The 70,288-nt window shown below is 51.5% G+C and overlaps 2 protein-coding genes across 2 annotated transcripts; one reads left to right on the top strand and one right to left on the bottom strand.

Moving 5' to 3' along the window:
* Nucleotides 1-16,037: 16,037 nt before the first annotated feature.
* Nucleotides 16,038-60,684, top strand: LOC114203906 (voltage-dependent N-type calcium channel subunit alpha-1B-like). The gene is given in 23 exon segments (XM_088020488.1): nt 16,038-16,111; nt 16,422-16,484; nt 17,260-17,461; nt 17,735-17,899; nt 18,206-18,316; nt 18,734-18,817; nt 28,403-28,519; nt 28,920-28,985; nt 30,345-30,436; nt 32,652-32,796; nt 38,980-39,107; nt 44,974-45,070; nt 48,075-48,183; nt 54,046-54,153; nt 54,657-54,769; nt 55,776-55,903; nt 57,260-57,377; nt 57,498-57,515; nt 57,565-57,681; nt 59,067-59,274; nt 59,510-59,750; nt 60,154-60,284; nt 60,287-60,684. Coding segments are annotated over 23 exon segments (3,033 nt in total).
* Nucleotides 37,185-37,607, bottom strand: LOC148161988 (ribonuclease P protein subunit p20-like). The gene has a single exon (XM_088020476.1). It carries the CDS (start codon nt 37,605-37,607, stop codon nt 37,185-37,187), a length of 423 nt encoding a protein of 140 aa, XP_087876602.1.
* Nucleotides 60,685-70,288: the final 9,604 nt, after the last annotated feature.

The raw sequence follows: 70,288 nt of genomic DNA on the forward strand, positions 1-70,288 counted from the left end.
CTTCCAGCTTTCTGCATTTCCCTGGTTTCTGTGTGGGTCTCAGGAGGAACCAGCCCTGTCCTGTCTGGGTTCAGGCTGTGGTGTCCCAGCAGGACCAGGGGTCTCGGCCCCGAGATTGTGCCCATAATTCCTAAAGTGGCCTCTATGATTCCATCTGATGTGTCATCCGTCGGGGATTTCAATATCAAATAAGGGAAATTTTATGACAAATAAACACAGAAGAAAACGGGTCCCCTTTGAAAATAGGGGGGCAGACACAAAGGCCCCTATTGTGTGATTCCACTTACAGAAACTTCAGGAATAGGTAAAGGAACAGAGAGAGAAAGCAGCTTAGGGGTCACCGGGGTCTGGGCTGCAGGAGAAATGGGCAGGGAGGGCTTCTGGTTCGGGGCCTCCTTTGGGGAATGAGATATTCTGCGGCAATGTTCTGGGGTGTGGTGGCACAGCGTTGGGCATGTACTTAATGCTCAAGACGTGTTCAATTGAAAACAAGTAATTTTATTTAAAACAAATAATAAACAGTATATAGGACATGGAAGGATAAAATAACAGTTAATATGTACCAGAGAGAAAGAACACAGGGGGAGGGCATGAAACAATCGGGCGGGCTCTCGGGTTCCGGGGATGGAACTAAGGGTGATTGTACGAGGAGCTCTCCCTGCAGGGCTGTGGGCTCTGGATGTGGCTGTGGGAGCCCTGCAGGAGCAGGAGTAGGGGCAGGGCTCAGGATAGGGGCAGGGACAGGGGCAGGATCTGGGTCAGGGACAGTGGCTCTGGCAGGGGCAGGGGCAGGAGCAGGAGCAGGAACAGGGGCAGGGGCAGGAACAAGAGCACAGGCAGGGGCAGGGGCTGGGGCAGGGGCAGAGGCAGGGGTAAGGGAAGGGGCAGGAGCCAGGTCAGGATCTAGGTCCGAGGCAGGGGCAGGGGCTGGGGTGGGGGAAGGGGGAGTGGCAGGAACTGTAGCAGGGGCAGGGGCAGGGGCTGGGGCAGGAGCAGGTGCCAGTTCTTCCTGGACAGCGCCAGGCTCTCCGTGGGCAGGTGCCGGGTCACCTGCCGGCTCCTGGTCTCCTCCTGAAGTCACTGCAGGCACCAGCCCTCCCTCCAGATCCGGCTCTAGCTCCTCAGGTGGTGGAGCAGCTGTGAGAGGAGAAAATCTCACCCCCGTGCTTACTCTCCATGGGCCTTTGCAGAGACAGAACCCAACCCAGGGCCTCCCAGAGAAGCCACAGCCGGGAAGGAATCTTCACGGGGATGTCTCCCCAACTGCAGTCCACCCGCTGGGTCCTCTGTGCCCCCAGTGTGTCCTCTGCTGAGAAGGACCTCGAGGGGGTACAAAGCATTTTCCAGCACTGGGAGCACAGTGGGTCAGGGATGGAGAGCCAAGGCCAACAGGCTCTTCTACAAGCCTGTGGGACCCTTGGGACACTGCATCTCTGCAGCCCAAGTGACAGAAGAGTAAGCTGAGGCCTTTTGTGCTATAGCCCTCTGGACTTGGGGGTGGGTATCTCTTCCTACTCCGAGTGCGCAGGATGGTGGTGGGCACCGGAACCCAGACCCTGTCTTTTCCCAGTGCCCTGGGAACCCCCTGGGTCCCTTGGGGACCCCTGACCATCAGCCTGGCCTGTCTCCCCTCCCCATGCTCTGGATCCAGGTCCTTGCCAGGAGTCCTGATGCCCTGCCCCATGGCCCAGCTGTCTCCAACCTCTTTCTTCTTTCCCCCTTGTCCCCCACCTCGCTCCCAGGGTGTCCTCCCCTTCTGACCCCCAGCTGGGCAGTCAGAGTGGTGTGTTTGTCTGGGTGGGTGTGCAGGTGCACATGCCTCTACATGCCTGGGGATGCCAAGGTCATGTCCCCACATGGGACGGGTGGGAAGCTATCCCCGAGGATCTGAGGGGCTCTCACCCCCAAAGCGACCCTCATGGGAGGGTTGGGGCTGGCCTAGGACTGGAGAGCAGCCCTGCTCCTTGGGCTCTGCACCCCTCATTTGTCTTGGGCCAGTCCCTGCCTCTCTTGACCCAGGTTCCCAACTGTCCCTGAGGGTTGGACATGGAAACGCTTGAACGTGGCCACTCCTCCAGGGGTAGGTGGGGGACAGGTGCACCAGGCACCCAGGCCTCCCCACTGAGAGGGCCAGCCAGGTGTGTCATGGCCAGGTGTGCAAAGGGGACCTGCACACAGCACCTGTACGGCGATCCAGCCCTGCAGTGGATGTACACGAGACCCATGGCTCTGCACCTGACCGGTCCCCCACATTCCCTCACCACAGCCGACTGCTCTGTGGCCCCAAAGTCCACTGGGCCCCGCAAGCACGCCCACCCTGGGCGGCAGGCCTTAGTGTGCAAGGCCAGGTGGGTAGGATATCTGGGGACGCACAGGTCATTGAATACCCCCCACCCAGCTGGCCTGGAATGCAAACTCCCTCTCAGGGTCCAGCTAAGTGCAGGGCTGGGCCAGAGGACCTGGAGGCATCAGTGGAGGCCGACTCAGGACAGGGAGAAGATCAGTCCGCCCCTTCCCCTTCTCCTCTCCTCCTTCTGCCTTGTCTTCCTGGCAGGAGCTGGGACAGAGGTCCAGCCTGTCCCTGGCTGCAGCCCTGGCTGGAGTCAGAGGGGCGGGAAGGAGGCCGGGGTGGAGGGGCCCGCCAGCAGGATGCCCGAGTGGGAAGGGGGTCGTTACTGTAATGAGGACCCCATGGGCATTCAGGGATTTCAGCCCTTTTTAGACATGAGCCGTGGCCCCAGGACTCGGCCCCTGCCCCATCCTTCACTCTCCACAAGGCCCTGCATCCTCCCCAGCCCAGTCCTTGTCCACAGCCAGTCCTCCCTCCGGCCCCAGGGGCTCCATGGGCTGTGAAATCATTACAAGCTGGAACCGAGTCATCCCTATGGAGCCTGGTTCCGGGTCCTGCAGCCCCACAGTGAGGAGAGGTGAGGCCAGGCAGGTGCGGGGAGAGGGCAGAGTGGACTCTCCCTGGGGGCCATGGCTCCCTGGTCAGCGCAGACCCTGTTGTGTGCCGGCTCCTAGGGCACCCAGATTCCAGCTCCTGGTCAGGCTCCTGGAGGGAGACCAGAGTGTGGCTCCTGCTAGCTCAGATGTGTCACTCTGTCCTGTAGCTACAGCCTGTCCCACCAGCTGAACTCCCCCTCCTAGTCGGCCAGCTCACCTTCAAGGTCAAGAACAGGCCATCATGAAGGTCAGGGGCCAGTGCGTGGCTGGTCAGGCAGGGGAGGGCTCACTTTCCACTCAGGGAGTCTCTGGCTGGTCTAGCAGGGGCTCTGGAGGGCTGGCCTTCCAGCTTCTCTGCTGACCACCTCTGGGACTGGAGTCATTTACCTCCCCTCTCTGGGCCTCACTCTCCTCCTCTGTGCAATGGGGTGATGCTGAATGATCCCTCCCATGGCAGGAACATGTGGAGTGCTGGTGATCGATGTAAACTGGGCACAGAGCCTGGATTGCAGCGTGCACAGGGGGATGGAGAGCAGTGTCACCAGTGAGCACTCCTTCCCCCAAAAGCAATTCAGTTTTTCCATGCAGCCGCCAGGCCCCTGGCTGGGAGCCCAGGAGCAGTGGCCGACCACACTCCTGACACCAGGCCCCTGCGTGTGGCTCTTCCTCAGCACTGGGACATGGTGGGGACCCCGGCACACGGGGCCAGCTCTTCTCTCTGAGGGAAGGAGAACAAAGAAGACTTTCCTTGGGGTCCCCCAAGGCCACGTAAGAGGGGAGGAGGCTGCCCCCAAACAGTACATTGAAATTCTGCTTCTGTTAGAACCTGAGTGTTGGAGTTTGGTTCTTTCACTTGCTGGGCTCACCACACACACTTGCTCTCCATGACTCCTCCTCAGATGAAGATCTCTTGCAGGTCCCGGGAGTCCTGGACCTGGGGAGGGGAGAGGGACCAGTCCCCTCCCTGGCTCCTGCAGGAGACCTGTCCTCCCAAAGACAGGATGGTTTCATGTCCCCCGGGGATGGTGGTAATGGTCTGTCAGGATGGTGCAGGAGGGTCTTCCAGGTGGGGGCCTGGAGTCTGGAGTAAACCAGACCCCACTCAAGTTGCATGAGGAAGAGTTGAGTTGAGGTGTTCATTTGGAAGAGTAATTTCGCTTTTCCAAAAATGTCAAAGTCATTGGTCTACACTAGAATGAAGATAATTACTACTTAAAAAAACAAGCATATTTTTCCCCTTCCCCCAGAAACCGAAGCAGGTGTGCAGGCCATAGGTCGGAGGTGCCTTCTCATCCCCACCTGACAGCACTTCTCTGCTCTGGCTCCAGGAGCCTCAATGTTTTGAACATCAGCATGTGAGTCAGTGATGCAGCATTTCACAGGATGTCAGCATTCAGAGAAAGCAGCAGGTCCATTTGGCACAGTGTCATCATCATGTCAGGACAGGAGGTAAAACCTCTCGTGAACCCCAAACCTCCTGGGCTTTCCTCTGTTCTCTAGTTGAGCCACAAAGTAAAACTTCAGTAGCTGTCAGCATTCTCCTTTTGGTGCAGGAGTTACTTCATTTCCCTGCAGGTAGAAGATTGCAGGGGATCCCATTTTCTCTATTCACTTACTGCTTACAAAATATATTCTGATCATCTGTTTCCTAGAAGTAACCTCTATTAGAAAGGGAAGGTGAAATTTACTCTTTGTGTGTTTTTAACATATCATTTGTTCCTTCATCTAACAGTGTTTATTCATTTGGGCCTAGGATATGGTTGAGTGGCCAGCCTCTAGAGTTAGTTGGCTTTTTGTCGTCAGATACAGACTTGGATGATGTCTTGTCATTTGTCAAAGGTGATGTTTCATAATTGATTAGTCTTTTCATCAGAAGAGTTACAATTAGGGTCGAGGGAAAAATCAAAATTATTCAAAGCAGCCTTTTACTGTTTAAAAGTTGAGCTTGAGGGGCCCCTGGGTGGCTCAGTCATTAAGCGTCTGCCTTCGGCTCAGGTCATGATCCCGGGGTCCTGGGATCGAGCCCCACATCGGGGTCCCTGCTTTGCGGGGGGCCTGCTTCTCCCTCTCCCACTCCCCACTTGTGTTCCCTGTCTCGCTGTGTCTCTCTCCGTCAAATAAATAAATAAAATCTTTAAAAAAATAAAAGTTGAGCTTGACTTTCTAGTTTTTCTATATGTGTCATCTAGATATTTTGACATGCTGATTTTCTCTGTAGCTTCTTTGGTGGTGGAGTCAGAAGGAGAGTCTTTGAGAATTCTGGATGCTGGTGGCATCAAGGGGCTTGGTGTCAGGAGCACTGGGTTGAGTTCTGGAACTGCTTGCCTGACCCTAGGTGAGTCAGGTTATCCCACAGAGCTTCCATTGACTCCTTATGAAATTGTTGGAATGTAATATCTATGGAAAGGCTTTTTCCGCAGAAACTGTTCTGCTTAATGAAAAGCAATTAAAAATGAGGTGATTTGGGTGTGTTATTCTGTGAATAATAGTTTTAACCTCCCCCCCGTTATAGGATATGGTGTTTTATTGTACAAGGAGTCCTCAGAAGGCTGCAATGAAAGAATCAGGTCTCAGAGCATGTCCATGTTCCATTGATACGTTCCTTACAGTTTACCCAGGTAGGAAGGTAAGTGGAGAGAAATATGACAGAAGGGGAAAGTAGTGAACCATTCATTAGGTAGCCTTCCACCTTTCTCATGAAAGCCTTGGGCCAGTGTCATTTTGGAAGAAGAAGTGGCATCCTGGAGTTCTGCAGCAGATGGGGGAGTTCCAGGTCTGGGTAAAGCTGACAGGGGTCTCAGAGGAGAGCTGAGTGCCTTGAGCAGGAGGGTGTGGGCAGGGTGGGCTCCAGGGGTGGCTGTGGGTCTCCCGGGTGAGAGTTGTGACAGGTGAGGGCCATGAGAAGGTTCCTGGCTGAGGACAGGTGAGGCCCAGGTGGAGAGCTGGCCGAGCACCTTCTTCTGTGCCACCAGCCTCACCCAACATACACGACGTCATCGTCTGTCCCTGTCACTCCAGTTCAGACGTCTCAGAGTTGCCAGGCCAAGACGTTTGTTTGAGCGTCTTTCTTTGTGTGTGTGAAGTTTCAAAACTTTGATTATGGAAATGACGGGTCATTGGAACATCTGTTACTCTTTTATTTCCTGCTCTTCTTTCCATCACCAAAGTGAATCATACCTGCTAGTGGAAGGGGCTATCTGTGTTTTTATATCCTGATTTAATTAAACAGTGGGAAAATAATCTTCCGAAATATTATGAGAATCCTTGGTGGGTGTTCATGTTTTCCTCTTCCATGAACCACATTCCGATACTAGAAATTATGTTTTAAAGTAAAACACAGCCTCAGAGCTGTAACAGGGTGCCCTGCCCTTTGTGAGAGGGACACATGGAGGAGTGTAGGTTCTTTAGGAGCTCAGGGAGTGGTGCATCGTGCTCCCAAAGGAAATCGAGCCCCCTGTTAGCCTCCCCTGAGGGGGCTGTTTGCCTGGTGGCCCATCCTGGGCTCTGGAAGCTTGATCCAGTGAGTCACTTGCAACTTGAGCTGGGGAATTTATGAAGAAAACGGAAGGAATCCTGGAGGGTGCCTGCATCCTTTGTACTCGGACAACTCCATGTAGCAAAGGAACTCATCATACCGTGAGGCATGTCAGGATCCCTGAGGGAAAGGGCTTCGCTTTGTGGGCTGAGGTAGTGTCTTCATCCTTATCTGGACCAGAGCCATGTTGTGTGGCTATGGAGATCCAGACCCTTATGTGACCATGTCATTATTATTATTATTATTATTATTATTATTATTATTATTTTAAGAAAACTATATAGACATTGACTTTGAGATACAAATATCGTAAGGAAAAACACAAGGTCAAATATATATATATATATAATGATTGAACTCGTGGCCTCTCTCATTAGTATGGGTAATGTAGGGCTGCCCGTATGAGAAAGACCAAGGAATTATATTTCGATTAGAAGTGTGCTGTGCACACGTAGTGTTTTATTCTGTCATTTGCCTTATTTCTCCGGAGGGAAAATGGAGTGGTGACTGGAGATTTGTTTCTGATTTTAAGGAATGGGAGACAAGTGAATTGAAAGAGCAGTGTTGATGCTGACATGGTGCTCAATGCCCAGTGAGCGAAGGTTTGAAGCTCGGACTTGGAAGCCTTGGTGTTCAGAGAGGATGTTGTCCGAGTTTCCAGCACATTGAGTCACTTGGCTGGTGTGCCTAATCGGGCTAGTTCCTGCCTTTCTAAGGGCAGTTTGAAAGTGGCTGGAAACCCTAGGGTACTTGTGGAGTGGTCTGGATGGGACACCTGTGTGGGCCAGTGTAGACACCACCCAGGGAATTCCAGAGCTAATGGTGAGCACATTTGTGAGGCTGGGGTTTGCTTCTCTGTGAGAAGCATTGAGCTGGAGTGGAAAGAAGTCACTGGGTCTTATGACTCACTGTGTGAGCAGGTCTGAGCCTGGCAGGGTAGTCGGATCAGATAGCTGGGAGGTTGTGATGCCGTGGTGGTGGACCATCGCTCATGATGGGCAGGCCAGCTTGCTACAGGGACAGGGACTGGGCTCTCCTCCCTGGCCAGCCCTCCTGCTGCAGATGTGATAAGAGAGTTGCTTCCTGTTTGGTGCTCGAACCCTCGGCTCAGCAAGGTGGTTGGTGGAAAGCAGCTCACAGGCAGCATTATCGATTCTTGCCCAGTGTGCCCCCTGCTTCCTCAGAGGAGGCACAGCAGATGTCCCCTGCCTGGTGTCTGCAAATTCAGCCAGCAGAAGCAGTTCTTCCAGAGCCCCACCCCTGAGAAATCCTCTCCACATTCCTGTGCTGTGTGCAAAAGGTCACTTCTCATTTGGAACTGAAATCTCAGCTCCTGCTGTTAGGTTCCGAGGCCACGCAGGACACTAGTATCTGTGCAGTTCTACTTCTGCATGGGGCCTGATGTGCAAGACTGGGGCCAAGCCTGGTCGGCCTGTTGATGCCGCTGCAGGCTCCTTCCTGAGAAATGTGCAGCACAGCCTGGTTTGTGATGATATTGCAGGAAAGAGGGACAGGTGCACCACTCTGCCTGACCGCCGGAGTATTCCGGACGTCAATCCCAGGTGGTTGGTGCAGGGAGGAGAGATGTCTGTTTCCCAGGACCTTGGCCAGAGGGAGAGTTGGATCCTGGGTGGATCTCTGTTCAGCTTTCTCAGATGAGCACCTCAGGCAAGGAGAGGAAGTGTGAATGCTCACCTGTAATTGGGGAAGGTGTCTGGCTTCAGGTCTCATGGGCAGGGGGATTCCTCATGTGGCTCATTTTCCTGATAGTGTTCAGGGTGCAGTCGATGGACCCCTGGTCCTTGGCATCCTGGCTGTGCAAGACCCCTGGGGCACCTTTTCCCCCGGGGCTTTGGACCAGGAAATTGGAGGGAGTCAGTGGTGAAACCGTCAGTGTAGGCCTTCGTTTCTGCCCTGCCAAAATGGACTGGTGACTGTGATAACTGCTACGGAAATACGGAGCAGGAGACGGGGCTGGGGTGCTGCAGGGGAGGTAAGGGTGGTGCTTGCTATTCACATAGAGCCAGGTGGGACTTCACTGGGAAGGTGATCCTTGAGTCAAGATCTAAAGAAGGTGAGTGATATCACATCAAGAGCATTCTAAACGGAAGGAAAGCATGTGCAAAATTCCTGAGGCAGGAGCATACCAGGTTTGTCCAGAAGTAGCAAGAAGGCCCTGTGGCCACGGGAGACAGCCTAGGACATGACCTCAGGGAGGTGACAAAGGGAGACAGAAAGCCATTGCAGTGCTGTGACCCCATGGGACTCTGTTTCAGTGGGTCATCCTGGCTACAGTGTTGAGAACAGATGACAGAGCGTTGAGGATGGGCAGGGGAGGTCCATGATGGAGCTTTTCCAGGAACTCAGGCAAGAGATGGCCTCTAGTGTGGACCGGACAGGTGGCCTTGGAAGGAGTGGTCAGTCCTGTTCTGGGTACATTTAAGATAGAGCTCACTGGATTTGCTGGATGGGTTAGATACTGGGAATGGGAGAAAGAGGAATTGGGGTAACTCCCAGCTGTGGCTGGTTGTCCTGAGCGAGGAGAAGGAGGAGGTTTCTGGGGGTAGGAGGTCGTCTGTGTTCCGCATGCTCAGGAAGGTGCCTTTCACGGTGGATATGCTGATGTGCGTGTCCAGGAGAACATTTAACATCTACTCCCTCGGCAACTTTCAAGTACAAGTATCCCCCACTTTTTAGAAGTTCACGGTACACGTGGCTTTTTTTTTTTTTTTTTTTTTAAAGATCTATGTCATTACCCGGCTTCAATAACAGGAGAAATCCTGAAGAGGATTTCGCTCTTATGAAAAAAGTCGAAAAGTGAGCATCACGTTCATCATCTGTTTTGTGGGGAGCCACTGCAGAGGCGGCGTGAACCTCAACCAGGTCTTTCCTGGGAACCGCTCTCCACGTCCAGCCCCCAGCACTTTGAATTGTGTCTGTGAGCATCTGCTGTGCTTCATCTCCATTTATTTTGGGCATCTGTTAGGAAGTCGTGTCCCGAGGCCTAGGAAAAGCCAAAGAGAAGTCGTTTTTGGAGTCTGAGCACGCTATTTTTTTCTGTATAAATGAATGGTAATTCCTCCTCTGGTCTACACCATTCTTGCTGTGAAAGGTTTCCTTCCTAGGAAGGAAGGAAACTACTTTCAAATAGCAGGGGAACCTGTACCCCATCCTGCAGGGTTAGCTTTAGTCTCCATGCTGCACAGAACGTTCCATGACTTATGCATTTTATCACTCAAACATTGTGCCTTTTTTTTTAAAGATTTTATTTATTTATTTGAGAGAGAGAGAGAATGAGAGATAGAGAGCACGAGAGGGAAGAGGGTCAGAGGGAGAAGCAGACTCCCCACTGAGCAGGGAGCCCGATGTGGGACTCGATCCCGGGACTCCAGGATCATGACCTGAGCCGAAGGCAGTCACTTAACCAACTGAGCCACCCAGGCGCCCAAACATTGTGCCTTTGACCACCTTCCCCCATTCCTCCCCCATCCCTGGATCTGGCAACCAGCAATCTGTTCTCAGCATCTGTGCATTCAGGATTTTTTTTTTCCATGTGGAACGTCCATGAACATCTGGTATTTGTCTTTCTGTGTCTGAGTTACTTAGCATAATGCTCCCAAGGTCTCTGTTTCTATGTCTGGCTACTGTGAGGAATGCTGCAGTGAACATGGGAGTGCATCTATCTTTTTGAGGTAGTGTTTTTGTGTTCTCCAAATAAATCCACCCAGAGCAATCACTGGGTCATGTGGTAGTTGGATTCATTTTTCCAGGAACCTCCATACTCTTTGTCACAGGTGCTGCACCAATGTACATTCCCACCAACAGTGCACAGGGTCCCCTTGTCTACACACCCTTGACCACACCTGGTGTCTGTCTCTGGGACAAATGCCATCCCGACAGGTGTGAGGAGATAGCGGATTACGGGTTTGACTTATGTTTCCCTGACAACGAGTAGTGATGTTGAACAACTTTTTCTGTGTCTTTTGGCCACCTGGGTGCCATCTTTGGACAGTATCTATTCACATATTCTCCCCATTTTTATAGAGGTTTTTCTGTTTGTTTTGATTTGTATAAGTGTTTTGTATATTTTGGATATTAGCCTCTTCTCACACATATGATTTGCAGATTTTTTTTTCTCATTGTGTATGTTGCCTTTTAAGTTTTGATGGTTTCTTTTGCCATGTAGAAATTTCAGTTTGATGTCGTTCCCCTTGTTTATTTTTGCATTTGTTGCCTTTGCCTTTGGTGTCCGATCTAAAAGACTCTTTGCCAAAACCAATGTCGAGAAACTCACTACCTGTGTTTTGTTCTCGGAGGTTTATGGATTCTGGTCTTATATTCAAGTCATTCATCCATTTAAAATTTTTGTGTGTGCTGTAAGAAAATGATCCAGTTCCATTCTTCTGCATGTAGTGTGCAGTTTTCCAGGACCGTTCACTGAAGAGGCAGTCCTTTCCCCATTGTATATTTTCTGCTCCTGTGTCGTAAGTTAAGGCCATACATGTGTGGGTTAGTTTCTCAGGTTTCTTCTTCTTCTTCTTCTTCTCCTCCTCCTCCTCTTCCTTCTCCTCCTTCTTCTTTTTTTTTTTTTTTTTGTTTTACAGTTTATTTTTTGGGAAAGTATTTTTCCTGTCGGAATATATGCAGTGTGGACTTTATTGATTACATATTCATACTATTTGTTAGGACATTTCTCTGACGTGTGTTTTTGTAAATGACTTGCCGGATTTATAGCTTTCAACAGGTTTAACATTTGGGCAGAACTACTCAAAATGTTATATTCTTCCATCAGATCAGAGATTGTGTCTGATTGTCTTTTGTGATGCTATCAGTTGTGATGATTGATATCTCTGTTTCTTTTCCCTGATAGGTTTATTAAAGTGATTTTAATATTTCTTAAAAATGTGGATTCTAAATCACTTATTTAATAATATGTGTTTATATAAAACAAGTTTAAAGAAATGCATTTATTGGAATCAGCTATTGAAACAGGAGATAAATATTAATTCCTGTTCAGAGTTAATAATAATTATATCAGAGCTAAGTCTAAATATACCTTTAATGTACTGACTCTAATGAGTAAGCTTTGCCAAAAGTGCTATGATTATCATTTCCTGAGCTTTCCATTTGGTTCCATTGACCTGTGTGTCTGTTTCTATGTCAGCACCATACAGTTTTGATGACCACAGCTTTGTAATCTAGTTTGAAATCCGGGCGTGTGGTGACTCCTGCTCTCTTCTTTCTCCAGATTGCTCTGGGTATTTGGTGTCTTCTGTGATTCCATATGAGTTTTAGGACTGTCTTCTATTTCTGTGAATAATGGCACTGGAATTCAGATAGGGATTTCATCACATCTGTAGATTGCTTTGGTTGCTATGGACATGTTAACATGATTAATTCTTCCGGTTAATGAGCAGGACGTATGCTTCCGTTTATTTGTGTCGTCCTGTGTTTCTTTGACCCATACACGCCCCCTCAACATACACGTGTTTTTCCTTCCTTTTCCAGATGTGTTCAGTGTACCAGGTCTTTCTCATTCTTGGTTACTTTTCTCCTAGGTTTTTTTTTTTCCTTGATGCAATTGTAAATGACATTGCTTTCTTATTTTCTCTTTGTGAAGGTTTGTCATCAGTACACAGAAATGCAACAAGTTGGGACACCTGTGTGGCTCAGTCGGCTAAGCATCTGTCTTTGGCTCAGGTCACCATCCCGGGGTGCTGTCATCGAGACCCGCATCGGACTTCCTGCTCAGTGGGGAGTCTGCATCTCCCTCTCCCTCTGCTGCTCACCCTGCTTGTGCTGTCTCTCTGTCAAATAAATAAAGTCTTTAAAAAAAGAAATGCAACAGGTCTCTGTATATTGACTTTGTATCCTGCAGCTTTACTGAATTTGTTGATTCTAACAGTTTTGTTGGAATCTTTATGGAATTCTATATATAGTATCATGTCATTTGCAAACACTGACAGTTTTCCTATTTGGATTTCATCTTTTCTTTCTTTCTTTTTTTCTTTTTGTCTGAATGCTTTGGCTAGGGCTTTCAATACTGTGTTGAATGAAAGCGATGAGAGTGGGCATCTTTGTCTCATTTTTGTTTTTTTGTCTTTTTTATAATATGTTATATATTTATTCATGAGAGTCAGAGGGAGAGAGGCGGAGGCAGAGAGAGAAGCAGGCTCCCCGCCTAGCAGGAAGCCCGATGCAGGACTCGATCCCAGGACCCTGGGATTGTGACCCGAGCCGAGGGCAGAGACTTAACCATCTGAGTCCCACAGGCGCCCTCTTTGTCTTGTTTTTGATCTTAGTGGAAATGTTTTCAGCTTTTCACCCTTGGGTATGATGTCAGCTGTGAGCTTTTCATATATGGACTTTGTTATCTTGAGGTATGTTCCCTCTATACCCAGATGGTTTAGAGTTTTTATCATAAATGCATATCGAACTGTGAAGTGTTCTTGTTGAGGTACAGTGCAATGTGGGGGTTCGCCGGGATAGGCGTGCAGATTTCTCCAGGTCAGAGACCTTTCTGTAGTTCCAAATGACGCAGGATCCTTCTCGGTGGCAGCCTGAGTTCTCTCCTATTATTGAGGTGTCCCCAGTGCCCGGAGCTTTGTAGCCAGGACTCTGGGGAAAAACCCATCAGAACCCAAGCCAGGGTTAGGGCTCGGGACTACGGGCATGACAGGCCCGGTCTGCTAGCACTGTGGCAGGCTTTCCAGGGGACTGAGTTGAGGGCGTGGATCAGGATGAATGTCATGCCAGGGATTTTGGCCAGGGGGCCACTGAAAGTGGGGGTTCACTAGGATGGGCCTCCAGAGTTCCCAATGGCGAGGTTTCCTTCTGTGTGTCAGTCAGAGTCCTCTGGTATTGCTCAGTTGTCCCCAATCCCTGGAGTTTAGAGGAAGGCCTCTGGGGACAGACCCTTCACAAGCCAAAATAGGGCTAAGGTTAGGGCTTATGTGCATGGCAGTCCCGATCCACCAACACTGTGGTGAGCTTCCCGGGGAGCTGAGTTGTGGGCATGGGTCAGGGTGAGTGCCAGGCCCAGGATTTTAGGCCCGACCACTGAATGTGGGAGAGTGATGGGGTGGACATGCAGGTTTCTCTTGCCCTGAATGCTTTCTGGAGTCCAAACGGTGAGGTTTCCTTCTGGGTGTACGCTGAGTCTTTTGGTACTTCTCAGGTGGTCCCAATTCCTGGGGCTTTGGAAACAGGCCTCTGAGGACCAACTCCTGAGAAGCAAACCTAGGTTATGGTAGGGCCTTAGGGGCTTGGCAGGCTGAATCTCCGGGCACTGTGGCTAGCTTCCCGGGGGTCTGAGTTGAGGCCGTGTGTCGGGGTGAGTGTGACGCTCATGGTTTGCGGCAAGGGGGCCAATGAAAGTGCAGGTATGCTTTAATGTGCATGCAGTGTGCTCCTGCTCTGAACGCTTCCCACAGTTCCAAATGGTGCGGTTTCCTTCTGGGCGACAGCCTGAGTCCTCCGGTATTGCTCAGGTGTCCCATTTCCTGGGACTTTGGAGCCTGGCCTCTAGGGACAGATCCCTCAGAAGCCAACCTAGGGTTAGGATAATGGCCTAGGGTTATTTCAGCCACATCTGCCAACACTGTGTCATGCTTCCCAGGGCTCTGAGTTGGGGGATGCTTCAGAGTGAGTGTCAGGCTCAGGGTATGCCGCCAGGGGACCCCTGAATGTGGGGTTTCGCTGGGATGGGCAAGTAGGGTTCTCCTGCTCTGAATGCTTTCCAGGTTTCCAAATGGCACAGTTTCCTTCTGGGTGGCAGGCTGAGTTCTTTGGTAATTCCCATGTGTCATCAATCCCTGGGGCTTTATTGCCAGGCCTCTGGAGACAGAGCCCACAGAAGTAAACCCTGAGTAAGTGTTAGGGCCTACGGGTGTGGCAGGCCCAATTGTCTTGCGCCATGGAATGCTTCCCAGGGGCATGAGTTGACCACGTGGGTCACAGTGAGATTAAGGTCAGGGTTTGCAGCCACTGAAAGTAGGAGTACGCTGGGATGGGCATGCAGAGTTCTGCTACTCTGAATGCTTTCTCGAGTTCCAAATAGTGTGTTTTCCATCTGGGTGGCAGGTTGAGTCCTCTCGTATTGCACTGCTGTCCCGAATCCCTGAGGCTTTGGAGCCAGGTCTCTGGGGAAAGAAACCTCAGAAGCCTACCTAGGATTAGGGTTAGGCCGTAGGGCATGGCAGTCGATGTGCCAGCACTGTGGCGAGCTGGGGTCTGAGTTGAAGGCATGAATCAGGGTGAGTGTCAAGCTCAGGGTTGGTGGCCGGGTGTCCTCTGAATGTTGAGGTTCACTGGAATTGGCAAAATCTCCTGCTGCGAATGCTTTCTGGGGTTCCAATTGGCATGGTTTCCTTCAGGGTGGCCGGCTGTGTCCTCTTGTATTGCTCAGATGTCCCCATCTATAGTGCTTAGGAGCCAGGCCTCTGGGGACACAACCCTAAGAAACCAACCTGTGCTTATAGGGCCTAGGGTCAGGGCGAACCCTACATGTCCACACTGGGGAGAGCTTCCCAGAGGTCTGTGTTGATGGCGTGGGTCAGGGTGAGTGTCAGGATCATGGTCGGCCGCCAGAGGGCGCCAAATTTGTCCGTTGGCTGGGATGGGCATTCAGAGTTCTCGTGTTCTGAACGCTCTCCAGAGTTGCAAGTAGTGTGTTTGAATTCTTTTCGGCAAGCTGAGTCCTCCGGTGTCACTCAGGTATTGCCATTCCGGGGGCTTTGGAGCCAGGCTTCTGGGGACAGAAGCTGAGAAGCCAACCTAGGGATAGACTTACGGCCTAGGGTCCTTTCAGCCCTCATCTGCCCACACTGGGGCAAGCTTGGGGGTTGGGGCATCTGAGTGGGGGGCGTGGGTCAGGGTGAGAGTGAGGCTCAGGGTTTGCGGGCAGGGGGCCGTTGAAAGTGGCATTTCGCTGGGATGGGCACGCAGAGTTCTACTCGGAAAGCTTTGCCGCAGGTTCCCAATGGTGTGGTTTCCTTCTGGGAGACAGGCTGAATCCTCTGGTATTGCTCAGGTGCCCCCAACCCCTGTGGCTTTAGAGCCAGGCCTCTGGGGCCAGAGCCCTCAGAAGCCAGCGAGGGATAGGGTTAGGGCCTAGGGGCACGGCAGGCCCGACGTACCAGCACTGTGGCCTGCTTCCCGGTGTGGTTTGTCTGGAGGGCCTGGGTGAGGTTGAATGTCAGGCTCAGGGTTTGCCGCTAGAGGGCGCAAAATTTGTGCATTCCTTGGGATGGGCATTCAGAGTCCTCCTGCTCTGATTGCTTTCAGGAGAGCAAATGGTGCGTTTACTTTCTGGGTGGCAGCCTGAGTCCCCGATACTGCTCAGGTGTCCTGAATCTTGGGGCTTTGTAGCCAGGTTCTGGGGACTGACCCCTCAGAAGCCAACCTAGGCTGAGTGTTAGGACATAGGGACACGGGAAGCCTGATGTGCCAGCGCTGCGTTGAGGTTCCCGGCGGTGGGGGTCAAGGGTGTGGGTCCGCGTGAGTGTCTTGCTCTTCTTTTCGGCCAGGGGACCGCTGAAAGTGTGGGTTCTCTGGGATGGGCATGCTGCGTTCTCCTGCTGTGAATCCTTTCCGGAGTTCCAAACGGCGGGCTTTCTTTTTGGGTGGAAGGTGAGTCCTCTGGTATTGCTCTGGAGTGAGCCCTAGGGAACAAAGCACTCAGGAGCCAACTTAGGGTTGGGGTTAGGGCCTAGGGGTTAAGGCCTAGGGGTTAGAGCATAGGGGTTAGGGCCTAGGGGTTAGAGCGTAGCAGTTAGGGTGTAGGGGTTAGGGTGTAGGGCCTAGGGTTAAGGTTAGGGTTAGGGCCTAGGGTAGGGCCAGGGTTAGGGTTAGGGCCTAGGGTTAGGGCGTAGGGTTAGGGTTAGGGGTTAGGGGTAAGGGTACGGGTTAGGGTACGGGTTAGGGTTAGGGAACGGGTTAGGGTACGGGTGCTCTGGGTTCTGCTGACACTGTTCACAGTGTCCACAGGAGAAGGGTGGCCCATGTGAGTGCTCACTGGCTCATTGTGTCAGATCACGCTAGAGCAGAGGGGCAGCTTCAGCAGGGAGTCTCAAACTCTGCATCCGTTTGTGTTCTAGTCTTCCAGCAAATACACCATAGGCTCTTGCACCCACCAGGTAAGACATGGCTCTGCCTTCTAGGAGTGGGCAACCTGGAAAGTGGACGAGATTAAGACAAAGTACACAGCCTAGTGATCTCCTGAAAATGGTTTTTGAGTGACTGAAGGCCTGAGGGAGAATGGGTCTATTTGGTGTCTCCCTGTGCTACCCTTCTGGCCTCAGTTAAGGGTAGACAGAGGGATGTATGTATTCAGTGCCACACTGGATGACTGGGGACTTCCTTTGGGGCTGGGAGGACCACCGCTCAGAAGGTAGGCTCAATGCTGCACCAGAAGCCCAGGACTTTCTAAAGGCAGGTGAAGCTGGGTATGAACTGGTGAGCTGGGCCTGAGCAGGTGTGAGCCAGGAGTAAGCAGGGCAGGGCAGAACTCCTGGGCCTCCACCTGTCCTGGGGTTAGGCCCTCTGGTCCCTGGAGACCTCCCCTTGATGGCCCTCCAACAGCCCTGAGAACAAGCCCTATAGGGAAGGTAGTCTACCTCAGGAGACTGCGGTCCTGGGGCCCGCAGTGTTGAGCATCCCCTTCCTCTTGCCATCTCTGGGCTCAGATATGCAAGCCTCACCTGTGATACAGGTCTTGACTTTCCCATGGCTCTGTCCTCAGGGGTTCCCCTGACACTTGGTGTTTGCCCTTGGTGCAGGGTCCTGAAACACTCTGTGGACGCCACCTGTGAGGAGCAGGGCCCAAGCCCTGGGTACCGCATGGAGCTGTCCATCTTCTTTGTGGTCTACTTCATGGTCTTCCCCTTCTTCTTCATCAACATCTTTGTGGCCTTGATCATCATCACCTTCCAGGAGCAGGGGGACAAGGTGATGTCTGAATGCAGCCTGGAGAAGAACGAGGTGGGTGCCTCTCTCTTCTGCCCCATGTGCACGTGTGCATTGGATGCTCTGCTGGGCTCCCCTGATGGGCAGAACCACTGGAGTTCCCTTCCGCATGGGACTCGCTCATCACCGCATAGCTGGTGGCCAGCACAGGGGCAGGGAGGGACCGAGTGTGGCTGGTCAGAGCTGCCTGCGAGGACGGAAGAGACAGGTGTGGGGTGCAGTGGGTGCTGCAGTGTGGGGTTCCCCCCAACCCCACCATGTTCTCAGTGCTCCTTTGTCCCCGGGCAGAGGGCTTGCATCGACTTCACCATCAGCGCCAAGCCCCTGACGCGGTACATGCCCCAGGACAAGCAGTCATTCCAGTACAAGACATGGACATTTGTGGTCTCGCCTCCCTTCAAGTACTTCATCATGGCCATGATCGCCCTCAACACAGTGGTGCTAATGATGAAGGTATGTTGGCCCAGCACGGGGGACAGTGGGTGCCAGCTGAGGTGAGAGAGAGAGAGAGAGAGAGAGAGAGAGCCATCGTTGCAGCTGATCACGTGCTGGTCAGCATGGGATGCCTATAGAAGCCCAGTGCCCTGGGTTCTCTGTGGGCTGAGATGGTGAGAGTGTCCTGGGAGGAAACAGGGAGAGCAGGGACAGGTATCCCTACCCTGGGCAGGTGTGCAGTTCTCTCTGCTCTGGCAGGAGGTCAAGCCTGGGGTGTCTTGGGGCAGCCGAACCTGTAGCCAATGGCAGTTATTCCCCGTGCAGTTCTATGACGCACCATATGAATATGAGCTAATGTTGAAATGCCTGAACATTGTGTTCACATCCATGTTCTCCATGGAATTTGTGCTGAAGATCATTGCTTTTGGGGTGCTGGTAGGTGCCTTGGCTCCCTCTTGGCCTTTTGGTGGTCTGCATTCTGGCTCCCTCTCTGTAGGGGGGATCTTCAGGGACTTGTAGCTTAGAGCTGGGAATTGCCAAGCCCCCAGAGCAAATGTGACATTGCAGGGGCTCCTGAGGAAGGGGCTGCTCCAATACCCTGAGCTGCCTGAGCTCTGCCCCGAGCCCAGTTCCTGGAGACAGGCGGGGCCAGCCTCCTCCTCTTTGGACACACAGCTCTCAGTTCTGCACCTGCCCAGACCCACAGGTGTTTGCTTACTCAGCTGTGGTGTCCCCCCTGGGTGGCCCATCTGTCCCTTTGCTCCTTTCTTCATTAGGGGTACTTCCTGCAACTCCTTGCCTGGCAGAACCCTTACCAGCCTCTAGCAGTAACTGCTCTTTTTTTCTCTCCAGAACTATTTCAGAGATGACTGGAATGTCTTTGACTTTGTCACTGTGTTGGGAAATATTACTGATATTTTAGTAACAGATATTGTGGTAAGTAGTGTTTCCTGTCCTTCCTGCGGGCCCCAGCATGGTTTCCTTCTAGGCAGTGCTCCTCAGTGCGCCTCCAGGTCCTGAGTGTTAGCCCCTTCTCTCTTGCCAGAGTTCCCCAGGAGCCCCTGGAAAAAAGGAGGCTCCTCTCCAGAGGTGGAGTTGGGGATTGGGTATTGTCTTGGGAAAGGCTTTTTCTTGGATAAGACAAGTGGTTTCCAAAAGGTCTTCTAGGCTAGTGGTCTGAGAGTCACCTGGGAGATTCATTGTAACAACTGACCAGGAAGACAAGAATCTTTTAAATCTGTGTGTGTGTGACAAATCTAACAACTTGGCACCAAAGTACATGAACTAAAACCAACAAGAATTTAGAATATTTTAGAATATTAGGTTTGTTTTACGTGTGTGTGTGTAAATAAAATGAGATACTCATTCATACCAAACATACACAGATTATATGTAAAAACTGACCAAGTGCTAAAATATGAAATTGTCTCAACAAATTTCAAGGAATCTGAATCATAAAGCAGTGTTCTTTGAGTACAATGCATTATGTCAGCATTAAATGGCAAAAAATCTCATCTCAGTCCTAAGGTGACTTCTCCAGGAGCAGACACTTAGGGTGGGGTTCTTGTACAAGTCATTTCTTAGGAAGCACTCCCGGGCAAGACCATGAGAGGGAAGTTTGGGGAAATGGACAGCTAAGAGAAGGGGGATCATAAATGGATCTGGAGCCAAGTGCCGGGGTGCATCTGGGTCATCCCCGACGGGGGCTTGGAGACAGGATGGTCACCCCTCAGAGCTGCAGAGCTCATGCCTCTGTACGGATTAGTCCACCACTAAGGGCTGCACCTGGGGGCTGCAGTTGTCAGATACCTCCAGCCCTTCTGAGTGCACCCCACGTGCAGGCAAAGCAGGCTCTGGCACCACTGGGGAGGAAGGAATATCAGACTCCTTGGTAACAGGACTGCACTGGAGTGCACGAGTGTCTGCTGTTACCCTGGCCCCACTCAGCTCTGCCCACGTCTCACACTGGGTTCACTTCCCTCCTTCTTCAGGATGATGCTGGTCACGATGTGTGGGAGAAGAGGGTGGGTGACCAGCTAGAGTTAGTCTGGGTTAAGTTGATGTTCATTAACTTATTCTTCCTAACCCCTTTTGGGGTCCCCTGACTGGTGGCCGGCCTTCTGCCACTCTAGTTGCTGGGCGGGATGAGGCAGCCCACACTGTCACCCTATGAAGCCTAGGTCCCTGCTTGTCACACCCTTGTGTGGTTCTGGCTGCCATAGTGGTCCAGTCGCAATTAAGACTGGTCATAGAGCACTAGAAAGGCCCTAGTGAACCCCCTGACTTCCAGATAGACTTCTTCCTACCCTATGTAATGGTAGCTCTGCCCTTCTCCATTCCCAGCATCCAGTACCCTGGCCAGCCTGGACACTCTGCTCTGCCTGCTGATCTTACGGCATGAGGAGCACAAGTGACAGGGGCCCACCATGACTTTGGTGTTCCACAGTGGAAGCCTTCCCTACCCCTTGAGCCAGGACCTCTAGATTTGCCAAACCTAAACTTATGGAGATGATGAGAACAAAGTCTGACCTGGGTTGCTGGAGGATAGTGAGAGGGGCCACCCCTACTTCCACCCCTTGCTTTCTGGATCTGTGTGACAGTTGGACACCCAGTACCATCTCTTGTTTGTCAGTTCATCTTGAAGGACAATATCCCAACCCTGTGAGGTACATCACCAAGCCAGCATTTAATCTCTGTCTTTAAGAGGCTTTTTCAGTGTTTTATGAGGTTTCCACCTCCTGAATGATGTTGAATATTATATGCCTGTGGATCCCGAGTCACCTGTTCCTTTTGTACCTGCTTCTGCTTGCTCAGTTTGGAGTCGATGCTATGTGGAATCCAATATAGGTGAATCCCTGGTACTGGTGTGGGCCAGGGTATTCCATGGGCAAAGACAAACCCACACCCAGAGTATGAGTGATCCCAGTAGAGACACATCACTGCCATTTCCAGGTGAAAGGATTCTCATGGAAGCAAATTACCACCAAGTGGCTGGCTGACAGCCTAAAGCATGGTGCATTGTAGAGGCCTCGTTGACTTCTGCTCATAGTGGGCTGGGTGTTTAGTAGTGGTCATGGCTGGATCAGCCCAGCCATGGGCTCAGGCACGGCCTTCATCTCAGCCATCATGGTCACTCCATTCATGGATCTACTATGTGAACACTGGGGCTGGTGAGAATAGAGGCTGGCTGTCATCTGTTGGGTAAACCATCTCAAGGCCTGGTTTTTAGTGCCCCTACAGCTGTGGATGCTCTGTGGTGGACACTGATGTGTAATACAAGGACCTGCATGTCGCATCCATTCCCTAGGCCCATCTGGATGCCTTTCCCCAACCTTTGTTCCCTCCGGAGCCCTGGCCAAGCTTTCGACTTGCGTAAGGTCCTGTAATCCATACCACAGGCAACTTCTTTCTCCATCCGTGCCATGGCTGCTAGATTCACCACCTAGAACTCTGCCTCACCACTGTCTTCCAGCTCGTCTCTGTGTGGGGTTCTAGTGACACCAATGTATTGAGCCAACTGCTTCATGTAACAGGCTTGGGTTTTTCCTCCTGGCTTTAGTGATCATCCCATGATATGCTGGGGTAGGAGTGAGCTAAGGAAGACAGGTGCAGCAAAGGTGCAAGGCCTGGGGCACTGGGCCACCTGCCATGAGACTGTGTCCTCTATTTTGAGTGAGGTAGGAAGAGGAGTGACATAATCTGGCTTTTCAGACCAAACCTCTGGCTGAGAATAGAGTGCAGGGCACAGGCAGAAGCAGCTAGGCAAGTTAGGGCTTAGTTGGGTTATCCCAGAAACAGACCCCAAGACAGGAGTTCAATGCAAGTCATTTATTTGGGAGGTGATCCCTGGAATGCTAGGGGAAAAAGGAAGTGGGCCAGGGAAGGGGGGCAGCCAATACATGGTACTATGAAGCCAGGTACCACTGTGGGTCCTCACTGGGAGCCCTGAGCCTCCATTATCCCAGCAAGTGGCGGGGTGACTGGGGTATTTTTTTGAAGATTTTATTTATTTATTTGAGAGAGAGAATGAGAGATAACATGAGAGGGAAGAGGGTCAGAGGGAGAAGCAGACTCCCCGCTGAGCAGGGAGCCCAATGCGGGACTCGATCCCGGGACTCCACGATCATGACCTGAGCCGAAGGCAGTCGCTCAACCAAGTGAGCCACCCAGGCACCCGACTGGGGTATTTTTCAGCAAGTGCTGTTAGCTACTAGTTGAAGGCTGCTGGGGAGAGGGGGCCAGAGAATGTTAATTCTCATGTCCTGGCCTGGGAAAATTCTCAAGGAAAAGGGATGTGGATGCTGACAATTGAGTATTGGGCCTGTGAGGATGGGAGTGCCACCGAATGCCACAGCAGGGAGCCCGGCAGAGGGTCTAAGGTGAGAGACCGTCATTCCGGATGTAGTTTCCAGTAGAGCTGCAGATGGACCACATGTCTCTCTGAAAGTTGAGCAAGAATGGCATCAAAGTCTGAGCACTTGGGAACGTGGATTATCATTAATTGAAATGGGAAAGACTGTGGGTGGAACAGGTTTGTTGTGGACTGTTTGTACATGTGGACTGGATGCAGTTTGTACATGTTAGATTTGAGTTGCCTGTTGGCATCCCTGAAGGAATCATCCAACAGGCCGTTGGACAGATGGGCCTGGAGTTTGGAGAAGAGATTCATGCCAGTGTCATAGGATTGGGAACCATGAGCATATGAGATGATATCAGATCCATGAGACTGAATGAGATCAATAAAGGAGAGAAAAGAATGAGCTACTGAGTTCTATGATGCACCAACATTTAGTGACAAAGGCGTGGCCGGAGGGCAGAGAGGTTATCCAAACCATTAGCAAAGGTTCGTGTGCAGAATGTGCAAGGCTCTTCTGTGAATCATTAAGACAAACAAAAGCAACCGAATGGAAAAATGACTGAAGGCATAATTGGGCATTTTACTAAAAGAATAAGAAACAGAAATGACCAATTAACATAGGAAAAGCTGCTCACCCTTATTTGTAATTAAATGTAAAGTGAAATGACATTGAGATGCCATTTCACACCCTCTGGTTTGTCAAACATCAAACAGGAGTTCCAGCCATGCCAATGGTTAGCAAGTGGGACAGCCAGAACCTCCACGCTACTGCTGGGGGGTGTTCGTTGGACAACCTTTTCGGAAGTGTGGCAGTCCCTGGAAAGCTGGACATATGCATGCCTACAGCGACTTAGACACATAAGCCAGAGGGTGTCTGGGCAGGTGACCTGGAGACACTTTCACACAGAGGGTCATGGCTACCTTGTTCACAGTAGCAGCGGAATGCACTGATTGTTAGGGGACGTGAACGTAGTGAAGTGCCGCACGCACTGGAGGGTGGTGGTCTCCACATCAAGAGGGATGCTTTTCAGAAGCAGAGTTTGCTTGCCGTCAGCACAAGTTTGCCCAAGTCCGCGAAGGCTGCATACGGTAGCATCCCATTGAAAAGGCTAAGAAAAGTCAAGTATAATGCATTTTAAGAGTTTGTCATAAGACAGTAAAGAAAAGCAATTATTAACAAGAATTAAGGGTAGCTACTACATCTGGGGAGGAGAAAGGGAGACAGGACGGGCTTCAAAAGTAATGGTAACATTCTGTTTTCTTTAAGCTGGGTGATGAATATATGGACATTTTATGATTTTTCTTTGAAAATGTGCATCCGTACACATATTTATACATATTCTTTTGTGTATGTGGTATGTTTTATGGTTTTAAAAAATTAGTAATCCAAATAATGCGGGGAAAGTTCTGAGCTGCCATTTTCACACAAAAACCAGGGATGTTCTGTCACACCAACCCTTGGCATTGTGGCATTGCCCAAGTGCTTCTCATCCAGAAATAGTTCATACCAGTGTGGTTTCTGGAAGGAGCAAGCTGGCTGCTGATCCTTACGGGCCCCGTCCTTGGACACAGGCATCTTTGTTCCCTGGATAAAGGGATCCAGACATTGTGCTCCTGTCTGCAAGGGCACAGCTCTGGGGGTTTCCTCATGTGTGTGCCTCCTCGCCTAAGAGGGCAGACTGATGAGCAGGCATCAAGGGTGGGGGTTGCCAGACATGCAGAGAGCACGACGCCCAGCTGTCTTGCAGGGAAACCTCCACCTCCAGAGAGGCCCGCACGCAAGGCAGAGACCTTCTGTGGCGCAGGTGGCTGGAGCAGCCCAGTGTCTGTCCCTCAGCTGTTGGACGCGCAAGGCCAAGGGGGCTTGTGGTTGAATCAGACCTTGCCTCAAATAAGCCCTCCATGGCCGCTGCCGTCGGCCCCCGATGCCTAGCAGGGCCGGTGGGAGGGCTGAGGAGCCGCTTGGCTTGGAAGCTCTGCTGTGCCCTGGCCGCTGGTGCTCTCGGAGCTCAGTCCTTCACCCAGTCCTGCCGAGAGGGGAAAAGATGAAAGGAAGTCGTCATGTGGATTAGTGGTGTCTTTATTTTTGTTCATTTGTAGTCACTTCAGATGTTACTTTGTGATGTACTTTTTTTTCCTTAGGCAAAAAGATGAGTGTCAGTTCCCACCACCAACTTAATCAAAATAGAGTAATAGTCTTAACGAGGGTCACGTAGAGACAGCATTCCCAAGCAAGCATAAAACTGACATTGATTTCTTTGCCTGGAAATAAAAAAATAAGTGTCTGTGAGTCATCTTTGGATTTGTATTACAAACAGGAATGCAAATGAATGCCACCCTGTCTGCATAACCTACAGATTTCAAAAATATGTTTTGATTTGGTGCATTTTAAGCCAAATATGCGAAGTTTACTAAAATCCTCAAATTTTCCAGTGAGGTATTCAAAGTTTGAGTTTTTGCTTGTGTTGATGACTCATTTTCTCTTTTGTTTTCTGTTTTTGTTCTTGATTTACCTTAACCTACCTGCTGACTCACGCCATCCAACCAACAGACAACGCAAAAACCATGTCTCCATCTGTATGTTGCACACCTGCTGCTCAAACATCCCAATTTGTAAATAATACGCAAATATCCATCCATGAAAACGTCACATATAGGAAACGGTTGGTTTCATGACTTTCAACAGTTCTTAAAACTCCTTGCTTTGCTTGCTCTCCTTCTGTTCTTCCTTCCATTTCCTGTGGCCCCTCACCACCGCCTTCCTGAGGGGTGTGGTCAGAGTCTGGCAGTACACCCATCGCCTCTGGCCTCTTCTTCTCGGCTCCTGGGCTCCAGCAGGGGCTTCTGAAGGCCCTCCCAGGAGCCACTGGATTCAGGAGCGGGCCTTGGGTCTAGAGAGGAGGTGTAGGGTCCCCTGAGTGAAGTGGCCAAGTGCCCAGTGTTTCTTGTCGGGATCGGGCTCAGAATTGGGGAGATTTGTGTAGGACATGAGTTTGGACCTGATTCTACAGAGTCCATGGTTTCTCTTGCACCGTCTTCCTTCTGCTCCCTTCCCCACCGTACCAACATACAAGGCTGGTTCTCCCCGGTGGCCTCTGACGATGTCTCCTGTAACATTCTCCCTGGACATGCCCTTCCATAGGGAACCCTCTCTGGGTCTCAGGGCTGGAGGGGATTGGAGATTTTGTCTTCATGATTCAAAAAAGGGTGGTGTAAGGCCTGATGGAGTGGGAAGAGGGTCTGCCCCCAGAGACAGTGAAGCTCAGGGCTCTTGCACCCAGGCATCATTGGAAATTCACATAAAGTAGCAAATATTTGAGATTCCTGTTACAAAACGAGCATTAATGATAAAGTGTTTCACAAGTGTAGCAGAAGATCTTGAGTTGTGAGAAAATGCCATTTGACGCCACAGAAATTTTCGACTCACTCAGGCCTTTTCGTGGCCTTTTCCCGTCCACTTGGGAAGAGCACCCCCCTCCCCCCGTGCCCTTCCTCATCCTCCAGAGCACACATCATCACCTGACATGCTGCGCATGTTGGGGTATACAGAGCTTTGCTTTTCTTCATCATTGTCCCATGAGAACAAAGCTGATTAGGAGAGCAGTTTGTTGCAGCATAGACTGTGGCCCCCAGCAGATGTGCACAGGTCACTTTGCTTGACCCTGACTGGAAACAGTGATGTACTTGGATGCAGGAGATGCCGATCCGGGTCTGAGGCCTGTTGATCCCCTTTGTGGGGGCCATGTTTCACAATGCCCGGCGTACCTTTAAATCCCTTAAATCTCGGACTCCTCACCGTCTGGGCACAATGTCCTAATGTCTCCATCTTGTGGATGAGGAAGCAAGGGGCTCAAAGGAGCCAGGGACCAGTGTACCCTCAAGGTGAATCAGCTACCACATTGAGAGGTGCGATGATGCATCTTTGGGGTGCTCTAGACCTGTCCTGATGCAGAGGCAGATGGCAATAAGGAAGGGTGTGGCTTTGAATTAGTGGGGGAAGTAGTAGGTGCTCTCTGGTGTGACAGAAACCACGGACTCTGGGAGGATGGGGCAAGCTATGTCCATCTCCAAGGGGTTGGCCGAGGCCAGAGGCGACTATGCATAGCCGTGGGAGGCTGCCGTGTGCTTGCTGCCCCCTGCTCTCCTGCATGCGCTCGCATGGCGTTGCCTGGCAGCTCCCGCCCTGGGCACAGCCACGGAGTGCTCTGGCTGCCACACTGTGTTCGGAGTATCTGTGGCTGCTGTCGCCATCTGTCCTCATGGCTCTCTAGGGCTGTCTGTCTGTTGCCACCCCCACCCCTCTCCCGAATGCCCACTGGAGCCCCGAGAAAAGACATCTGGGAGGAGGGGTGAGAACGTGAGTCTCAACAAAACGTAGCAGGTGACTTGCTGAGCTTTGCGTTCATGCACCATGTGGATGGACAGTGCCTTCCCCTGCCTTGTCTTCCGTCCCTTCTTTCTCACCCAGAGCCTCGATTTTCCCCAATATCTCCAGGAAATCTTCTCGTCTGTGCCAGTGGCCTGAGCAGAGCGCTTTGGGCTGGGCAAATGATAACTGTGTTATCACAGTCTTGGCCCCTCCAGACCCAAGTGAGCAGGTGCTTTAGAGGCCGGGCCCTTGGAAGCTCCCTCCCGTTCCTCTGCTTTATTGTCTTGTACAAAGGATTTCCCAGCACTGTAGACAAAGTCTCCCTTCCATCTCTGTGCCCATCCTCCCAAAGTGACTGGCTCATTTGAGAACCTGGGGCCCACGGGGCAGGGGTGGATGTCTCTTGGCCATCCTGTACCACTGAGATTCTCTTTCCCCAGCACAAACAGGTGAGGGAGCTCTAGGCAAACTGTGTGCCCTCCAGGGTCACACCTCAAGGTCCACTCCTGCCTTCTTGCCGATCTGGACCACAGTCAGCACCTCCTTGTGACTGCCAGAACTCCCACCCCATGGCTCCGACATCTAGCCCTCCAGCAGAGACAGTCTAGTCTCCAGCCACCCCGGTGGGAACTGAAGAGGCAGACAAGGGCTGGGTTGGGGCCACTGTCCTTAGAAGTAAGAGTGAGACCTGCCTCTCCACCAAAGGCCTCAGCCCAGCCTAGAGCAGATGGGCAGCCCTGGAGGGAGGGCGGCTAGGTCTCCCCAGGCTCCCCATGCCTCCTGCACGTGCTCTCCTACTGCTGCTCTCATTCAACACGTCGTGTTCTTTTCTCTTCATCTGACGACTGAATCTGGCGATATGATGTGTCTAGGCCTGAGCTGCTTGTATATGTTAAAACACCAAAGTGGCAGGAAGCTGCTGTCAGGCTGCGTGCGGGCACCTGGTCTCCAAGCAGACAGAGGGTGGGAGACTGCCCAGGGCCACAAGCACCCCCACGTCGTGGAAACCGTCCAGAGCCGTGCTCCCTGAAAGGGATGTGCCAATAACTCAAGGCGCCCCTGGGCCAGGGTGGTAGCCTCCCTCCCAGGTAATCTGTGGAGTCCAGAGTTTATTGCTTCTTTTTTGCTTGATTTTGAACCTCCTGGATGAGGGAGCAGTGCTAGATACCCTGGGATCTCTGGAGTTGAGACCATTTGTGAATTTCATAAGTGGCTTCCGTGGTGTGGGCCTCAGGGTCGCCAACACTTACCCTTCCTATGGTGGCTTATCTGCAGGCACCAGGAGCAGCCCCAGAAGAGATGTTTGCCCCTCTGCCAGGTCCCAGGCAGCAGGGGCTTTGCTAGCCGTATGGAGAAGTGAAGGGCCCTTCAGAGGCTCTCGGTGAAGAAGCAGCCTTGCCCGGCACTTGGACGGCTTGGCTGTGTCTTGCCAGAGGCGGTCAGTGTTAGAGGCCCATCCACAGTTGGTCTCCTGGCTCCACCTGGCAGCAAGGAGCTGCTTCTGAGAATTTTTCTCTCTCTCCCTCCCTGTTGGGTGCAGGGGAGCCTAAAGCGGAGGGGTTTCTTTGATTTGCTGCATGAGAAGTGATTTGCAATGACAAGCTTTACTTTTGGAAGGTTTTCTGGTGGCCGATTGCTGCTTATACCGTAGAGCAGTGACGTTTTGTTTTATCTCTCTTTGTATGCACTTTTCTTCGGGACCACAGCACACCAGGGAGAGGTGGGTGGGGAGCAGTACCTGAAGTTGCAGGAGGCTGGTCTCCACAGGTTAGAGAACAGCCTCTCTTCCCTACAGAACAATTTCATCAACCTCAGCTTTCTCCGCCTCTTCCGTGCTGCCCGGCTCATCAAGCTGCTGCGCCAAGGCTACACCATCCGCATCCTGCTGTGGACCTTCGTCCAGTCCTTCAAGGTGAAGCCCAGGCACGGCCCTCGTGTCCTGACCCTCCCTTGTGTGATGCACAGTGCTGTGGCCACCAGCTCCTCCTTGCCACCAGAGCAGACCCTCCTCGTGGAGGCTCCTTGTTGGCACCCGTTATCCTGTTGTGGTTTACAAAGACATTTTAAGTGATCCAGAGAGCATCTTGGTAATGCTCACTGACTCTGAGGTGGGTTCTATGACTGATTATAGACGAAGGAACTGAGGCGGTCTCTTGGTGGAGGGGCTTCATGGTCAGTGGGGGTGGATTTACGGTCACTGGGGTCTGGGTGGCCCCAGAGACCCGGCCACCGTCCACTCTGTAGACGAGGCCTGAGCAATGTAGCTGGGCAGCCCTCCCTGGAGCCGCCCTGTCCTCTGTATGTCTCCACAGGCCCTGCCCTACATGTGTCTGCTCATCACCATGCTGTTCTTCATCTACACCATCATCGGCATGCAGGTGGGTGCGCCTGATGGGACAGGGAGCAGAAGGGGCCCTGTGCCCTGGGCCAAAAGGGCACTGATCATGGTCATCAAATGGTATCAATGACAGATTGGCACTTGGGGAACATTTCTATGTTTGAAGCACTTTAAGAAATTAATTCTCGGAAAGGCTGTTCTACCGATAAGGACATGGAGGCTGGGCACCACGGGTTTGGGCCTGTCACCCAGAATCCACTAGTGAGGCGTAGCTCCACCGTCTGTAGGAAAATGCTCTGCTGTGCTCCTGAGTGGAACCCCATTGGGCTGTTAGGGTGTTGATGGGCATGTTTGATTGGGTGCCGGGCCCCCATGGTGGTGGAGCTTTTGAGCACATCTGCCTAGTTCTGAGTGGCCTGCAAAGCACCAGCTGGTCATTCTGTTAGTCCAGAGAGTTGACCTGATCCTTTACAGGAAGTTATATATTACAGAAGAAAAAAGTCAACAGGATCACACCAGATCACTGTACTGGCAAGTTCAGCTTGGATAAGTTAGATTGCCTTTATTTTGCCAAAGAACCCTTTGTCAGCTACTTGGAAAAACATTTAAAAGACAAAGCAGTGTTCCAGTTTTAAATCTTTGGCATCTGGCCACTTTTCAACAGTAGGATGGGAGATGGATCTAAATGTTAAATTATAGTGGGAGAAGCCATTGTCTTAAAGATTAGCTGAAATATGATTTTTAAACTCTACTTCAGGGATTGAAAAGGTTCTCTTCCTTTAAAATTTGCTGAGATCTGATGCTATTTAAAAATATATATATATTTGTGCCTGCTTTGGTTTTGGAATTTATAAGACCAGAAGGGTCACTGATCTTTGTTTTTGGTGAATATGTGATAGTTCATAAATTTTTCAGCCAGATTCCAGATTTTAAGCCAAGTACAGTTACTGACTTGTTTGCATTCCTAACCCTAAAAATAAATCAATTAAAATGGATAAAAAGCCCATTGTGATATTTGCACAGAAATTTAGAAAGAAACTTTCAAATTGACCTCATAGCTATTACCAATAAAATTACTGCTTGGGAGTCATTGATGACAGGGTGAAATTTCAAGTGCTTCCTGTCTTATATATAGCGCAGCCCATGTAAACTTAGCTCCAGGTGGCATTTTTACTCGGCATGCAGACTTGCAGGTGTAGACATGAGGAGCTGGGAGGGGGCGGTGGGCAGTGACGTGTTTGGCTGGAAGTGCTGGCCTCTCCAGCCCCTGCAGCAGTGGTGGTGGCTAAGGGCAGCGTCCTGTGCCCTGTGGGTCCTCACGTGCACATATCCTCTTCTGCCTGGCCACAGCTCCTGAGGGCCCAACAGTACCAGCCTGAAACCTTCTTTCTCATTTCAGGTTTTTGGAAATATTGCCCTGGATGATGACACCAGCATGAACCGGCACAACAACTTCAGGACGTTTTTGCAAGCCTTGATGCTGCTGTTCAGGTGTGTTGTTTGGGGAGTCAGCGCAGGCTCAGAGGCTCCTCCGTTCAGGAGGGACAGGGCGTGTGCTGACCCAGAGGGCCACCCCCTCCGACCCCAGCCAGTGCTGGCTTCCCCTCAGTGGGCCTTCCCAGCTTCTTCTCCCCTCTTCCTCCTTCCTTCCCTAAGGGTTCCTGGGTCTTGGGACAGATGGAAGGGAAGTCCATGAGGGAGGTCAACCTGAGAGCCCCAGGTGAGGCTGGCCTTGACCACCTCAGCTCAGATCCCTGGGGGTGGCCAGAAGGCCTCTGGTGAAGCTGCAGCCAAGGGTCTGGGAGGACAGAAGGTGTCCAGCAGGGCCTTTTTCGGTGTGCTGGCCATAGGCTTTGCATCTGCTCGCCTTGTTGAATGCAGGGTCTGTGGGATCGGGGGTGGGGGCGGGGGCAGGGCAGGGGGACACAGAGTGTGCTACTCAGGGACCCAAGGAACTCAACTGGCCAGAGTGAGTGCCTCCAGTGCCCCATGGCTCAGAGGACTGCAATCCCCTAGGCTCCAGGCTCCAAGGCAGGCAGAGCAGCTTGTTTCTGGCTCAAGCACCTCCCTGTGTGCTCGACAGGGCTGCATGTCAGCTTCTGTTCCGAGACGTGACACACTCTCTGTGGCCCATCCTGGCGTGGGGGCTGTGGGGAGGGGGTGAATGTGTCTCACTGCCTCCGTGTCCCCTTCGTTAAGGCAAGCCCACCACAGGACCCTAGGAGGGAAGAAAGGAGCTCTTCGCAGGGACTTGTGGAGGAGGGGTGCTGACATAAAACCCTTCCTGAGGTGCCCACACGCGTGTTTGTTCCTGCAGATGCACCAGGATGCTGTGAGGCCTGTGCTGGGAGATGCCCAGCGCGGTGAATCCCAGGCCGATGCATTCCAGGGCCCGTGGAGGTTCTTCTTTTTATGGAGGGAGATCAGACCGATCTGCTTAGCTAAGCTGCCTGGAGAGAGTTGTCTGACTCTTGTTTATTTAATCAGATAGACAAGTATCCTTAGGCCTACACTTTCTCCAAATGACATCATTTCTCTGGACTTTAGCTATTACGTTCATTTCATCTCGTCATTAATTAACGTCCTGCCTCGTGCTGCAAGAGTTGAGGCAGGCCTATGAAACCAGCCTCAGTTTTAAGTCTTTGTCCTCAAAGATCTCTTTTCCTCCCTGGTCTCTGTGTCACGTGTGAGCACCAGTATCAGTCAGGCCTGGCATTGGACAGCTGCCCTGCAGGAAAAGCCCCCTACTCCTAGCCATTGTTAATGGGAAGTGGGCTCCACTTGTGCCGAGAGCTGGCCATGCAGGCACACCCAGTGTCGGGGGGGGCCCAGGCCTCTGGGCTGCCTGCTAGTCTAGTGCACATCTGGCCCTCGTGCTGGCCGCACACCCAGGGACAAAAGTCCATGAAGAAAGGTCCTCCAGGGTGGCCACTCAGGCTGGTGGGGCTGTTCTTGCTGTGTTCAGGAAACAGCAGATGCTGGTGTGGCTGGAGTGGACTGAGCAGAGACCACGGGGAAAGAGCAGGCTGCGAGTTTCACAGAGCTGTGGGCAGTTGTGTGAATGTTGGCTTTTGCAGTAAGTGAGGGGTCATTGAGAGGAAAAGTGACCTGATCTCACCTCTGTGTGGTGGACCCACTTGGCTGTTGGGTGGGACAGAGCAGGAAGATCCGTGAGGAAGCTATTGCGGCAGCTCAGGGGAGGTGGTTGTTGCTTAGCCCAGGGTGCTGAGAAGTGGTAAGAGTCTAGCTGGTTTTTGAAGGTAGATGAGCTGATGAAGCTGGTGAGAAGGAATGGAGGCAGGGATGCCTGCAGTATATTTGGCCTAAGAAACGGGATGGAGCCCCCATTTCTTGAATCAGGGAAGGCTGGGATGGCACATGCTGGGTGAGGGAGGCCAGGAAGGGCTGTGTGGGCTTCGAGGTGCCAGAGGTCCATGAAGGGGCGCTCACCATAGTGCTGACTTTTGGTGCAGTTCCTTGTTGTCAGTAACTAGTTCTTTCCGAGTTAATGGTCAATTTGAAAACCTAATGCCAGAGGATTCTTTTTAAGAAGCAGGCATCTCTTACCTAGACCTTACATATGAGTGGGTTCTCTGTGGGAGGGAGCCCAGGGAGGGTATGCACTTGAGCCAGCTCTTCTGAGGTTTCTTCTCAGGCTGGCCTGGGCCTTCCTTTGTGGGTCTCATGGCTCTGCCCTTCTTCTCAGGGGTGCCACTGGGGAGGCCTGGCATGAGATCATGCTGTCTTGTCTCAACAACCAGGCCTGTGAAGAGTACACCAATGCCAGTAAGTGTGGGAGCGACTTTGCCTACTTCTACTTCGTCTCCTTCATCTTCCTTTGCTCCTTTCTGGTAAGTCCTGGTCACTGTGCCCATGTGTCCACCTGTCTCAATCCATCTCTCACTGATCCCTGATACTGATTCATGTCACATTACAAGCGGATTCTGTGTTGATGGTCTTGTTTCCCCAGAGACGATGACCTCTAAAAGGACCCACTCTGTCATGAGCTCCTGTGGGCCTTGCCTTTCCTTCTCAGAAAGCGTTTTAAGTTTCCACGGGACAACTGTCCTTTAGTCTTTAGCCTCTGCCATGGTGATGAGTTACAAAGAAGCAGCACTCCAGCTGGTGTGCCTGGGGCAGATGAGCCTCAGGAAACTGGTTGTTGGGGCGGTAAGTGGACTAGGTCCAAGTGAGCAGACACCTCTGGGAAACTTTGAGCAGGGGCATGACACAATCTGGTTGATACTTTAAAACCTTGCTCTGGCCTCTGGTCAGGAGAGGCTGAAGAGTGGTCAGGAGGTGGCTGGAGGTGACAGTGCCTAGAGAAGGGTGGGGATGAAGGGGGTTGAGCTGCACTTTAAAGACAGAGCCAACATGACTGATGAGTAAGCACAGGCATGAGAGAAAAAGAGAAAGAAAGCCGCACCTGCCGTTTGCTGGGGTGCTGGAGAAACAGGCGCTTGTTCACGCCAGTGAGAATGTGACGAGGTGCAGCAGCTGTGGAAGACAGTATGGTAGCTCCTCAGTAAACTGAAACTAGAATGGCAGTATAATCCAGCAACTCCACTTCTGGGCATATGCCAGAATTGAAGACAGGGACTTGAATAAATATTTGTACACATATGTTCATAGCAGCATTATTCACAATGGCCAGGAGGTAAAAGCAACCAAAGTGCCCACCAACAAGTGATTGGTACACAAAATGTGACATGAACATACAAGGGACTATCATTCAGCCTTAACAAGAGAGGCAGTTCTGGCCCATGCTTCAATATGAATGAATCGTGAAGTCATTATGCCAAGTGAAATAAACCAGTGACAAAAGGAAAAATAACTGTATGGTTTCACCTATCTGAGGCCCTCGAGTGAAGTTCACAGAGACAGAGTAGGATGTAGGATGGCGGGTGCCAGGGACTGGGGGAGGGGTGGGAGTTAGGGTTTAATGGGGTCAGGGTTTCAGTTGGGGAGGATGGAAGAATTCTGGAGATGGACGGTGGGGATGATTGCACAACAGTGTCCGTGTGCTTGATGCCGCTGCACCGTGCACCTAAAAGTGGTTAAATTGGTCAGCTTTTTGCTATGTATGTTTTACCACAATTTAGAAAATGGTATTAGAAAAGAATTAACATCAATCCTATCCAAACTCTTTTTATTTTTTTAGAGGGGGGAGGGAAAGAGGGAGAGAGAGAATCTTATGCAGACTCCATGCTGATTGCGGAGCCCGACGTGGGACTCCATCTCACGACCCTGAGATCATGACCTGAGCTGAAATCAAGACTCGAACGCTTAACTGACTGAGCCAACCAAGTGCCCCCTATTCAGATTCTTTCAAAAAGTAGAAGAGCAAACACCTCCTGACACATCCTGGGATGCTGCCATTGTCCTAATACCAAAGGACCTAATTACCCCGAGCAAAGATGCCACAAAAAAAGAAAACTACAACCAATGTCCCTGATAAATATATAGTAAGAATCCTGAACAAGATACTAACAGACTAGTTCCAACAACACATTAAAAGGATTATACACCATGATCAAATGGGATTTATCCCAGGAATGCACGGATGCATTTTCAACATACAAAGATTAACCAATGTGATGAGGAAAAAACCCACATGATTATCTCATTGGTGCGGAAAAGCATTGGACAAAATTTAACACCCTTTCATGACAAAAACACTTAGCAAACTCGGAGTAGAAGGGAACATCCATAACATGATGAAGGACATTTATGAAAAACCTACAGTTAACATTATACTCAGTGGTGAAAGACTACAAACTTTCCCCCCAAACAGCAGGAATTAGACAAGGATGCCCACTTTTTTTTTAATTATGTTAATCACCATACATTACATCATTAGTTTTTGATGTAGTGTTCCATGATTCACTGTTTGCATATAACACCCAGTTCTCCATGCAGAACGTGCCCTCTTTAATACCAATCACCAAGGATGCCCACTTTTTATCACTTCTCAACATTGTGCTGGATGTCCTAGCTAGAGCAGTTAGGCAAGAAAAAGATATAAAAAGCATCCAAATTGGAAAGGAAGAAGTAAAGTTATCTCTATTTGCAGATGATACTATTCTATATGTAGAACATGCTGAAGAACACACACACACACACACACACGCTACTACTAATAATGAGTTAATCAAAGTGTCAGGGTATAAAATCAGCACATAGTAAACAACCAGAAAAGGAAATTAAGGCAATAATTCTAGTTCCGGTAGCACCCAAAAGGATAAAATATCTAGGAATAAATAAATACCCATGGGGATGAAAACTTGTACAGTGAAAACTGCAAAATATCACTAAAATGAATTAAAGAAGACCTAATTAAATGGAAAGACATGCATGTCCATGGATCAGAAGACTTAATATTGGTAAGGTGGTAATGTCCCCACAAAGTGAGCTCTAGATTCAGTGTGATCCCTGTCAGAGCTCCAGTGGCCTTTTTACAGGAATGAAAAAGCTGATCCTCAAATTCATATGGAATGGCAAGGAGCCCCAAATAACAAAAAATCTTGAGAATTAAAGACTAAGTGAGAGAACTAACATTTCCCTATTTCAAAACTTACTATAAAGGTACCATGAGTAAAAACAATGTGGCTGAAGAGATACTTTTCCAAAGACATACAGGTAACCAACAGGTACATGTAAAGGTGCTCAGCATCACTTATCATCAGGGAAATGCAAATCAAAATCCTGAGAGCCAAGATATGGAAACAACCTAAGTGTTCATCAACAGGTGAATTAGATAAGGAAGATTTGGTGTGTGTGTACACACGCACACACGCCCACATTTTTCAGCAATGGGAAAGAAGGAAATCCTTCTGTCATTTGTGACAACACGGATGGATCTTGAGGGCATTATGCTAGGTGAAAAAGGCCAGACAAGGGAAGACGCATACTGCATGTATAACTTATATGTGGAATTTTTTTTAGAGGTCAAACCGTAGAAACAGAGAGTAAAAGAGTTGTTGCCAGGGACTAGAGAGTTGGGGAAATAGGGAGAAGTTGGTAAAAGGGCACACACTTTCAGCTATAATATGAATAATGTCTGAGGATGTAAAGTAAAACATGGTGACTATAGTTGATAATACTGTATTGTATAATTGAATTTTTCTGAGAGTAGAACGTAAGTGTTCTACCAAAAAATATAGGTGATGGATGTGTTAATTAGATGGTAGGAATGATTTCACAATGTTTATGTATGTATATATACCACAATATGCACTTTAAGTCTCTTATAATTATGTCAGTTATATATATCTTAATAAGGATGATACCGGGGCAGTATGGTATTGGCGTAAGGATAGACCAGTGGAGTGGGATGGAGATTCCAGAAATAAATCCAAATATCTGTGGACAGTTGATTTTTGACAAGGATGCTAAAGCTGTTCAGTATGGAAAGAATAGTTTCTTTAAGACATGGTGAAGAGACAACTGGATGTCCACATGCAAAAAAATAAAGATGGACCCCTACCTCAGCCCATATACAAAAATGAACCCAGAATTGATGAAAGAGCTAACACTACAAAACTCTTAGAAGAAAGCATAGGGGGCAGAACTTCATGATCTCGGATTTGTCAGAGGATTCTTAGATTCAACACCAAAATCACTAGCAACAAAAGAAAAAAATAAATTAGACTACTCAAAATTAAACACTTTTGTGTGTCAAAGGGGATTATAAAAGATGTAAAAATACAATTTAAGGAATGGGAGAAAATACTAATCCACATATTTTATGAGGGGATAATATCCAAAATACATAAAGAACTCTTAGAACGGTACTACAAAAGACGACCATATAAAAAATGGGCAAAAAATCAGAATAGACATTTTAGCCAAGAAGATATACAAAGTGGCCAACAAGCACATGAAGACATTCATCATCTTTGGGCATTAAGGACACTCAAAACCACACACTTCCTTCACTCACTAGGATGGCTATAATGATAATTTTTTTGGGGGGGTGGCTGCATACTAACACAACTTGGTAGTTTTTATTGTCTAGGACAATGGTCACAGACCACAAAGACTCGGGAAGACCCAATGCTTGGGCCCAACAAGAGACAATACTCTCCCTCGCAGTTCAGAGTCCTCTGGGCTGTAAGGGGACAGGCTTTTTCTTACGTGGCTCTGGTAGAAGGTCCATGACTGTACTCAGTACAAGAAGAGCCATCTCTGAGCCGACTTATGTGGGGGTGGGTGGATAAGGTGGCCATCCTCATTTCCATTACTTGGGTGCAACCCTGAAGACCTGGATGTGGATGGCCGAGTTGTTGCGGATGCGGGTCAGCGGCTCTCGTGTATCAGTCTCTGGTTCCAGCTCATCGACAAGCTCCACGGTGGAGGTATTGGCAGCCACCTGCAAGGACCCGAAGCTGCCTGCCTGAAGCTGTAGGGCAATGCTGATGGCACGGTTGATGGCCAGGCCCAAGCCATGAATGCAGATCTCACTGCATGAATTCTGACCCCGAGCCCCTCCGTCCAGAAGCTTTAGGCAGCGGGCCAACTGGGCCTTAAAGTCAGTCTTCATGTCGACATAGATGTCATTGGGCCTCCAGGGCAGGTGGTGGGGGAGCCGCTTCCGAAGGGTATACTCCACTGGGTCCAGCTCAGCCTCGACGGCCCCGCGGGGCTCTCGGTTTTCTGCCATGCTGTGTGCCACTCTCCGGTCCACAGTCCCCTTCCCGAGCACGCGGCCCGCTCCGGGCCAAGCCACTCAAGCGCTGTGCCCACCCGCTCGGACTGAGCGTGCGGCACCGGACACGCAGGACCGAGGAAGAGAAGAAAAGCCGCGCGCCGGAGGATCGCGAGACTGCGGCTGCCCTTACGGCTCAGGGATCCTGAAAGATAATAATTTTTTTAATGGAAAATAACCAGCATTGGCAAGGACATGGAGAAATAGTAACTCTTGCACATTGTGATAGGAATGTAAAATGTAGCAACTTTTGTGGAAAACAGTTCAGCCCAAAGGTGGAAACAACCCAAATATCCATCAATGGATGAATAGATAAACAAACTTGTATATACCTACCATGGAATATTATTCAGCCTTAAAAAGCAATGAAGTTCTGACCCAAATGAATGGCTGAGCCTCAAAAAATCACGCTAAGTGAAAGAAGTCAGGCACAAAAGGCCCTATATGGTTCTGTATTGTAGGATTCCTTTTATGTGAAGTACCCCAAATAGACAAGCCAATAGATGCAGAACAGAGATTGCTAGGGAACGGGAGAAAGGGGAAATAAGTGACTGACTGCTTACTGTAGGAGGCATTTTCTGGGGTGATAAAGAATTTTTGAGGGGCACCTGAGTGGCTCAGTCATCAAGCGTCTGCCTTCGGCTCAGGTCACGATCCCAGGGTCCTGGGATCGAGTCCCGCATCGGGCTCCCTGCTCCGCGGGAAGCCTGCTTCTCCCTCTCCCACTCCCCCTGCTTGTGTTCCCTCTCTCAGTGTCTCTCTCTGTCAAATAAATAAATAAAATCTTTAAAAAAAAAAAGAATTTTTGAAACTAGAGAGGTGGTTGCATAATATTGTGAATACACTAAAGCCCCCGAGTTGTACTCTTCAAAATGATTAAATGTATGTTATGTGAATTTCAACTCAATTAAACAAAAAAGAAGCTGAGCTTTTGGCCTCTGGAGTCCAAAGTACTAACTCCAAAGTCACTGTTTTCCTTGAAGACTGGCTAGGTGGGGAAGAGGGTGGTGATGGGAGGTGGGGCGGGAGGGGTGCCAACATGAATTAGGTAGGGCAGCAGAAGCAGGGAATGGGAGGGACCTGGGTTAGTTTGCGGGACCCAGAACCCCGGGGTAGGAGGCTGGCTGCTGCGGGGGCTGGTGGTGGTGGTGGTGGTGCAGGGGAGGCCCAGAGGCTGGGGGGAGCAGGGCTGGACGGGCTCTGGCTGAGTCAGAGTGGCCTCCGCTGCCATGATGGTTTCGCACACACTTTGGCTGGAGGGTAAGGGCTAGCGTAGAGGGCGGGCTGAGGTCTCTCTACGTCACCCCTTCTCCTTCCTGTCCTGCAGATGTTGAACCCCTTTGTGGCCGTGATCATGGACAATTTTGAGTACCTTACACGGGACTCTTCCATCCTAGGGCCTCACCACCTGGACGAGTTCATCCGGGTCTGGGCTGAGTACGACCCGGCCGCGTGGTGAGTGGCCCCCGTGTTCCGTGGTCCTCAGGGTGGTCTGTGCCACGGATCTTGGGACAGGGCTGGGTGGCTTCAGACCTGTGTCATGTGGCACAGGTTTTGTCAAACCCCCTCAGGTTTTGGCGGGGTCCGCAGAGGGTGGTGCCAGGTCCCCTTCTAGGTGGCACGCTCCTTCTCATGCCCACAGTGCTCTTACACAGCTCCCTGGGCGGAGAAATGCTCTGTGAGACCCTTAGTCCAGGCTTAGGAGGTTCCAAGGGGTCTGTGAGGCTCAAGTCTCTTGCCAAATGGGAGTGTACTGTCTCCTCACAGGTCTGTCACATGAGGGGCGTGGAGGGCTCAAGGGAGAGGAGGGCCTTCCCTTGGGGCCTCACCATCCTCATGAAGCTTGGAGGCCTTCATGGCAGAAATGACATTCTTCCCGCCGATGGGCTCAGGCCTCTCCCTCTCTGCCATCTCTTGGGAACAGGAGCCAACATGCACCTGTGTCCCCAGCCCAGGCTGCAAATAGCGGGCGCTTGGTGAACTTTCACTGAAATTAAAGGAGCTACCAGGAAGGGTCTAGTATGTTGAAGACCCTTTGGTCATGGTGGGAAAGGGTTACTGTGTTGCATTAAGTGAGGGGTAGTTTGTTTCCAGACAGAGCAAGTATGTCATGAGGGGACTGGCTTGCATTAGAAGGGTGTTCCGTGATCCATGGGAGAGTCCTGCACACCCAGGACACATACTCTTATCCTCGGGGCTAGCAAAGCAGCATGGACTCACCATCTGCCCATTTGTCTGTTCCTTCATCACTTGCTTCTTCATTTGCTTATTCATTCATTCATTCTCTCAAGCGGATACTTGAGTAGTTATTCAGGGCATGCTCTCTGCAAGGCCAACACAGGACATGGAAGGGCCAAGAGACCTGGCTGCTGGGGAAGGCACAGGCCAGCTCATCGCCTCGCTCACGGTGAGCGCTCAGCAGACATGAATGTGAATGAACCAAGTGCATCAGTAAACGGATGGGCATCCGTCCCTTCCCACGCTCGAAGGGAATGAGAAGACTGTGAAGATGGGGTGTAGCCACTTCCCACCTCCTGTCTCCGAGGCTCCCAGCCTGCCCGTGTCCCCCTCGCACAGCTCTGTGTTTGGTCACCCCTTGCGTGGTAGAGGCCTGGAGGAGATGGTCAGTGTCGTCGTGGTGAGGACCCTACTGCCCACAGTTTTTCCCTAAATTGGAGCTCAGCAAGGGGATTGCTCCAGAGCTCTCTGACCCTCAAGCCCCTGGGAGCTTGGCTGGGCTCCCCCACCCTCCTCTCATCCAGCCTTCCCGGAGCCCCTACCCCATCATGTGAGGATCCAGAAGATGCTGTATGAGACCCTTCCCAGGCTGGGCAAGTCCTGAAACCACTGGTAGCACCAGCAACCCTAGGGCATTTCCATTCCTGTAGTGTCTCCGGGTGTTTTCCATTGTAGTGAAAACTGAATAATTTTCACGCAGTGCAGAACAAGCATGGATTTATTTATGTTTCATGGTGTAGGTGACTGTTTTTGTGGCCTCGGAGAGTCCTGTCATTTTGCTGATGCATCAGCACATCGGCCCTGCAGTGCCCAGTGTCGTTCTGGGTCAGGGGTAGGTGTGGGTTCTCTGGTCAGGAGGGCCCAGTCAGGTCAGAGAGCAGGAGAGACTCCAAGTGAGGCAGGCTTGAGGCTCATTCTAGGAGGGTCATCTGCACTGTGGTCTCAAGAGATGCTGCTGTTTCTGGGCACATTGTTTCCAGTATATGTGCTGCCAAAGGGAGCACCGGGCACGTTGTTTCTAAAGGGTGTGTTGCAGGGAAGCAGAGATGCTGTATGGGCAGTATGTTCATAGGTGCACGACAAAGGCAAGTCAGTGCAGGCCTGTGAGAGGGGAGGACTTCCCCCCAATCTTTATGAACTGTAGACCCAGGGCTTCCCCTAGTCCAGCCACAGGTGGAGCAGAATTTGGACATACAGGGAATGGACTTGGGCCAGACTGTGGTTTTGTGATGGTGCACAGGGGGCTCAGACTGTTTCCCAAATCCAGAGTTCTGAAAATGGGGCCTCTGGAAGGCAGGGGCCATTGGGAGTGGGGTAAAGAAAGTGCTGTGGAAGAGTAGACAGCAAATATAAGCGTCACCCCAGAGGTGGCATCTGTGAAATAGCACCCAAGACCATGGTCCAAAAGTAGCATAAATGTGACCCGCAAGTAACACTCAGACTTGCTGCTCCCAAGTGGCCTGGGCTGAAAACATAGCCTGCCTCCAGATGGCAGGGGATAGGGGAAGGCCCAGCAGAGGCAGCTGAGGAGACTGAGTCCTGGGCACAGGACCGAGGGTGCTTTGAGCCCTTCCTAGCCTCCGTGGCAGATGTAGGGATGTGGTCCGCTTTATATCCCAGGTGGCCACTCTGCTGTCTCCTCGTTCTTGGAGAGACTTAAAGAACAACAAAACTTTGTGAAATTTCCCAAGCTTTCATATGTGTGTATGGCTCTGTGGGTGCGTGTTGCATATGTGCACGGGTGTGTTTGTGTGCACATGTGGCATGCGTACATGCATGTGTGCAGCAGACATACATGTGTGCATGTGCGCACACGCACATGGTTTGTGTGTACACGTACGAGTGTGCACACGTGATCGTGCAAATGTGTGAGTGCGGTGCATGTGTGCACGTGTGTGTGCAAATGTGAGTGCAGTGCATATGTGCACGTGTGTGTGCTTGTGTGCACGTGTGTGAATATGCAGCAGACATACATGTGTACATGTGCGCACACGCACATGGTTTGTATATATGCGTACGCACGTGCACACGTGATTGTGTGCAGGTGTGTGCAGTGCATGTGTGCACGTGTGTGAATGCACGTGTGCATGGGTATACACGGGTGTGCATGCTTTGTGTGCACATGTGTGTGAGCGCAGGTGTGCATGGGTATGTATGTGCACATGTGCGTGCACACATGCCTGCTGTGGGGAGATGAAGAAGGCGTGGGGTTGTTGCTTTATGGTGCCGCCTTCTCCCATCTTCCCCGTTGCCTCACTTGGTGAAGGGTAGAGAGTCGAGAGGAGAATCACAGTCACACCTGTAAGCGATCTGTCTACTCATCTTTGTGTTCATCCATCTGCCCAGTCAACATTCCTGAGCATCCGCCGTGTGCTGGGGACCAGGGGTGTGTAGGTGAAGCAAGCACGTGCTCTCGGGATGCTGAGTCCAACGGGACTGTGGGAGAACAGAGGAGCCATAGTGTGAGCCCGGGGTGTTCGAGGAGGGAGAAACCCCATCTGGCCGGTGAGTCAGAGGAGGTGGCATTTGAGCCAAACTGAAGAGGGCAGGATGGATTGAGCTCTAGAGAAGAGGTTGGGGCCGGGGCTGAAGGGAAGGGGGTGTGATTGTGTCTGATGGAGAAGAGAACGCATTGCAAAGGGGCTGGAAGGGCGGCTGGGACAGGTTGAGAAGGTCTTGAAATTTGGGATAAACAAGGAGCTTTGACTTTGCTTTACAGACAGCGAGGACAGTTTTTTGCATTGCAGTGACAGTATGGTGCCCCCACTTTCCATCTGGTGCCGTGTGAGGGATTCGATGGTGGAAGAGAGAAGATGAGCCAGAGAACAGGCTGTGAATTAGGTTGGGTGCTTATTGGGGCTGGGGGCTTCACCATGCTTCCAGACCCTTCGTCATGATCCTTTGGGTCCAGTGAGGTAGCAAGCACCTTGGGTGAGGCCAAAGTGGGGCTTCCTCTTTCTTCCCTCTTTTGCAGAAATGACTTGGAGCTGACTGGACAGGAAAGAGAAACGTCGGTGTTGGCCAGGGTGCCCACCCTGGGACTAGGGGGTCCTTAGCCAGGCCAGCAGACTCCAGGAGATGCAGGAGGTAGAGACGGTCAGGAGAGCCAGGCGTGGGGTCTCCAGAACTCAGGGAGCGAGAGCAGGGGCTGCCAGAGAGGGTGGGCGAACAAGACCCGGGGGGAGGCGGACCAGTGGTTGCAGTGCGTGCACAGTGGGGGTTGCGACAGGGGCCAGCACTGGTTCTGTATGGTGTGCCTCCTGCCCACGTCAGGCTCTGGAAATGGTCTTGGGATTGCCCTGCCTCCCGGGGCTTTCTGAGCCCCAGGATTCCCTGCAGGGAGCTGCCTGTCCAGCCGCCCGGCTCCTCTTCCTGTCGCAGGCTGGGTGGGCGGGCAGGACGGGCTCATCGTGCCTTGGTTGCCATAACCTGTGACATTTCCTTTCCACTTGCCGGGTTCATTGTAAGGATACGTACAGTTTGTTGCGTTGTATTGCGCCACCCGTCGGCTTAGGGAAGAACTGCCCTCGTAGGTTGGCCTACAAGGTTTGCAACTCAGAGCCTCCATGGGACATACCCTTCCCTGCCCGAAATGCAAACGCAGCGCACACTCCCTGCCTGGTTTGGGAATGAGGACACCTCACCTTTCTTTCCTCCTGCCCTGCCCCGCCCCGCACTCCAACCTCCTGGACGCTCTGGTGCCCCATCTGATCTCCCGACCCCTCCCGCTGGCTGGGGAGAGGCAGCCTTCTGAGGCGGTGCACACGAAGCTTGCTGGCTGGGCCTGGAGGGCAGGGGTCGGCTGCTGGGTGGGAGCTGGGGGCCAGGCCCTGCCTGTGCCCGAGGAAGCAGCTGTCTTTCCCGGCTTTGCCTCCAGGCTCTGCAGGGTGGGCTAATGGTCAGACAGGCTGGAGGCCAAGGGCCCCAGAGGAGGAGCGCATGGGCACAAGCAGGCCAGGAGGAGCGGCCCCTCCCAGTCTGAAGAGCCTGACAACCGAGGGGCTTCTGGTCCCCGAGGGAGGCGAGGACAGAGGCAGTGGAGGCCCAAAGACGGGCCCTCCTGCTTCACCTCTGGATCGATCCACTCAGCCAAGGCTGGGAACCCTGAGAGGAGGGCCAGGCCCTGGGGCAGCTGTGCCTGCCAGGAAAAAGCTGTTGCCTTTCTCTCCTGGGTGGCCTGAACCCGACCTCGTCTCTGGGACCCCAAGCAGGTCCCATAGGCAGGTGTCCCCAGGGGTGGAGGTGAGGCTGCAGGCCTGGTGGCCTGTCTACCTCGGAAGACAGTCATCGGCCCCCAGACACCTCCCTGGATCCGCAGCCTTGTCCCGTGTGTTGGGGCCAGCCCTGCCCCTGGTGTGTACAGGAGGGTGCAAGAGTGGCTCCAAGCCACACCCCACCCCAGCTGCCCACCACGCCCCTGCCCCCTCCACTCCCCCCCATCTCCCATTTCCTGCCTAGCCCTGACTCCCCGCAGCAGCCCCGCCCTGGGCGGCCTAGGGTGTCTCTGGGCTTGGAGCAGGACTCACCGGTCAAGTTTGTCTCTAGAGCCTCGGGGCTCCCCCAGCTCTAGTTTTCTGGCTTGTTGTAGAGTTTTCTCCACTCCTTTAGCCTCTAGGCTAACTTGGAAGCAAATTGAGCGTGACGGAAAGTTATGTTTCTGCCGTGGTTCTCGGGCCGGCCTCATCAGTCACGTAATTCTGTCTGCCGGCTCTCCCGGCATGGTGAAGCAGCTCTTCTGATTTGGCATTATCTGTGGTTTCTAAAAGTGTAAAATCAGAAGTTGACAACCCAAAGCCGCCCCGATGCAGCCCTTCCTCATCCCTCCATGTTCATTAGCTCAGATGTCACCCCTGCCCGCTGCCCTGTGTGGGGCTGGAGTGTGGAGGTGAGGCTGGGAGGGGCAAGGAGGGGATCGGGTCACGCAGAGAAGTCCCTCATTTTACGTATTTTGACTTTTGGCGTGTAATCGGACGCTGGTTAACTGGATCTGTTTTCTTGTCTGCTTCCTCCCCCCGGCCCCCTCCCGCCGCACCCCTTCCTGTGGACCCCACCCTGCCTCTGCCTCCCTGGGCCGGGTCTCCAGTGGGCGCATCAGTTACAATGACATGTTTGAGATGCTGAAACACATGTCCCCACCCCTGGGGCTGGGGGAGAAATGCCGTGCCCGAGTTGCATACAAGGTAGACCCCGACCCTGCACCCCGAGGCTGGCTGTGCTGGGGCTGGTCTCCCGTCTCCTCTCGGGGCTTGTCCGTCTGTCTGTCTGCCGCTCTGCTGTCTCACTGTTTCTTCCTTTTCTCTGCTCCAGCCATGTCCTCTACCTTCCCAGACAGAGGGACACAGATACCATGATGGTGTCTGCACCTGCCCCTTGTGCCCGCAGGTGTGCCCCCTTGAGAGCCCCTGAGAGGCTCAGGAAGACGGAGCCAGAGCCCTCCACCTGCCTTTTTTCCTTTCCTTCTCTTTCCCGGAAATGAGGGGACAGACCACCTTTCAGACAGAAGCTGTTTTTGTTCCGGGCTCAGGACCGCACTCAGCTTCTCTGTCCCATAAGCACCTGATGAGGGTGGAGGTATCCAACCCTTTGGGTCTGAGCCTGGGGTAATAGGGGCCTGCAGGGCCTCTGGCACTTCTGAGGAACCCCCACTCAGCTCCGCACATGCAGAACTTCCCCAGGTCTGGGCTGCTGTCAGCCTGGGGAGGCAGCATCCCCAGGGCTTTGTAAGTTCCACAGCGGGAAGGAGGCGCTGTGGCATTAAGAAGGAAAGGATGCCAGGGAGAGGCGTTCTGCTGTCATTCCTGGGGCTTCAGAGACTGCTGCAGGGTAAGGACAGGTAGTCCCACGCCCCCTCCCTCCATCGCTGAGGAGCCCAGGAGGCTGAGTGGCAAGGAGGTGGTAAACTGAAGGACATCTCCAGGCCTCCCTCCTTGGGGGGCGGGCAGGTCACATGGCCCAGCCCCAAGCCTGCTCCCACCTGCCCCATGTGCCCTTTGGTGTGTAGGCACCTCCCATCCCTCCAGCACCACCCCCCACCCGTCGCGCCACACCGAGAGCCCTGCTGCAGCTCCCATTGCTCCCAGAAAACAGAGCCAGCCCGAGTCGTGCGGCTCCACCAGCGTGTGTCTGGAGCCTCTCTGCCACCGCCCTCTCTCTGAGCGAGCTTCCCAGCAGAGCTTTCCTCTCTCTGGTTCTGTCCATGCTGTCTGTCTCTGTGCTCTCAATCTGGGCCTCCCTCTGTCACCTGGCTCAGCACAGCCTTTGGAAGCTAAGTGGCTCCTTCAGGCCATCGGCAGATGCCTCTGCTGTCCTCCTCAGCCCTCCCCTGCCTGGCATGCATGTTGCGCCTGCCTGAGGCCTGCATGCAAGACTGTAGCTTTGTTCCCAAGGAGGAGAGTTCTGTCCACACTGATACCTGGGGCCAGGCTGGGCATGCAGGGCTCTGATGGGCTAGCCTTTAGGGCCCCTCCCCAGCTGTGCTGGCCAGTTCCAAGGTTCTGGTCATGAATAGACCAGGGGAGGCGTCAGGGTGGGTAGGAATGGATGGGCTTGGGGAGCTGGGGAGGGTCCAGGAGATGCTCAGGGTGCTATGACCAGGAGGTCCTAGGCCCAGGGCAGAGATGCCTGTCTGTTTACCCTGGCCTTGTCCTTCTGCCACTTCCAGAGATCCCTGCCCTTCTAGGGCCTGGACAGGCAGAGGAGAGCCTCTGGTGAAGGTGCCCTGGACAGAGCTCTCTTCTTTTGGAAATCACCTGCTTGCTCCCCCTTCAGGCTGGGACCGGACTCCCTGACTTCCCTAGAGAGGAATCCCTCTGCCTCTCCTCCTGCCATCGGTGCTGGTCTACAGGGACCCTGTGCTCTGGAAAGCCGATTTTCCTGGTGTGCATCACAAAGGTGATGTGTGAGGTCCTGGGACCACGATTGGATGTGCCAGGTGGGGCTTCACCAGCATTCAGGGGGGCAGAGTCTGGGCTCGTGTCTCTAGCCACCCGGTCTCTACTAGGCCGAGGATTGGATCTAGGGCCCAGACACTGGGGGCAGGGCTGGGGGCCGGGCTGGGGGCCCCCCTAGAGGGGAAGAGAGGCTGCTCTGTCATGGGATGTGGGCTTGGCAGAGGACAGGCACAACCCGGGGAGGGGCCCTGTGCCCCCTTCTCTAGCTCTGTCTTATGGTAGACGACAAGAGAGCGGTGAGAGAAGACAGGTGGGTCACGGTGCCCCTAGGGCTCTGCCTGGTCAGCTAGGTGACCTCCCAGGCTGAGACCGTGCCAGACACACCAAGGGTACTTTTCTTCCCGGACACCACCTAAGTTCTCAGAGCCTCAGGCTCTGGGCAGCTGCTGGCTCTACCCGGAGGTCTGTGGTACAGACACACATCTGTCTCCCGCTCTTCTGTCCTTGAAAAATGAGGAGAGAAAAGGGGCTGTTCACCTGATGCGGAAACAGGGAGCAAAGCAGCAGGGCACTACTCCCAGTCTGGTCCGAAGTACTTTTACTCCTGTGCAATGGCCCTGAGCCTCTCCCTACCAGCCTCCACGCTGGCCCTGTGCAGTACCATCTGTTCTGGGTCCTTCTGACTGGAAGGTGCTGGCTGCCTCTTCCAGGCCCCCTGGCTGGGTGGTGAGAGGCAGAAGCCTTCCTGGGGTGAAGGGATGCCTCACTGGGAGTGGGAGCTCAGAGCTGTGCTCTTGGCTAACCCGCCCCTTGTCCAGTGCTCCAGGCTGCCGGTGGAGGAGAAGACGTTGGGCAGAGCTGTAAGGACAGGGGTCTTCCCTCCTGTCTGTGGGCCATCCCAGGGTGCCTCGCCTCTGTTCTGCAGCCCAGATCCCTCCCTCTTCAGCCCAGGCCCCACGCCCCTTATTCCAGCCTTGGGCAGGGGTCCTTCTGGCTAAGCATGTGCCTGTTCTTTCAGAGGGATCCAGGCTTCTGGCTTGGTGCTATGCTACAGTCTTTACCTGGACTTCTATTTTTCCGCAGCTAGGAGAAGGAGGGACTGCTCCAATGGGGGGGTGGTCCAAGGGTGAGTGTGAATGCTGGCAAAACTCCCAGCCACCCAACTTTGCCTGGGCGCCTGCAGAAGCCACCCCCAGGAGGTGAAGCCCAGCCTCTAGGGGCCTCCAGCCCCTTGTAGTCCTGTGGTGGAGGGACCCTGGTAGGCCTGGCCCTGACCTGCTCCCCTTGTCTCTAGCTCCTGGTTTGCATGAACATGCCCATCTCCAATGAGGACATGACCGTCCACTTCACGTCCACGCTGATGGCCCTCATTCGGACTGCACTGGAGATCGAGCTGGCTCCAGGTGAGCAAGGCAGCATCTGGGGAGGGCACCAAGCCAGGACCGGGCGGTCCTCAGTCCAGAGCCACCCCCAGGTGGGTGTGCAGGGAAGGGGGGTGAGGAGGCTTGTCTGGAGGCGACCAAGGACAGCTGCTCATGGCGCCTCTGTTGGGCACTGACCTCATCCCCTGATAACCGCCCTGCCTTTGAGCCTTGTAATGATCCCATTTTCATGTGCGGGAGCTGAGGTGCAGGTTAAATGACCTGTCCAGGTTACCCAGAGCATGGGACGGCAGAACATAGGTTCACATGAGGTAGCACCCTTCCAGGGTGCAGCGTCTGTGTGCCTTCTGTCCGCTCCCCGTAGTGACCCCGGGCCCTGTCCGGTCCTCTCCTGAGCTAACTGATAGGACTGCATAGCCTGTGCCAAATCTAGGAGAGAATAAACCTCCAGTGTATCCTTTCCACCTTCACCCTCCTGTGAAAATTAGAAAAATTAGAGCCACCAGAGGGGATCTGCACTGTCTCTGCCCCCACACCACCCTCCTGGCTGCACTCGAGCCCTTGAGCTCAGCCATTTCGTTTGTAGCGGATGAGTCGAGGCCAGTCCTGTACCCTGCCCCCTTGCACTCTAGGTCCCGTTCTCATCATCTACCCACAGATGTCATGCCAGAAATTCTGCACCCTGCTTCTTGCCTGTCAGTTTTTCCTCCCTATTGGATTCTTTGTATCAACATATAAACAAGCTATGATCTCTCCCATCTTTAAAAGGTTTTCTGCTCCCTCCATTGGCTTCCCTATGTTTATTCTTCCCCTCCTCGCGACCAACTCCTTGAGAGACTGGTCCGTATTGTCTGTCTGGTCTCTCTTGTTCGGTCTGCAGGTGGGTTTCCACTGCAATGCTGCTGGAGCCACTCTTGCTGAGCTGTTCGGCGACCTCCGTGTGCTCGGTCCTCATTTTACCTAATCCACAGCTCAGCCTTTCCTCCGTGGTCGCGCCCGCCCGCGGCTCGGCCCTTCCTCCGTGGCCGCGCCCGCCCGCGGCTCGGCCCTTCCTCCGTGGTCGTGTAGTTCTTCTTGAATCCCTTTGATGTTTCCTGTTCTGTTTTCTCATGTCTCCCATCCTCTGAATGTCATGGTGCCCCTCAGACTGTTCCCTTTGCCACGTTCGTCATTCCACCTATTTTCATGGCTCTAAATACTGGGAATTCCAACTTTGTGTTTTTAGTGCAGGCCTCCTCCTGAACTCCAGACCTGCATTCTGCATTCTCATGTGAATTTTTACTGTCTCCACTGGGAGGCCCAGGAAGCATTCCAAAGTTCACTTGCCCAAACTTGATCGCCACGTGTTCCCCATGATCTTTCCCGTCTCCATCAGTGGAAACTCTGTTCTTCCAGTTAGTCACTCAAGACAAAAACCTCTGGAGTCATTCTTACCTCCTCTTTCTTTCTTTCTTTTTTTTAAAATCCTTTTCCCAGTTTTGATCCATATATGATCTCCTGTCATATCTCTTGACTCCACCTTCATAATATACCAGAATATGATCACTTCTATGTCCTCTCCCACTGCTAGCTCCTGGTCCAAGCCCCTCTCTCGGGTCTTGACTCGATTCAGACTGGTCTGCCTCTGTTCTTGTCTGCCTGCAACAGAACAGCTAGAATGATCATGTTAAAAACCAAAGCAATAAAATTAATAAACCTCTGGCTAGACCAATCAAGAAAAAGAGATAGAAATAACCAATATAAGGAATGAAAGAGAGAACACCACTACAGGTCCTGCTGCCATTAAATGGATAACAAGGAAATTTTATGAACAACTTTCTGTCAATAACTTCAACAACTTAAATGAAATGGAAAAATTCCTTGACACCAAATATCAAGCTCATTCAAGAATGGATAACCTGAGTGGGTTAAAAAAAGGAAGAGAGAATCTGAGTAGCACTATAGTTATTAAAGAAATTAAATTATAGTTAAAAGCCTTCCAACAAAGAAAATCCCCGGCCCAGTTAGCTCCATAGGTGAGGTCCACCAAACATTTAAGGGGGAGATAATACCAGCTCTATATAAACTCTTCCAGAAAATAGAGAAAAAGAGGACATTTCTCAACTTACCATATTGTGCTGACATTGCTCCTACACCAAGATGAGACAAAGACATTATAGGAAAAGAAAGTGACAGATCAGTATCCCTCATGACTGTAGACACAAAAATATTCCACCCAGTTTTCTCAAACTGAGTCTGGCTGTATATATATCTATTTGCTTGATGACAAAAGTAGGGTTTATCCCAGGAATGCAAGTTGAGTTCAAGTATAAAAAATCAATCAATATAATTTAATATATCAAAGAAGTAGAACTATATGATCATCTCAATAGATGCAGAAAAAGCATTTCACAAGAATTCATGATTTTAAAAATTCTGCATAGAGTAGAAACTGAAGGAAGCCCCCTCAATCTGATCAAGGATATCTATGAAAAACCTTCAGCGAATGACACACTTAACAAAGAAAGACTAACCCCTTTTTCCCTAAGATCAAGAACAAAGGAAGGATGTCTGCTGTCACCATTCTTGTTCAACACCATACGTTAGGTCCTAGCCATTGTAATGAGTTAAGAAAAAGAAATAGGCATACCAATTGGAAAGGAAGAAATAAAACTGCCTGTATTCACAACTGACATGATTATCTATGGAGAAAATCTGAAAGACTCTAAGAAAAAGTGAATAAAATGGAGGCATCTACGGGCCAAGGAATGCCAAGGATGGCTGGGAGCCACCAACATCTAGAAACGGGCAAGGAAGAATTCTTCACTAGAACATTTGGAGGAGGCACGGTCATGCTGGACACCTTGATTTTGAGCTTCTGGCCTCCAGAACTGCGATAATAAATTTCTGTTGTTTTAAGCCATTAAAAAAAGTAACTAAAACCATCCCCAAGTATAGAGCAAGGTCACAGGATACAAGGTCAGTGTGCAAGAAGCAAATGTATTTCTATATATTAGCAATTAACAATTGAAATGGGAAAAAGTTCCATTAAAATCACACCAAAAACATGAAGTACTTCTTTGTTGTTGGATAACTCTAAAAAGTATATATGTGAGATCTCTATGTTGCAAATTTCAAAATATTGAAAGAAGCAAAGAAGATCTAAAAATTAAGCACTGCATCATCTTCATGCATTGGAAGATTCCATATTGTCATGATGTCAATTCTTCCCACATTCATCAATAGAATAAATGTTCACCCAATCAAAATCCCAACAGGTTTTTAGGTAGAAATGTACAAACAAATTCTAAAATGTATCTAGAAAAGCAAAAGAACTTGAATAACAAACAATTTTGAAAAGAGAACAAAGAAAACTTACTCTACCTGAATCAAAGACTTTCTATAAAGCACGTCAATTGAGGTGTATCGTGTTGGTGACAGGACAGAGACATGGGTCAGTGGAACACAATAGAGACTCATACTTACATTGCCAATGGATTTTTGATGAAGTTGTAAAGGCAATTAATGAAGAAAAGATAATTTTTTCAACAAATGGTACTTGAAAAATTTAGACAACTATCCAGAAAAGGGAAAAATCTTGACATTTAGTGTCTTAGTCGGCTAGGGCTGCCAATAACAAAGAACCACAACTGAGTGGCTTAAACACAGAAATTTATTTCTCACAGTCTGGAGGCTGAAAGTCCAAATCAGGGTGCCAGGAAGGTAAGTTTTGTTCCTGGGCCTGTTCTCTTGGTTTGTAGGGTGGTCACCTTCTCACTGTGTGCTCACATGGTCTTTCCCTGAGTGCATACAGAGAGTGAATGAATTTTCTGGTGTCTCTTCTCATAAGGACACTAACTCTCTGGGTCAGGGTCCCACCCTTCTGACCTCATTTCACCTCATTGCCTCCTTCTCGGCCTTATACAGTCACAATGAGGGTTCCGGCTTCAGCATGTGAACGGGGGCAGCACACAATTCAGTCCATAGCACATACCTTTTACCTCCTACAAAAATTAACTTGAAATTGATCATAGACATAAATGTAAAATGTAAAATTATAAAACCTCTAGAAGGAAACACAGGAGAGAGATTTTGGCAATTTTGAGTTTGGCAAAGATTTTTGAAGACACCAAAAGCATGAGCCATAAAAGAAAAATTGAACTTTATCAACATTAAAAACTTTTGCTCTTCAAAAAGACATTTAAGAAAATGAGAAGACAAAGCTAAAGCATTGGTGAAGATATTTTTGAACCATGTATCTGATATAGGATCAGTTTCCAGAACAGATAAAGGTCCATCACAACTCAGTAATAAGAAAATAAACAACCTAATAAAAATGGGTAAAGGATTCGAATAGACATGTCACCAAAAACTATATATGGAAGGCAAATAAACACCTATAAAGATGCTCAATATCATTAATCATTAGAGAAATCCAAAATGAAGTCTACGGCCATACCACCCTGAACGCGCCCGATCTCGTCTGATCTCGGAAGCTAAGCAGGGTCGGGCCTGGTTCGTACTTGGATGGGAGAAATCCAAAATGAAGCCATAGTAAGATAACACTACATGGTTATTAATACGACTAAAGTACTTTTCTAAATGACAATATTAAGTCCTGGTGAGAATGCATAATATGGAATTCTTGTGATCCTAGTTTGGCAGTTCCTTACCGTACGGCCCAGCCAGCCCACTCCCAAGTGGGAAGAAAAGAAAACATACATCTGCACAAAAACCTATATGCAAATGTTCACAGCTTTATTTCATAATCTCCTCAAAATGTAAGCAACTCAAATGCTCACAACTGGTGAATGGATAAACAAATTGGGGTCTATCCATACCACAAGGTAGTACTCCGCAATCAAAAGAAACAGGCTACTTATACACTCAACAACGTGGACTGAATCTCAAAGGCACCACGCTGAGTGGAGAAGTCCTACTCAAAAGCCAATACACCCGATGACGTTGTTTGTGGGGCATTCTGGAGAAGGCAAAACAGACCGAGACAGAAAACACACTAGGGATGGGACGGGATGAGAGGAGGCCAAGGGGTCAGCTACAAAGGGAGCACAGAGGGACTTTGGCAGCGGGGCCATATACCATGACTCGATTGTGGGGTGGATGTGTGGCTTTATGGATTTACCAAAGTTCATAGAACGGGATAACTGAAAAGGGTGGATTTCATTGTATGTACATTATACCATAGTAAACCTGATGCTAAAAAAAGGTCAGAGTATTTTATCCCTCTGCTTATCACGCTCTGCTGCTTCCTATCTCAACATCTGCTCCCTGCAGCCCGTCACCCCCACCCCCCGCTCAGTGAGCCTTGCCTTCCTGGCTGGTTGTGTGACACACCGAGGCCTTTGCACCCCCTGGTCCTTTTCTGCCTTCGGGGTCTTACACACACACCACCTTCTCATGAGACCTTTCCTGACTACCCTGTCCAAAATTTCAGCCCTCCTAATGTTTCTCATCCTTCCCTACTTAAGCTTTTTCTGCACCCAACACACTAGGTTTTGAACTTACTGCCACTTTATTGTTGGGTCAAGCCACATGGTGCCACAAAGGCGGCTCCTTTGCTTTTGTTCCATCACCTAGAATAGTCCCTGGCACGGGAGGATGCTCTCTTGATAGTTTTGAATGGCTGGACGAACAGCTGGGCCGCCACCATATCCCTTCTCCACTCCCAGGGCCCACGCACACAGGCCTCTGTCTCTGCACGTGCCCATCAGGGACGCTCTGACAGACGCCGTGGCCGTGCTTCTCCCCGCTCTGCCCTTTCTCCTGGCACGGTCCTTGCCCCATTTCCCCTCACACCACACCTCTCCCTGCCGGCTCCCCCAGGGGGCCCGTGAGACAGCTCCTAACATCTCTCTTCCCCTCCACACCCTTGTCCTGCCCCAGCCGGCACCAAGCAGCATCAGTGTGATGCAGAGTTGAGGAAGGAGATTTCCTCTGTGTGGGCCAATCTGCCCCAGAAGACCCTGGATTTACTGGTGCCACCCCATAAACGTAAGTGAGGGCAAGAAATTCTCCTTGTTCACCCCCCTTTTGTGTCCCACCCAGAGGCAGAGCCAGGAGGCCTGGGCCAGGGTAACCTCGTCAATAGTCTAGACTTAGTTTCCACCTGCAGGGAGAACGGTCTTACCAGTGGGTGCATAGGGACTGTGGGAAGGGATTCCCTGGGCTTTATTCTGTTGACCACAGTCACCCACGTTCCTGGTGGGGGTGTATACTTAAAAAAATCCAGAGAACAGCAGGGAGACTCCTACAGTTAGAGATGAGGTGCTTAAAGATTAAACCCCACATCCACTTCACTGGGAGGAGATGGAGGGCCCTGTGGAGAGTCAGTACAGCTCCAGAGGACACGTGCTCAGTGCCCAAAGATGCAACTTCGGCCAAGCCCTGTGCCCTTCCCTGAGCATGTCCAGGAGTCCCTGTGGTGGAGGCTGTTCCCTTGTCCCCCACCTCCCCTTCCTCCTCCACACCCCACCCTCTGTTTTCTCTCCCTCCAGCCGATGAGATGACCGTAGGGAAGGTGTACGCAGCTCTGATGATACTTGACTTCTACAAACAGAACAAGACCCCTAGAGACCAGTTTCACCAGGTCACGGGAGGCCTGTCCCAGGTACCGAGTTCCAGGATTTCCAAGAAGTGAACCTCAGACTCTGGCACCCATCAGTTGTTTTGACGGCAGAGGAAACCCACATCCTTCCTGGGGATTGCACGGCGGGAAAAGGAAGATGAGAGGTTCCTACTGTAGCCTCACTCTCCGGCCCCAAAGTCAGAAACCCCGTACAGCCTGCGTGCTTTCCAACGGCTGGTCTCTTGCTGGTACTGGGGGCCCCCTGACTTGGAGACCTAGTGTTCAGGAGCAGTAGACAAGGGGCTGAGGACATGTTCCCTGGAGATACCACTTTTTTAAGTGGTAGAAGAAAGAAGTTTGAAGAATATTTGAGGAGGTTGTTTGGGGAGGTTCGAGGAGAACCTGATTACCGTGCACATTGGCAGGGACCAGAGAGATTCAAACTGATGGGTCCAGGGTCATGATTTCTTCCCCTCATGACTCTGACTGGGCTGGTTTGGGGCCCCATCTTCCTGACGTCATCCTTCAAAGATAACAACTTTCCCATGCAGCCAAACCATCAGTGACCATACGTAGACTCTGTCTAGAAAGTTGCCTGGTTCGGAGCTTACAGGGACATTCACCCATCGTGGGATGGGAAGTATCTGATGCCCACACCACATCCCCCATTCCCCTCTCTGTTGCAGACACCCATTAGTGCCCCCCCGCCACCCCCCGAGCCCTGAAATGTCCTTAGAATTCTGCTCAGTCCGGGCTCAGGCAGCCTCTACCCATCAATCCAAGTTGATGATGAGATGAAACCTTTTACCATTTTTAATTGGATGAGGTCCCCAGATTTTGTAGGTAGGGATACTGAAGCTCCAAGAAGTGAAATGACTTTCCTGATGTCACTCACAGGCCAGGTTGGGAGTAAGCCCCCGCCTACCTCCTGTGTAGGGCTGGGGCAGGGCAGAAGGAGCACCAACCCATGCTGTGGGGTCAGGCCAGCTTTCTGGCACACCTGTCTCTGGCCTTAGAGCTCTTCCTCTTCCCTGCGTCCCTTCTACAGATGGGCCCTGCGTCCCTGTTCCCCCCTCTGAAGGCCACGCTGGAGCAGACACAGCCGGCCGTGCTCCGAGGAGCCCGGGTTTTCCTTCAGCAGAAGAGCTCTGCGTCCCTCAGCAACGGCGGGGCCGTGTCAGTACCTGGCCAGGGTGCGAGGTGCACGGAGGAGGCAGGACTCCTGGTTTCTCCCCCTCCCAGAGGGGCTCCCTGTAGGCTGTGCTGCAGGACATGGAGCCCTCAGGTCCCATCACCACTTTGGGAGACTGGCCTCTCTGTTCCACCCCGTGCCCACCTCCCCCCAAATGGTTCCCCGCAGATGCTGCCTGAAAGCTAGTCCAGGCGGGCTGCTGGAGCGGTCCATGGTGGACTCCAAAGCTAATTCCCAAAACGTTACATGGGTGCCTCTGATGGCACTGAGGTCAGTGGATTTAGACAGTCGGTGGTTCCCACTGTCACCTCCCATTGTGCGTGCCCATTTCCCTTTCCAGTGAGGGGCCTCTGCCTCTGCTTCCTCACTGCCCGTTGAGAAATGATTTGTTTTGACCCCATTCTGTTGACGGCCTGTGTGTGTCTAGTCTTCCTAACTCCTCTAAGACATTTTTCCTCAGATCTCCACTCCAGTAGTGATTTCTGAAGCAATTGTATTTTGTAGACAAATTGGTAACGTCCTTGTTACCTAACCCCTAACTCTTGCCACAATAATTCTTGGTAATGAACCACCCAAAACCAAGTGTTGCGAACTAACAGTCACCTACCTGTCTTGCACCGTGTGTCGCTGGGGGGTGGTAGCAGGCAGGCTCCTCTCAGCCACCCCCTCAGGGCCAGCAGGGTCCCAGGTCTGCTAACACCCTTATTGGCTAAAGGAAATCATTGGCTGAGCCCAAAGAGGGGGGCCTGTGCTCTGCCTCATCCAGCAAGGGCTAAGGTGTGGGGCCTGGTATCAGACTGGGCACAGCCTGCATGTTTAGGGCTCCTGATTTCCTCCTCATCTGTACATGTTTGGACGTTCTTTTCTGCAGCCTGGTTGTGGGTCTTGGACTGTTAATCAGGTAGGTTTTCCTGAGTACTACACTGCCCCTAACGTAGTGGTCAGGGCTTGCTGTGCACCAGCGTAGACAGGATGTCCGCCCTCTGCGTCATGCATGCTGTGCACATGTGGCCTCCCACTCCTCCTGGGAGGCCCTGTCTAGGGCCGAGGAACCTGCCGGGTGTCCCTAGACCAGCAAGCGGTGGGCCCAGACCTCCCTCGGACTCATGTCCGGGGGCCCTCTCTGCCCATCTGCTCTGAGCCCTGGTACTGGGTCCACATCCCTTGCTGTGTGGCCACTTGAGAGCCTGTACTTGAAGGGCCTCACGCGTCTGGGCTGCTTCTAACCCAGAGTAGAAGGGGCCAGTATAGGTTCCTGGCAGGTTGGAGCCAGGTCCTTAGTGGGCATTCCAAGGCCCACAGACCTCTGAGCCAACAGCACAATCCTCTCTTCTCTACAGACAAACCCAGGAGAGTGGCATCAAGGAGTCTGTTTCCTGGGGCACTCAGAGGACCCAGGAGGTACCCTATGAGGCAAGGACACCCCTGGAGCGTGGCCACTCTACAGAGATCCCAGTGGTGCAGCCAGGAAACCCGGGGAGGGCTCCCAGGGCTGGGGAGCCAGGCTGGGGATGGGGGATGAGATGAGGATTGGGGTGAGACAGGGATGGTGGGAGATGGCAGGAGTGTGGCGGGGAGCCCAGGATGGGGGGGAAGGTGAGAGTGGGGTGGGGGCCGGTGTGACTGCGGGCTGCTGTGTGCCCAGGCTGTGGACGTCCAGATGCAGAGCATGGCCCTGAGAGGTCCTGACGGGGAGCCCCAACCCGGACTGGAGAGCCAGGGACGCGCGGCCTCCATGCCTCGCCCGGCTGCAGAGACTCAGGTGGGTGGCCTGGGAGGGCCAGGGTCATGGGAGGGTGGGGGCGTGGGGGATGAGGAGCCCTGGCTTGGGGAGGGCTTGTGTCCCGCGTGAGGGCTCCCTACCTGCACGGCGGCCTGGACACTGTCAGCCCTGTTGGGAGCTCCCAGGACGATGGTCTCAAGAGGTGCAGCCAGAGTCCTCGGAGGCCTGCCAGGAATCCCCACCACCCACCGGTGCTCAGCCTCCTGCGGTGGCCCTGGGGCTTCCATCTCCCAGCCCAGGGTCCCTGACCCAGACTCTCCCTCTCTCTAGGACACCCCTCCTCACGCCAGCCTGCATTGCCCCTCCCAGCCCCCCCGCCATGCACACGGTGCCTCACAGCTTGGTCCTCCCTTTCCCCCATCGATGCTCTGGGGAGGACCTGCCCTGTTCTTTTTTTCTTTTAAAGATTTTATTTATTTTATTTGAGAGAGAGAGCACATGAGAGGGGGGAGGGTCAGAGGGAGAAGCAGACTCCCTGCTGAGCCCAATGCGGGACTCGATCCTGGAACTCCAGGGTCATGACCTGAGCCGAAGGCAGTCGCTTAACCAACTGAGCCACCCAGGCGCGCGACCTGCCCTGTTCTTTCTCTGGACTCTGGAGGCGGCACCACCTCCATCCCCTGCTCCTTCGGGGATGCTTTGAGTACCGAGCAGGAAGCTCCAGGGCACGGGGGCTGTGGGCCCATTCACATGGACTCAGAGAGGGGCCTGCAGACCTGAGGCTGTGTCAGGGGGCCCTGCTTTCACTTCCTGGGATGGTGAGGGGCTTTAGAGGGGCATGTCCTCCAGCCGGGGACCTTCAATGTTTGCCTGGGGCTGGCCCTGTCCCTGCCTCCTTTTGTGGTTCCTGGTTCTGCACATTCCAAATGACTTCATTCTCTAAACTTGTCTCTGCCTCCCATTGGTGGTGGCTCCAGCCCTCTTCCCCTTCCTGAGCCTGGCCCGCTGGGCGGCCAGCTTGAGGACGCCGAGTGGAGGCTGTGGGTCAGCTCCCCTTGGAGGGCCCCTTTCCGCAGGTCCCGATTTCAGCCCAGGGCAGGAGCCCCATGGCCCTGGCCCAGCAGAGCCATCACACGCAGCCAGCCCTCAGGGTTCTCCCAGCCAGGCCCGCAGGCTCCCTCTTCCTGGCATCGTCCCTGTCCCCCAGGGACACTGAGGCCAACAGCTCTCTGGGCCCCGCTGGCAGAGACGGACAGCACCTTGTGCAGCGTGCTCTGGGAGAAAGGGTGGGCCTGGGTGGGGAAGAGCTTTCTGGGGAGAGGGAGGGGCCTGGTGGTTCCTGAACCCCAGGCCTGCAGGGCCGCCCTGGAGCCTGCCCCAGGCCCCTCTCTCAGACTGTGTGCCAACCCACATCCCACCCGCAGCCGGCCCCCAACGCCAGCCCCATGAAGTGCTCCGTCTCCACACTGGCGCCCCAGCGTCCCCACGTGGCTCATCTCTGCAGCGCTGCTCTGGACTGTGCCCCAGCCAGCCAGGCTGCGCCCCATCACCACCACCGCTGCCATCGCCGCAGGGACAGGAAGCAGAAGTCCTTGGAGAAGGGGCCCAGCCTGTCCGCAGACACAGATGGCAGTGCGTGCGGGGGTCCCTCCTATGGCCAGGGCCTGAGGCATTCCTTTCTGTGCCTCCACCATCCAAACGGCCCTGAGTAGGGGGCTGTGAGGCCCAGGTCTGGGGACCAGGCAGGATCACCCACGCACCTCAGCTCTCCCCCTGGGTCCCCCTGCTGGCCCTGGGGACTGGGTCTGGGCTGGGGGTCTGTCTCCCCACCTGGCTCGCTGTGCTGACTTCCCCTCTTCCTGGCCAGCACCCAGCAGTGCTGCAGGGCCAGGCCCACCCCCGCGAGAGGGGCCCACAGGCTGCCGGACGGAGCGCAGACAGGAGCGGGGCCGGTCCCAAGAGCGGAGGCAGCCCTCTTCCTCTTCCTCGGAGAAGCAGCGTTTCTACTCCTGTGACCGCTTTGGGGGCCGGGAGCCCTCACAGCCGAAACCCTCCCTCAGCAGCCACCCCACGTCACCAACAGCTGGGCAGGAGCCAGGACCCCCGAGACCAGTAAGTCAGGACCCCCCTCACTGCCCCTCCTCACGAGCCCCCCCCACCATGCTCCGAATCCTCCTTCATGTCCTGGTTCCCAGGCCCGAGTCTGTGCTCCCCCCTCCTTGCTCCATTCCTCCCGCACCAGCCTGATCCTCCCCTCCCAACTGCCCTGGACTGGCCTCTGGTCTCCCTTCTCCCTGAGCTGTGCCTGTCCCTTTGTTCCCCACTGGTCCCCAACCACCTCCCCAGGCCTACCGGCACCAGCGGCTTTCCCCCCTCCACCACACACCCTACGGGTCCCCTCCCAGGGTGCCTGCCTCTCTCCATGCCTCACCGCCCACCTCCATGGTTCTCACCTGCATTGGCCTCTGGTCTGGGACTTTGATTTTTTTTTCTCTGTTCTATTTTCTTGTTGGGTGGTGGTTCAGTGAATGGGAGCCCCTTGTTGCCAACATCCGGTGCTAGCACCCCTGGCCGTGGTGGGCAGAGGCAGCTCCCCCAGACTCCGCTGACCCCCCTTCCCAGTGTCACCTACAAGAGGGCCAATCTTCGCCTGTCCACTTTGCTGGGGCACAGACCAGCCTCCCCACCTTTTCCCCAGGCCGGCTTAGCCGTGGCCTTTCCGAACACAACGCTCTGCTCCAGAGAGACCCCCTCAGCCAGCCCCTGGCTGCGGGCTCTAGGATCGGTTCTGACCCTTACTTGGGGCAGCGTCTGGACAGTGAGGACACTGCCCGCACCCAGCCTGAGGACACGCTTACCTTCAAGGAGGCTGTGGCCACCAACTCAGGCCGCTCCTCCCGGACTTCCTATGTGTCCTCCCTGACCTCCCAGTCGCACCCCCTCCGCCGCGTGCCCAACGGCTACCACTGCACTCTGGGGCTCAGCTCGGGCGGCCGGGTTCGGCATAGCTACCACCACCCCGATCAAGACCACTGGTGCTAGCCGCACCTCCGCCGCGTGCTGGCTCAGTGGGCGCGTTCCAGTCCATGAGTTTTATCATCCATGCTGGGCTCCCAGGGACGCGCAGGGGCAGCAGCCCCTGGTTGGAGCGACCCCGCCTTTGGGGCCAGCTGAGGGGAGGCCCCGTGGCTCCCCCCCACCCCCCCGCCCCCACCTTCTCTTTCACGCTGGACCAATTCCGAAAGCCCTTTCGGAGAGGGACGTGGCTCTCTCTGTCCCTTGTATGCTGCCTGCCTGGGTCTCATACCACAGACCCTACACGGGAAATCACTGCATGTGCTGAGTGGGACCCTGTCAGTCTAAATCCTGTGTGATGGCTCCCAGCGTCTGGGGGGTGTGCCTGGGCCACTTTTAGGAGGTCTGGATCTGGTAGAGACCATCCTTTATCCACGTGTGTGGTACGGAGCCCAGCATGTTTACACGCCTGGCCAGATAAGACAGAGTGGATGGTCAACAGCAGTAACCTCAGGAGCCCGGCCTGTGGCTCCGTGCATTCTTGTCGGCGCCCACAAACACAAACACATCCAGCGTGGCTCTTTGTACTGAAACAGCAGGTGGACACCAGAAATACACTCACACACACTCTGTCCTCTCCCAGATGCTGTCAACCTTGACAGGGACCAAATCTGGAAAACATTCTTGCTGTTGGTTTTGGTTTTTAATCGAAACACCCTTCCCTCTTTTGTCAATTCCATATACTTGATCTAGAAAGAAGAGAAAAACAGAAAAATGGGGAAGGAAATAGTAACAGAACTTAAAAAAAATCCAACCTGTAGGAAGCTCTCAGCTCTTTGGGGGGGGGTGGTCTCTCTCTCTCTCTCTCTCTCTCTCTCTCTCTCTCTCTCTCTCTCTCTCTCTCTCGTGCGAGGAGATGCTCTTGCGTCCAGCCTGGGTGGCCCCCCAGCTCCCCTGGCTTCTGCTGCTCTCGACCAAGTGCCTGACTTCAGAGCCCTCTCGTGCCAGGCTCCTGGGGGCGGTGACGTGAAGCCTGTGTGAAGCGTGGGTGAGTCCTTGGAACTGTTTCCAGTTCCAAATATCAACCAAGTAGAAAGCTGGTGTCCATGGAGAACACTCATATAACATCCAGTGGGACGGTTGTAGTTGGAAACGAAGCGACCATTTCCCTGTTTTCCTCCCACGAGTGGAAGGGTTTCCTGGGAAGCCACAGAGCAGTGTAGAGCCTGTCCTTGTATGGGGTGTTTTCAGTCTGTTCTACATCTGAATCTCAGGGACCGGATGCCTGCTAAAGAGGGCGTGGTATCTTTTGTGAAAGTTTCTTTTCAGATAAGGCCAGAGAGAGGGAGAGGTCGTGGGAAGAGGGAGAGGTGGGGGAGTGGAGATGGACCCGGCGGGCAGGAGGGAGGGCCTGTGTCTGTGCAGGTGCGGGCACTTGGGATGCCCCGACTGAAATGAGGCCAAAACTCGGAGGAAGCGATGGGGCAAGGAGAAGCTTGGCGACTGAGGCTCAGGTAGGAGCCATCTGAAGCCCAGCACTGTGGCACAAGACACGGGAAAGCAGGAAGCGAAAGGGAAATCCAACCTCATGGCCACTGTCAAAAGGGAAACACCGTAGGTAGGAGGCTGTGCATAAAATGCCGGGAGACCCTTTGTTTTGTGAACAAAAGGAATATTTAGATGATTAGATTTTGGTGCATCCTCCATGTTTGGAAATGTCAGATGATCTCTTCGCTGGATCATTTGAGTGTTCCCATTGGCTGTTGCCCCATGACTCACCTTAAAGAAACCTGGCCTGTGACGTGTGTGCGTTTCTCTGTGTGGAGGTGTGTCCCAGTGAGTGGATGTCGTTAACCCACAGGGCTATGCAACAAAAGACACACATTCAATAGAAATAAATCACGTAAGACCACCACCTGTTCTAGGGTTTCAGCATGATTGTGACCAAACCATTTTATAGAACCTCCTTACTGGAAGGCACAACACTCTGAAACTTTAAGATTACAGAGTATTTTACTGCAATAGGAAATAATAACTGGAATGGTATCTCAGACTCTGCATGAGATAGCTCTGTTCCTGTTGCAAAGCAGAAGGATGTGTATTTTGATACCGATGTTTCATCTCTGGCCCATGTTATTGTGAATGTATCCATTCTGTGCAGAACCGCAGCTGCTTCCCAGGCCATGTTGGGTGGAGAATCACTGTTCTAGCCCCACACAGCCTCACCAGTCTGTCTGGATTCTTCTAGACACTGGAATTGGTGAAAACTACAGGGAGTGGGGGAAGAGATACTGTGTCTTGTTTTCCTGACTTTGGGTTTTGTTTCTGTATCCTCTCTTCTCAGCTATCATATGTTTCCACTGAGATCTCATAGTGAGTTGCCAAATTTGAAATGCATTAACCAGTTGTCTGCATCTGGACCAGTCAAGCAGTGGCTGTAGTTTGAAGAAGTTATGTGTGCATGTAAAATATATACATATATACATATATACAAGTATGTGCATGAAATGTATATCTTCGTACTTTTTGATACAATGTACTCATTTGTTAATTTTTAATTATATTTGACATAAGTCAAAGGTTTGTTGCAAAGCTTTATATTTAAGAACAGTGTTAAAAAAAAAAACCCAAAAAGAAGTCCCAACCATGCAACACAACTGGGACCTGCTTTAAAACAATTCTGTGATTGACAAGTTTGCTGCCTGAGTAATACTGATCACCCAGACTTTGGATTCTGCTATTGTTTCTACAATGACATTTGGTATGAATCAAAGTCCTTGGATTAAAATAAAACTTAGCAAAAAATCAAAACAAACCCCACCATGCTGCTGGGTGATGTATGCAAGAGGTGTGGGAGTCAGCAACCTGTGCGTCTTCAGAAGGCAGGGCCACCTCCACGGGCGTGTGGGCAGGAGTGCAGAGCTGAGCAGCTCTCTGGAGAAAATAACCCCCTAAAACTGATTTGGGCCTGTTCATGATGCAAGTGTGGATCAGCCTGAGAATCTGGGTGGGGTTGGGGTGAGGGTCATGGGTTGGGGTCAGGGCCAGGGTCTGGATCGGGGTTAGGTTTAAGCATAATTGGCTTTCTTCCCCCTCCTCCAACTCCCTGGGCCTCCAGGGTAGACAGGACTCACCCAGGGTCGCACACGAGTCAGAGGTGAGCTGGAGCATTGGTTTTCAGCCCTTCACTCCTGGGCTCAGACAGAAGAAAAGTGAAATGTCCACCTGATCCCTGACTGTTTGAGATCCAACGCATCCCCAGTCAGGGGTTATAGGGGGACTCAGAGGTTATAAAGGGTTCTTCCACCCTCCGACCTGGGAAGGGTGCTGCTGGCCCCACTCTGCCTGGGCAGCCGCAAGTTCCACCATGGCCCCACCCCACGAGGGCACTCTGTAGACATGAATGGATTCATATAGGACTGACTGCCGTGGCCTGCCCGCCCCCATGTACAGCCTTCTTGCAGGCTGTTGGGGACCCCCCCCTGGCGCTGGCTAGATCCTTCATCCCATCTGAGTGATCGGCAGGAAACAGGCAGTAGACAGGACAGCCCTTGGCCTCTGACCATCCAGGGAGCCATCTGTGGCCCTCCAGCTCAGGCCAGAAAGGGTCCTGACAACCCCCACAGCCATTACTGAGCTGACTGTGCTCCTGGCAGTGTAACAGGCCCATGGGCAGTGTAGACAGCCCCACAGGATGTTTCCATTCCCAACGTCTGTGTGGTTGAGACAAGGGCTTCCTCCTTCACAGTCTCTTAACCCTCCAAATGTTGGATGTGGCCCTGTCCACAGCAGCCATACAGCCATTCGGCAGACTGACCCTGCAGTCCTTTGGCCTCCCGATTGTGATGTAAACCTTTGACATACGTATTTGCTAAGAATTAAGGTTATGGGAGTAACTGTGCCTCCCAGCAGGCAGTTTCTCAGTGAGGCTGCCTGGTTTCAGAGAGTCACATGCATGATTCAGGGACTGTGGCCTCCAGAAAGTCTGCCATGTGTGGATTTGTGGTGTGGAATAATCCTTGAGCCTCCCACTGTTTCAATGGGCGATACTTTCCTTATCATCCTCACATTTGCTCTCTGTTCTTCATAAAGGAGAGAGAAGAGACTGGAGAATGAGCCAGTTTGTTCTTTGGGGAGGAGCGATTAATGTGGGGGGCAGGTGTGACTCCGGGGCTCCTTCCTCCCAGGGAGAAGAGTGAGGTCTGTGTGCCTTCCAGTCTCTGAGATGTGAGGACCCAATATCCAAGGCAGGAGCCTTGAGTTTCCTACCAACAGCAAAGTTGCTTTTTCAGCAAGTAGGAGAGCGCCTTGCCGTCATGGGAAAATAGCAAGAGCACTGGATGGGCGGCTGCAGCCCGTGACCCTAACGAAGTGACCCCTTCCTTCCTTGGGCTTCAGATTCCAAAGCCGTGCAGTCAGTCACCAGTGATGCGGAGTCTGCTGCTTTCCCAGCCTGGCATCTCTTCTCACGTCCAAGTCCAGCACGTCAGCTTGCCTTTGGGAACCCCATGTCACCTGCCTACCATCCAGACAGTTCCAGAGGGCAGACCCCACTTTCCACCCGCTTCAGAGATGGGTGTATGATCCAAGTCTACCCAACCCCTTGCTCTATTTTCTGGGTGATCTGATGGCTTCAAGGATGAGAGTGTGACCCAAGCCGGGCCAAAGACACTTAAAGCCATGACTTCATGGAAGCCAAGGGAAAGAGAAACCCTTCCCAGTAGAATGGATGGTGAGTGGGTGTCAGCCTGGAGTCGTGGGAGGCCCCAGATGCAGTGAGAGAGACCGTGCCGATGAATGGGGCCACCCCAGAGCGCTTAGCAGGATGGAGTGTTGGAGTGTGTCTAGGTCACACTGTGAGAGTGTGAGCCTTTGGGCCTGCCAGGTCCAAACCCACTCTTGTCTCTTGCAAGTATTAAGGTATTTCTACCATTAAAAAATATTAACTTCTTTTACTTTAGTAAGTGTGTCCAGTCCCTTGCCATCCAAAAAAGAACTGGGTGACACATCAGGATCCACAATCCCTGAGACTCCCCGTGCACAGTGTCCTCGCTGAGCAGGGTATGGCTGGGGGAGAGGAAGACAGTGAGTGGGGTCGGGTCTAAGGGCAGCCCGAGAACAGTTCTGTCCCTGTTCCTTTTCTGTCCTAGGAGAGGAAAACCCCAGAACAGTGAGAGGAGAACCAGCAGTAAGATGAGGCCCTGGATGGCTAATTGGTCTGCCTGTTTTTTCCTTATTTTAGCGTCCATTTTATTAGTGTGCATTTTTATTAGGAAATCACCCATTTCCTCTAGGCTTCCAGTCCGATGCAATAGGTTTCCCTTATTTGACCTTTAATGTCTGTTTTTTTTTTTTTATAAAGATCTTATTTATTTATTTGACTGCGAGCGAGCGAGAGAGAGAGCACAAGCAGGGTGAGCAGCAAGGGAGAGGGAGAAGCAGGCTCCTGTGGAGCAGGGGGCCCGACGTGGGGCTCGATCCCAGGACCCCGGGATCATGACCTGAGCCGAAGGCAGACGCTTAACTGACTGAGCCACCCAGGTGCCCCTAATTTCTCCTCTTTTTCTAGTTTTCTACAAAATTGTCACAATTAGTGAACAAATATTGATATGTTGTTTTTAGTGGGAGTCCGTATTTTATTCAGGTTCCCTCTGTTCTACCTTTTCTCGCTCCAGGATCCCATGCAGGGCACCACGTGACATGTGCTCATCATGTGTCTTTAGGCTCTCCTTGGCTGTGACACTTTCTCAGACTTGCTTTGTTTCAGTGACCTTGGCAGTGTTGAGGAGGACCGGTCAGGCATTTTGTAGAAAGTCCCCCATTGGGATTTACTTGTTTTCCTCCTGATTAGACTGGGGTTATGGGTTTTGAGGAGGCAGATCAGGGAGGTAAAGTGCTTTGTCGTTACTTTACAACGAGGGAACACTTGTCACTGTCCATGTTAACGCTGGTCACCTGGCTGGGGCAGCATTGGTCAGGCTTCCCCACCAGGAAGTTACTCTTTCCCACGTGCAGGAAGACAACTGCCCTGAGCCCCCACTTTAGGAGAGGAGAGTTAGCTCCATTTACTTGATGAATGGTTATCTACATCTATTAGTTGGAATTCTTATAGGAGAGGTCTATGCAATCCCGCTTATAAAAAGCTATGTAATTTGTTAATAAAAAGGCAACAAAGTAATTTAAAAGATCCCAGTCCCATTGGCTTCATTGAACAATTCATGAAACAGGCAGCATCCCATTTAGCAAAAAGAAAGGGGCTCCTTTGAGCTGCAGGGAGGGGAAGGATTTTAAAGGCAGAGAGGGCATTGAAAAAAAGAAATTACTAGAAAAGGATGCACTATTTTAGGCAATGTCCCCCTCCTAAGGGGAACAGAAGGGGCCATTCAGTTCATTTTCCAGGTTGACCGGTTAAAGTTTACGTGGAGGTGAGGGTGTGTGGAACTGCAGTTAGGTCAGGTAGTAAGTCTTGGTTTGCTGGCTTGGGTCCCCTGACGTAAGTGACTCCATTTTGGCCCTGTGGTTTCTTTTTAAAAAATCGTCTATTTGGGGGCACCTGGGTGTCTCAGTCAGTTAAGTGTCTACCTTCAGCTCAGGTCATGATCTCAGAGTCCTGGGATCGAGCCCCACGTCGGGCTCCCTGCTCAGTGGGGGGTCTGCTTCTCCCTCTCCCTCTGTCTCTCCCCTCTGCTTATGCACTCTCTCTCCCTCTCAAATAAATAAGTAAAATCTTAAAAAGAATCATTTATTTTTACCAGCACGGACACCCGGGTAGGTTATGTTCCAGCACTACAGTGTTTGGTCGCTGGCTCATTCCTCCTTTGGTGATGGAGAGCACTTCCCACTGGCTCCTGCTTTCCATTGACATCATTCCATCTCTGTGGCTCTTTTCTTGGTACTTCCTTACTTTCTGATACGTCAAGATTGTCCTGGCTCCTATACTTACTGTCCAAGTTCTAGCGTCAGCAAGTTCTTTAAGGAGCTCTGGGTAGTAGAGAACGGTATTAAAGTCTTACACGGGGGAGCTAAATGTCCATGCTCAGCGGACAATGCAAGGCAATATATGCCTGTATTCCCACCTATGTCGACACACCTAATGATAAAGATTTCTGTGTGGAACCGTCTGCGTCCATGTTAAGCTAAGGATGAGTTTATACTGATGTCTCGAACCTGGTCCGCCACCACATGGAGATTGTGATCTACTCCCTTTGCTGATCTGTAACTTCCTACTCTAACAGTGACAAACCTGGCTCTCACCACCGGCCCTTTATTTAATTCATTGCTCCATTCCAGATTACAGATGTGGTGTTTTCAGAACTGTTAGCTACCACTCTGATGGCAGAGAACTTTATCAAATGGAGTCCACTGTGTACGTACAGTACATTTTTTCTTTAATCTACGGATTCCATTCATTTCCAAAGTTACTTAGGTCAGCACCTTTTGTCATACAACCTACAGTGAGGGTTTTTCCCCCCATATGTTTCTAATACAGTTAGACTATGTGTCACGTTCTGTATTCCATTGAAGGGGAGGAAGAAATTGTCCTTGGTCCAAGGTTCTTACCGCGGGATGAAGAAAGAAATTGACATGAGACAGATAAATAGAAAAAAACCTAAAGTGCAGTGATGTGCACATTTATACTTTTTGGACAAAGAGAAACTACACCTGTGATGAAATCACAGGACAAAGAAAACTTAACCTTGGGAGCTTCAATTAGTAAGGAATTCTAAACAAAATTTGGCCTGGGGTTGTAAATTAGTAAAAAGTAACAAGCGTTGTTTATACAGCCTTATGGGCTCCAAATCTCCTGTCTCTGGTGATGTCAAAATCTCTTTACCTCCTGGTACAGGGACATCCTCACATGGGATATTGATTTCCTTTCCAGGGGGACAGAGGAGGGTCTAAGTGTCCTCATTGCATAGGCTGTCTCTTAAGTAACTTTTATTTAAAATGATCTGTATGTCAAAGTGGCAGATTTGGGGCAGCCTGCCCTTGGCCCCCACACCATTCTGTGACACTCCCACATCCTAAACAACTTACTTTCAGTAGATTATTATTTACTTTTTGGGATGTAGAAATGTTTGTATTTTTTAAAGATTTTATTTTTAAGTAATCTCCACACCCAACATGGGGCCCGAATTCACAACCCCAAAATCAAGAGTTGCATGCTCCACCAACTGAGCCAGCCAGGTGCCCCAAAAGGTTTGGGTTTAGACAAATGCATAGTGGCAGGTACAAATCATGAAAGTATCACGGAATTCACTCCCAGATCCTTATATCATCTCTAGTTTTGCCTTTTCCAGAATCTCCTACAAATCGGGTCACTCAGTGTGCAGCCTTTTCAGACTGGATTCTTGCACTTAGAAAAATACATGTAAAGTTCATCCATGTGATTGTATGGGGTGATGGTTCATTTCTTTTTATTGCTGAATAGATTAACAGGAGAAAAACAAGTCAAAGTTTAATATCATGCATATGTCCTGTATTCATGGGAGATACCCAGGAAAATGGTGTAATTCCTTGAAGTGGCCCAGCCCTCACCCTAAATGCTATCCTCAGCTAAAGACCAAAAGATTTTGGGTGGTGGGAAGGCCAGTTAAGGGATGTTATCAGGTGAGCACAGTAAACGAGGGTATGGTTGTTACACAGCTTTAAGTCTGTGCCTTCTCTTTTGGTAAGAGTTTCTTGAGATTTAGTAATTCTGTTCCTGATACAGAGGGAGACAGGCATACAAATGGGGCGTTCCTTTATAAGTGTACATTTCACTCACCAAATGGCAACTTTTACCCAGTTTTCAGAGATTCTCCCATGTCTGGCGTTTCTTAAAATTAATCAGCCCAAATATCCCTTGTGCCAAAGAGGTATATTTTGCGTGGCATATTCTTCTTCCTTCACATGGATGCACTTAGTTTGCTTATGGATTCATTTATGGAAGGACATCCTGGTTTCTTTAAGTTTGTAACCATTATGAATGGAGCTACCGTGCATAACTGCATGTGAGTTTTTGTTCGGAAATAGTTTTTCAAAGCAGTTGCTAAATACTAGAAGTGCAATTGTTGGATCTTAACATGAGACTTACCTAGGTTTGGGAAAAATGGCCAAAATGTCTTCTGAAGGGACAGTTGCTGCCATTCCTCACCTTCCAGCAATTGGTGTTCTTGTTTTTGGAGTTTAGTATTTGTGATAGGTGTGCAGTGCTGTCTCACTGTTGTTTAAATTTGTACTTTCCTAATGATGATGTCAAACATAATTTTGTATGCTTATTTTGTATCTGAATATCTTCTTTGTCCAGGCATCTGTTCAGATCCTTACCCATTATCAATTAGGATGTTTGTTTCCTTATCATTGAGTTCTGATAGTCTTTTGTATTTTTTTAATACAAATCTTTTACCAGATTTGCGCTTTGCAAATATTTCCTCCCAGTTCGTGGCTTGTCTTTTAGTTTTCTGAGCAAGGTCTTTCACAGAGCAAAAAAAATTTTTTTTTAAGATTTTATTTATTTATTTGACAGAGAGAGACACAGCGAGAGAGGGAACACAAGCAGGGGGAGTGGGAGAGGGAACACAAGCAGGGGGAGTGGGAGAGGGAGAAGCGGGCTCCCCGCTGAGCAGGGAGCCCGATGTAGGGCTCGATC

This window comes from Eumetopias jubatus, unplaced genomic scaffold (assembly GCF_037043125.1).
Source record: "Eumetopias jubatus isolate StellerSeaLion01/CBP00866 unplaced genomic scaffold, mEumJub1_p1.0 scaffold_30, whole genome shotgun sequence".
NCBI classification, from domain to species: domain Eukaryota; kingdom Metazoa; phylum Chordata; class Mammalia; order Carnivora; family Otariidae; genus Eumetopias; species Eumetopias jubatus.

Excerpts from the sequence above, each read along its gene's own strand:
- LOC148161988 (XM_088020476.1), bottom strand. The coding sequence starts at position 37,607 with ATGGCAGAAAACCGAGAGCCCCGCGGGGCCGTCGAGGCTGAGCTGGAC.